This window comes from Rhinoderma darwinii, chromosome 10, assembly GCF_050947455.1.
Source record: "Rhinoderma darwinii isolate aRhiDar2 chromosome 10, aRhiDar2.hap1, whole genome shotgun sequence".
Lineage (NCBI taxonomy): Eukaryota > Metazoa > Chordata > Amphibia > Anura > Rhinodermatidae > Rhinoderma > Rhinoderma darwinii.
In genome coordinates, this window is record NC_134696.1 from 15,093,529 (window position 1) to 15,165,617 (window position 72,089).

Consider the following 72,089-nt stretch of genomic DNA (forward strand, 5'->3'; position numbering starts at 1 on the left):
TAGGGAACCCGCTCGATCCACTATATAAGGCTACGCTACAGTGCAGCATTTAAAAGAAACAGGATCCTGACCTGTCCACAGAATTTAAGGCAGCACAGAGTATTTCAGGAGATGAGCGTGCAGATTCAGTGCTGCTGTGAACTCTGCTCTTACCATTACGTAGCTCTCAGTCTGTTATCTCTCCTCCACTCCTGTCCTCAAGAACACCTTCACATGATTGGCAAGTCACCACGTAATGGTAAGAGCAGAGTTCACAGCAGCACAGAGTATTTCAGGAGATGAGCGTGCAGATCTTGTGCGTGGTGGTGACTTGCCAATCATGTGAACGTGTTATAGAGGACAGGAGTGGAGGAGATGTAACAGACTGAGCTACGTAATGGTAAGAACAGAGTTCACAGCAGCACAGAGTATTTCAGGAGAGGAGCGTGCAGATTCAGTGCTGCTGTGAACTCTGCTCTTACCATTACGTAGCTCAGTCTGTTACCTCTCCTCCACTCCTGTCCTCAATAACACCTTCACATGATTGGCAAGTCACCACCCCGCACAAGATCCGCACGCTCATCTCCTGAAATACTCTGTGCTGCTGTGAACTCTGCTCTTACCATTACGTGGTGACTTGCCAATCATGTGAAGGTGTTCTGGAGGACAGGAGTGGAAGAGAGGTAACAGACTGAGAGCTACGTAATGGTAAGAGCAGAGTTCGCAGCAGCACTGAATCTGAACGCTCATCTCCTGAAATACTCTGTGCTGCCTTAAACTATATGGACAGGTCAGGATCCTGTTTCTTTTAAATGCTGCACTGTAGCGCAGCCTTATATAGTGGATCGAGCGGGTTCCCCAGCAGCATTTAAAAGAAACCGTGTTTGTGTATGTGTGTGTTTGGGTATGTGACTTTGTCTGTTTTTGTTTTTATATGTGTGTTTGTGTATATGTGTGTGTATATATGGGTGTGTTTGTGTATATGTGTTTTGTGTATATGTTTGTGTATATATGGGTGTATTTGTGTATATGTTTGTGTGTAGATGTTTGTGTGTGTTTTTGTATATGTGTATATGTGTGTATATGGGTGTGTGTTTGTGTGTATATATGGGTGTGTTTGTGTATATGTGTTTGTGTATATGTGTGTTTGGGTATGTGTGTTTTTGTTTGTATATGTGTTTGTGTATATGTGTTCGTGTATGTGTGTATAACTGTGTGTGTGTGTGTGTTTGGATATGTGTGTTTTTGTTTGTATATGTGTGAGTTCGTGTATATGTGTGTTTGTCTGTTTATGTGTGTGTGTGTGTGTGTGTGTGTATATCTTGTTGTGTTTGTGTATATATGTGTGTGTCTGTGTATGGTTGTTTGTTTGTGTGTGCGTGTATATATGTGTGTAGGTGAGTAGAAGTATTGGTATTGTTCACATTGATAACTGTTTTTTTATGTTGTTGCAGATTTTGATGTACCGATTGGACTACATCTTCAATTCGTTGGACTACTGCGTAGATCTGCGTTTTTTCAAATTTTAATAAAATGGTTAACGAGGGTTTTGTTGGGGATTTCTTATTTCAATAAAAAAGAATTGTCTTTGTGTTTTTTTTTCAAACTTTATTAGTGCCTAGATAATGGCAGTTGGCTGATTGACAGCATCCATTATTAAGGCGGTACTTAGTGTTAGCCGGTGCAGAGGCTAGCACTAACCACCCATTATTACCCCGGTACCCACCACCACCAGGGGTGCCGGGAAGAGCTTGGTACGATCCAGTACCCGACCATCTGTTGTGATGGTCGGGTACTGGGGCGGCCGTAGGCTGGTATTATGAGGCTGGGAAGGGCCAAAATCAGTGGACCTTCCCACCCTTGTAATGCTAGGCTGCAGCTGCTGTGTTGTATCGGGCTGGTTATAAAAATGGGGGGGACCCCCACGTCGTTTTTTTTTTTGAATTTAACAAATTTAGCAATAGACGGGTCCCCCACATTTTTAATAACCAGCCATATACAAGGCCGCAGCAGTCTGGCATTACATGGGTGGGAAGGGCCACTGGTTTTGTCCATTCCCAGGCTAATAACACTGTGTTGTATGTGGCTGGTTATGATAAATTGGGTGGAACCCCATGTCTTTTTAAAAAAAAAAATGTAAATAAATAAATAATTTAAAAAAAATGACGTGGGGTCCCCCCCACTTTTATAACCAGCCAGATACAACACAGCAGCAGCAGCCTAGCATTACAAGGGTGGGAAGGTCCACTGTTTTTGGCCCTTCCCAGCCTCATAATACCAGCCTGCGGCCGCCCCAGGGCCCGACCATCACAACAGATGGTCGGGTACTGGATCGTACCTGGCTCTTCCCGGCACCCCTGGTGGTTTTGGGTACCGGGGTAATAATGGTGGTTAGTGTTAGCCTCTGCACCGGCTAACACTAAGCCTCGCCTTAGTAATGGATGTTGTCACTCAGACAGCGGCCATTACTAAAGTGGTAATAATAAAATTTGAAAAGACAAAGATATAGATAAAATATTTTATTGAAATAAAGCACCCCCAACACAACCCTCATTAACCATTTTATTGTAGAAAAAAAAAACGTCATCTAAGTAGTCCTCGAAACCGACGTAGTCCAAACACCAAACCTGTAAAAAAAAAAAAAAAATGAAATAAAACATGTCGTAGGCTTAGATTCAGTTTAATGTGTGATACTGACTGTTATACCATGTATAGAAGCCTGCCGTGAAGTTGACTTAGATACAGGGCGCCAGCAGACAGTATCATACATGGCCATACATACATATATACAAATATACATACATACATATATACAAACATACATACATATATACAAGCATGCACATATATACATGCAAATATACATACATGCAAACATACACACATATATACATGCAAACTATCATACATACATGCATACACACACACATGAAAACATACATACAAACAAACATGCAAAGATACATACATACATATATACAAGCATGCACAAATATACATGCAAACATAAATACATGCAAACATAATTACATACATGCACATATATATAAACATACATGCAAACATACATGCAAAAATAAAAACATGCAAACATACATACATGCACATATATACATACATACATGACAACATACATACAAACATACATGACAACATACATACATGCAAACATACATACATGCAAACATACATACACACATGCAAACATATATACATGCAAATATACATACAAACATGCACATGTATACATACATGCCAACATACATGCAAACATACATGCACATATATACATACATACATGACAACATACATACATGCAAATATACATACATACACACATGCACATATATACATACATGCCAACATACATGCACATATATACATACATGACAACATACATGCATAGGTGACAACATACATACATATATATATACACACATGCAAATATACATACAAACATGCATACATACATGCAAACATACATTCATGCAAACACACATACATGCAAACATACATACATACAAATATACATACACACATGCACATATATACATACATGACAACATACATACATACATGACAACATACATGCAAAAATACATACATGCAAACATACATACATACATACATATATGCAAATATATACATGCAAATATACATACAAACATGCACATATATACATACATGCCAACATACATGCACAGATATACATACATACATACATGACAACATACATACATGCCAACATACATACATACATGCCAACATACATACATGCCAAAAAATAATAATAATACGTTCATACTTACTTTCCTCCTGTCCGGCCTCTAGCGATGACGTTTCATTCATGTCGCCGCTGCAGCCTGTGATTGGCTGCAGAGGCGGTCACGTGGGATGAAGCGTCATCCTGACGTGCGTGACCGCCACTACGGCCTGTGATTGGCTGCAGCGGCGAAAGGGATGAAACGTCATCGCTGGAGGCCGGACAGGAGGAAAGTAAGTACGAACGTATAATTTTTATTTTTTTATTACATAAATAGTGTTTTCCGCGCGCCGAGCATGTACTGTGAAGGTTGCTGAAAGAGTTAGTGCAGCCCATTAACTCTATCAGCACCCTGGACAGTAGCATGCTCGGCGCACGTAAGTGACAGGTTCGGTCAGAACTAGTTCGGTCCGAACCGAACTTTTTTGTGAAATTCGGCGAACTAGCCGAACCGAACTTTTGATAAGTTCGCTCATCTCTACTTAGGAGACTCCTTCTTCTCAGCTTGTCAGGGAGGGATAAGAGCCTCTGCTGTAGCATGGCAGTATAGTTGAGGGAGTGCATACTGTGGATGTCACACACAGTATGTCTACACTACTCTGCATCCCATGTTACCTATCAGCAGAGAAAGTAAGAAAGGACTATATTTTCAGTGGTCAGAGGGGGAAGGAGAATTTTGGTATGGCAATAATTCACGGGATAACATCTTTAACTCAGAAATCCCTAATAGTGTATATGAAGATGGGTTTTATAAACTGGACATCCCATTTAAACTACTATTTCATGGCTGAGCATGCACTATTTTTTTGAGACTCTATTTCAGACTGACAAATAGACAAGTTTCTGTTATTGTTTCTTTCATTACTCCTTTAACAATAAAAGTAGATTTGTTTATTTAGAGATCATTAATTCTCTATGTGAATTTATTATAACACAAGTTCCCATGACCGGCTCATGAATATAATAAGTCATCATGTGATAAGTTATTGTAACGTCCGTGACCATGAACTCCTTCCATCCAGTCGAAGCCCTTCTCTCAAGAGATGTCTGCACATACGGCAATCCTGCTCCACAGTGACCACCAGGGTGCGCTCACAAGCTTAGTCCAGAGCTAATTGCTCCAGAGTACTCTGGGCTGTAAGAAGGTCCCAGTCCCATCCTCCCACGCCTGAGCTTTGTTGTTGTATTCCTTTTTTTTTTTTTTGATAAACAAATTTTTATTGATCCAGTATGCATCTAATCATTACATACAGCAATGAAACATTGCAAACAAAGCATTGGGATAAGGATCAAATTATGTACAGAAAAACAAAAGAGAAACATACAAACAAACAAACAAAACTCCCGATCTAGATACGGCAAATTGACCACATATTCGACTAAGGTAATCATAAGAGTATGTCGGAGTAAGTAGAGTCAGTCCATTGATCCCATAAGGAAGTACGAGCGTAGGACCCTTGAACAATTATTGTTAACATATAAAATCACTTCACTCATACTAGGCGCTTTTGTAGATTTCCAGTATTTTGCAATCAATATTTTTGCAGACAGCAATACATGAAAAAGTAAGTTTCTGACACCCGGAGAGAAATCCACCAATCCCACATGCAGTAGGGCTAGAGCAGGGGCGAGCTGAATGTCAACCCCTAAAAGAGATCGTAAAAAATCTTCTACTTGCTGCCAAAAGCTGGACAATACTGTACATTCCCCAAAAATATGGAGGATGGTACCCTTAGAAGTGAGGCACCTCCAGCACCTATCTGATGATGTTGGATATATTCGCGACAAACGACTAGGAGTGTAATACCACCTATACATTATTTTCCTAGACGCTTCCAAATGTGTAGTGCACTTAGGGTATGTGCACACACACTAATTACATCCGTAATTGACGGACGTATTTCGGCCGCAAGTCCCGGACCGAACACAGTGCAGGGAGCCGGGCTCCTAGCATCATACTTATGTACGATGCTAGGAGTCCCTGCCTCGCTGCCGGACAACTGTCCTGTACTGAAAACATGATTACAGTACAGGACAGTTGTCCTGAAGCGAGGCAGGGACTCCTAGCATTGTACATAAGTATGATGCTAGGAGCCCGGCTCCCTGCACTGTGTTCGGTCCGGTACTTGCGGCCGAAATACGTCCGTCAATTACGGACGTAATTAGTGTGTGTGCACATACCCTTAGAGAGAGAGCAAGCTAGATTGAAAGTGGCTTCCCAAAACTGCATACTTATATGGATTCCCAGATCTCTCTCCCAATGCGCCAGACAAGGAAATTCCTCCCGAAGCAAACCCTCACACAATACCTTATAAATTTTTAATATCCCTTTGCAGGTTTTATCCAGATTAGTGAATGACAATTCAAAAGGCGTTTTAGGGGAATCAATCAGAGGAGGCAATGTACTCAACAAATGACGTATTCTAAAGAATTTATAGAAGTCCCTACGGGGTATGTTGTACTTCAGACATATATCATTAAATGCCATTAGATGAGTTCGCTCCATAATGTCAGAAATACACTCAATGCCGGACATCAGCCAATTTTGGATATCAATATCAGGTATCAGAAGCGGAAGCAGTCAAAGAGGAAGATCAAAAAATCTCACCGGGATTATAGGGTGAATAACAGTACATTTTTTCCAGACCTGGAGCCCTGCATCAATCGTTAAAAAAGAAGATTTAGATATTTTAGCACCAGTGGACAATAGCCACATGCGCGCTTCTACAGAAGATCCATCAAGTAAATCCTTTTCCATAGAAATCCATTGTTTCATAGGAACTTTAGTCTTCCACATTCTGGTTTGATCCAAAATTGCTGCATAATAATAATGAGCCAAGTTCGGGAGACCCAAACCCCCTTTAACAATTGGCTGGTATAATACCTCAGCAGCTACTCTAGGGCGGGAGTTTTTCCAGATATATTTATTAATTATACCTTGGAGTCTTTTAAGATAAGATACCGATAGCAGAATAGGTACATTTCTAAATAGATATAGTATTTTTGGGAGGATCATCATCTTAACCGCAGAGATTCTCCCTACCCATGATGCCTCATACTTCATGTATTTGGATAAGTCTGCTTCTATCGCAGATACCAATGGTATATAATTATATTTATATAAAAGAGAGGTGGGTTGGTAAGTTGTATTCCTAAGTATGAGAAAGAGTGCTCACCCCAAACAAACGGAAATTTCTTCCGGAGAGAGTCCAAAAGAAGACGAGAAATATTCATACTCAAAACCATAGACTTAGTAACATTAAGCTTATAATAAGAGATTGCACTAAAAGCCTCCAATATCTTAGTGACCTCTAATAGAGATGTCTCAGGGTCAGATAAAGCAATGAGCACATCATCAGCAAATAAGCCAATTTTATGAGATATATCCCCCACCGTTATCCCACTAATAGCAACAGATGACCTAATGGAAGTAGCCAACGGCTCCATCACCAAGGTAAAGATGAGTGGAGATAAAGGACACCCTTGTCGAATCCCATTGGTTATGTTAAAAAATTTTGATGTACATCCAGAGGTAAATACCAATGCAGAGGGAGAAGAATATAGGGCCATTATACTATGATGCACCGTACCATGAATTCCAAATGCCTCCAGAAGTAACCGCAAATATCCCCAATGGACCCGATCGAAGGCCTTCACCGCATCCAAGGAAAGAAGCAGAGAAGGCGTCTGATCTCGCTCCACCAGGCCCAACAAGTCCACAAAATGCCTTGTGCTATCAAATGAGAGCCTTCCCTTTACAAATCCCACCTGATCCTGATGTATCAAATCAGGCAAAATGACGGCTAGGCGTTCCGCAATTATTTTAGCAAACAATTTTAAGTCTGTATTCAGCAATGATATAGGTCTGAAGTTACCCAGTTTGTCCGGAGTTTTCCCCGGTTTAGGTAAAACAACTACTGTAGCTTTTAACATTTCCGCAGGGAAATTACCACCTTGCTGTACATCAATAAACAGATTCAATAAATGGGGTAGGAGAAGAGAACCAAATTTTTTGTAGTAGTCTACCGTGAAACCATCGAGGCCAGGAGCCTTATGAGGTTTCAAGGACTTTATAGCCTGGAGGATTTCAGTTTCAGATATACTAGCAGAGAGCATCTCCAACTGATGAGAGGTGACTGAAGGCAAATTCATGTCCTGTAGAAAGGAAGAAATCATGGACACAGAAGGCTGTGGGGTATCTAAATTATCCTTGAGATGATATAGATCTGCATAGTAATCTGCCAGTACATTTGCTACGCCTTGAGGATCAAATACCTTTTCATTCTTATTATTATAAAGGAAAGGAATCCTAGATTGAGCCGATCTCTGTTTGAGATGCGACGCTAATAAGGCGCTGGTTTTATTGTTATATACATAATAACGTGCCTTTACCTTTCTCAAGGACTGCTCATATTTATAAAGGTCAAGTTGGTGGAGTTGATTCTGTAAATTCTTGAGCAGCCCTGTGTGGACAGTAAGACAGCTTGTTGGAAGCACTTAATTGAGTGATGTTGGATGACAAATGAAATCTCAATTCATTTTTCTGTCTTTTATCTCTAGCTGCAGTACTGATAAATTGACCTTGCATATAAGCTTTGTGTGTGCACCAAAGCGTAGCCGAGGAAACGTCAGCAGTCTCATTGAGCAAAAAAAATTCTTGCAATAAATTAGCGGATTTGTTAGCAAATTGAGGGGCAGATAGAAAATAATTGTTAAGTCACCATTGGTTCGCAGGAGCAGTACTATATCTTTCTGCAATGGATAAATAAATGGGTGCATGATCGGACCAATCGATATTACCTATTTTTGTAGATATTATTCTACGAAACAAAAAAGCATCTGCAAAAAACATATCTATCCGTGAATATGTCCTATGTGGATGAGAGAAAAAGGTGTAATCCTTCTCTGAGGGATGCTGGAGCCGCCACACATCTAATAACATTTCTTTTTGAGTAATATTGTACAAGTCGGACGGTTTATCTGACCCTGAATGAGCTGAGGAGTCTAGTGTGGGCCACATTGCGATCGCGTGCACACAGCTCTATGCCCTGGCTGTTGCTAACAGCCATGGGCACTGGGCAGAATGTCAGGGGCCAATCTTTTGGCCCCTTAACATGTGATCGCTGTGACAACCAATCACAGCGATCACATGCATTTGTACGTATAAAACAGTGTGCACGCGATCGCGTGCACACAGCCCTGTGCCCACGCTGTTACCAACAGCTCTGGGCACTGGGCAGAGTATCAGGGACCAATCTGATGGTCCCTGAACATGTGGTCACTGTGATCACAGCGACCACGTTTGTTTTATTTTGACTTTTCTGGCAGCAAATCTCCTGCCTCTTTTCTTCTCCTCAAACATTGTTTCAGTTTGAGGAGAAGAAGAGACTCGGGAGAATTGCTGCCAGAAGATTACAGTGAAAAAAAAAAAAACAGTTACACTATAAAACATTCTCTGTATAGATAGATTTCTATCTATCTATACAATCTATCTATCCATCTATCTTTTTTTCTATCTACCTTTCTTTCTTTTATTCAATTAGAATAGGCAGGTAGGGAGTATATAATTATATATACTATCCACATATATATAATATATATAGCAATAGCGGTTTATTTTTTTGTTAGCGGTAGTGTAGATATATATACCAGTTAGTTTGTGTATTGTATAAAAAAAAAAAAAAATTGTTTAGTTAGTGTTAGTGTTAGTTACGTTATGGCGAGGAAGTTGTTTAGCGCCGAGGAGGCATACGCCATGCTGTGGTCTGAGTCGGAGACCGCATCAGAGATGGCGTCAGAGATGGAACCTGTTTTGGACAGTGACGATGATAGCGTCACTTCAGGTTCATCTTCAGGGGACGTTGAAACTGCAGAACATGAAAGCGCAGGGCCAAGTAGCGCTGTAGCACGGGACAGCCTGGTCCCTCCAGTCCAGGCTCTTGTATGGGCACCTGCCCCATCTTTTTGGCCTAGAATCCACGGATTTACTGCCACTCCTGGCATAACCGTGGACAATACAAATTTTGTCCAAATGGATTACTTCCATTTATTTATAACGGACGACATCCTAAATCAGATTGTCCACGTAACAAATTTATATGCCACTCAATATATAAGGCAGAAACCTTCATCCACCCATGCCAGAGATTAGATGGCCACCAATTTGCCAGAATTAAAAAAAAAATGGGGCTCCCCCTAAATATGGGTATTGTCAAAAAGCCCTCCATTAGGTCTTACTGGTCAACAAGACCTGCCCAAGCCACCCCAGTATATTCTGCAGTAATGCCCAGGTCTTGTTATGAAGCAATAATGAGGTACCGCCCCCTCAATGACAACACACAGGCCCCCCCAAGTACCGATGCAAACCGTGATCGGTTGTTCAAAAAAAGACTGCTAATAAATTCCCTTAATAATTTATTTCTGCCACTTTTCACCCAAGAGCAGACTGTAAGCGTGGACGAATCCCTCCTCATCTTTCATGAAAGGCTTAGCTTTCACCGATATCTACCTTAAGATATGGCGTTAAGCTTTATAAACTGTACGAAAGCGGGTCAGGATATACCACCGCCTTCAGAATTTATGATGGACGGGACCGCTCAATAAATGTTCCTGGATGCCCCCCTGATCTTTTCACCAGCAGCGAAATCATGTGGGAGAGAATGCAGCCTCTGCTTCACAAGGGGTACCACCTGCACTGCGATCATTTTTATTCCAGTGTGCGCCTATTTAGGAATTTGCATGCTGCGAGTACCGGGTGTGTGGTACCATGCGCAAAAATCAAATCGTTTTTTACACAGCAATTAGTGGGGAATCACATGTTAAAGGGGGATTCTTGTGCTTATGTATCTGAGGAATTGTTGGCGGTCAAGTACAGGGATCATAAAGATGTTTATGTACTAAGCACAATTCATACCGCGGCAACAGTGGCAGTGAGGGAAAGAGGGGCAACATCGGAAATGCACAAACCAGTTAGCGTGTCCGAATAAATATAATAAGTACATGTGATGGTGGATTTAAGCGACCAGGTTTTATAGCCCTATTTAGTAAAACGGAAAACGAAAACCTGGTACAAAAAAGTGTCCATTTATCTGCTACAGGTGGCAATCCACAATTCATTTATGCTCTATAAAAAAAACAGAGGCAGAGACACATACCTGGATTTCCAGGAGATAATTATCCAAGGCCTCATATTTGGTGTTCAGGATACCAGAGAATATCCCCAGTCTGAGGATGTCACGCGACTGACTGAAAGACATTTCATCAGTCCCATTCCCCCAATACCAACCGGAAGCAACCCCCAGAAAAAGTGCCACGTCTGCAGAAAGAATGGGCGCCGCAAAGATTCCCGATATTTCTGTCCCTCATGTCCCTCACAACCAGGCTTGTGCATTCACCCATGTTTTAAAAAATACCACACTGTTCTGAATTATTAGATTAATTAGTTGAAAATATATTTGCCCCACATTACATTTTTATTTTCCTCTGATCTTACTCCAAGGGTGAGGAAGGGAATGGGTGGGGGGTGGATGTCATGTTTGCATATTTTCTAAAGTTCAACTGCTGGAAAGCCTCATTTGCATAAATCTGCCCTTTTAGGAAAACCCAGAAAATAAATTCCCATTATAGCCCTAGATGAATATTTTGGGATCTCGGTTTCAAGAGCAGATATTTTGTAAGTGTTATAGAAACTCGGTTGAGTTTTGCAAAATCAGCTTTGAAAGAAGGTAATTTGTGAAATAAGCTTCTTCTATCGTTCGCCCTCCCACATCTCTATGTGAAAAATAAGGCACACATATTTGGTATCCCCATGCACAGGAGAAGTGGCAGAATGTGAAAGGAGATTAATTTTGTCCATGGTCCATACTGTGTGTGGGAAATGCTCATGTAAACTAACGCATTTCCCCCAAAAAATGCTAATTTTATTTTGTTCCATCTTATTCAAGAAACTTTCAGAAGAAAACTGGACTTTATAAAAGGATCATAAACCCCTTGAAGAAAACCTTGTGGGGTCTACTTGTGTGAATGAAGTTGTTTATGGGTTGTTTCTAATATTTCAGCAGCATTAGGCCCCCAGGACACAGTATGCTGCTATAAAATCAAGTGCAGAATTGCTGGACCCAAAAGGCCAAAAAGCCTCCTTTTATGCCAAGCCCTGGCGCACGCCCGCACAATGAAAAAAAACACACATATTCGGTATCCCCATGCACGGGAGAAGTGGCAGAATGTGAAAGGAGATGAATTTTCTCATTCGTCCATACTGTGTGTGAAAAATGCTCGCATAAACTGACACATTTGCAAAATTCTTAAATTGTTTTCCAATTTTGCCCACATTAAAGAAAAAAAAAATGATTTGTACTGACAAATGCCATTAAAACAAAGCCCTATCTGTCCTTAAAAAAGCATGTTAAATTCAAAGATAAACTTTATTCACCTGCAAAGTTATAATCATCTAAAGAAACGCATAGCAAAATTGTGAAAATTTTCTCAGGTAATTTAGCTGTAAATCAGCCTAGTCCTTAACCGGTTAAAGATCATTATTTCTCTATGTGGATTTATTATAACACAAGTTCCCATGACCGGCTCATGAATATAATAAGTCATCATGTGATAAGTTGATCTTAGTAACACACTATGTAAATATAATCCTGGTAATTATATAAAGACTTTGTGCCCCGGTCTAGAGGTAGTCACCCCGTCTGTGATACAAGAGTAGATGATGGATTCCAGTCCCCATAAGGTCTATCATGAACATGACTTTGATTCCAGACAACATCTGGATCAATACTTTTCAGATAAACCAGACATGGTCTTTGGAGATGACGTCTTGAAGTTTCCCATTGAAAATCTTAGAGAAGTTTTCACAGTGGGTATGTATCCTGAATATTTTACTTACTCCTAAGATACAATGATGGTTACATTATTATTATTTAATAGCAGCACTTCAACAGATAAAGTATAGGGTGCTATGCGAACTTGACCATAATCCAAATGTCCCTTTAGATGCAGCGGCACTCCAAAAAGTAGTTTAAAAAAAAAAATGGGGTTTATTTAATCCATGTCAGATCTAATGTTTCTGTCCCCACACAGGGCTTAAAACATTTTTTTTTTAAACTGCTTTTGGTGTATGTATGTATGTATGTATGTATGCATGTATATATATATATATATATATATATATATATATATATATATATTTATATACATATATATATATATATATGTGTGTATATATATATATATATATATATATATATATATGTATATATATATATATATATATATATATATGTATATATATATATATATATTTATATATATATAGATATATATATATATAGAGATATATATATATATATATATATAAATATATATATATAGAGATATACATATATATATATATATATATCTATATATATATACATATATATATATATATATATACATATATATATATATATATATATATATATGTATATATATATATATATATATATATATATATATATATATATATATATATATATATATTAAAGAGGCCCTGTCACCAGTTTATAATTTCCCTATCTTCTGCCTTTTTTTATATTGAAAAACGATTCTTTTGGAGCAAGTTATGAACAATTTTAGATTTATGCTAATAAGTTCTTAATGACCAACTGCGCATTGTTTTACTTTTTACCAGGTGGGCGTTGTAAAGAGAAGTGTATGACGCTGACCAATAAACGCCATACACGTCTCTTCTTTCATGTCCAGCTTGTTTTACTGCACAGCGTGATCTCGCAAGATCACACTGTGATGGGACTTCCTCCCACAGGTTCTTCATCGGAGCCATGGAAGACTGAAGAGACATCGGCTCCAGCTACTGCAGATTCGGATTAACGTCCTGGCATGGCTGGAGGCGATGTCTGTTGACTCTTTCATCGCTCCGGTGAAGAACCTGTGGGAGGAAGTGCCGTCACAGCGTGATCTCGCGACATCACGCTGTGCAGTAAAACAAGCTAAACATGAATGAACAGAAGTGTATGACGCTGATTGGTCAATGCCCACTTGGTAAAAAGTAAAAACACGCCGACTTGGCCATTAAGAACTAATTAGCATAAATCTAAAATTGTTGATAACTTGCTCAAATATTATAGTTTTTCAAAATAAAAACCACAGATGTTATCTACATTACAGCGCCGATCAGATTAGGTAGGCGATAGGGCACTTAGAAACTGGTGACAGAGCCTCTTTAAGAGCAGATAATACATTTTGCTAATTATATTTTGGGTATGTGTGAGGTCAGAGGAGGCGACCACACTTCCCCAGTCATCTGGAAAATGCCAAGGAGCAGAGTAAAGCCCTGGTCATTGAATATGATGAAAAAAAACAAAAGTCTCAGAGTTTAGTATTTTAAACTCTGTATTCTCCAAAACCCTGAACTTTAATTTTAAGGTCATTACAAGTGCGGCTGTGCCAAATTGATATACATATATATATTATTTCATATTTGAGAAATTTTGCAAAGAAAGTTTTATTAAAAAATCAAATTTTTTGTATAGCCCATTTCGAGAGCAAGAAATTTTTTCTTTTTCTATCGACACAGCTGTATGATGGATTATTTTTCCCAAGAAGAGTTTTTATTGTACCTTTTTGGGGTGCATAGCTAACAGAGGGCGCACCTATGTAGTATAGTCTAGAAAACAGAAACCACAGGTATCCTTAGTATAACTCTACATATGAATATTCATTGACACTAAAGGAACCAAAATGAAGCTCATAAATCCTGAAAGCGTAACTAAACGTTCGATCAACTTTTTATTTTCTAGCAGCATGTGTAATATAAATATATTTTGTAATATACTTTATTAATTCATTTGGGCTCCTTTTGGTGTTATATGTGTGTTTTAAATGGCCACTCTGACACTTTTCTACCACATTTTATTTCTTGTATTTCTCCTGTTGCTAGCAGAAATCCGTACACCGTTTGAATGTATCAGTGTACGGATTCTGCTGCCTATGAGTACAGGTGGGTGGACGGCCCCATCCTGACGTCAGATGTGCACGCCCCCATCGTGACGTCAGGCAGGTCTCTCTGCCTCTATACACTACACAGTTCTCTAGCAGCAGAGCACATGGAAGAGATTGTGTGCACTGGTCTCTGTGCCTGGATGATTCTCCACAGCAAAGAGTCTCAGGACACTGCAATCTGAGCTGCTAATTAGCACCAGATAAGACTAGGACTGCTCTGTCCGTCCCCCCCTCCCCCCCCCCCCAAGCACCCTGCCGTCCTGTCTTATCTTCCCTGCACTTGCCAGGGAAAGTGAAAAGAAAAACTTTGATTGCTTTCTTCTGGAGTGTGCAGAGATATTTACATCTCTGTGTATAATGTGTTCTGCTGTGCATAGCTCAGTGCACGCTCACAGTATTGTAGTTATCACCTCAGAGTTCACTGCCCATGAAAGATACAGACAGATCGTAACATCACACACAGTAAGACACGCCCCTAGACACGCCCCTAGGAACTGTCCAGGATCAGGAAATGTGAGAAAATAGACGGTTTCACAAGAAAAAAATGCTGCAAAAAAGGTACTTTGAAGTGAAAAATTAGAGGGACATAATAGCAGTTTAAATATTTTTTTTTTGCGAAAGTTTAGCTACGATTTAAAATTCTCAAAAATGTTTTCAAGACAATAATGTCTACTCCTAGGATTTCTGAGACTGCATAATGAGTTTAATTAAAGATCTGAACCTATATCTTCCTTTGGGACACCTTATTAGGATTTCTGCGTTACTAGTGTGTTGTTTTAAAATATGCTATCCAGCCAGGTGGGTCTACCATACTTTTGTTTGTATGGACTATATTACACAGGAGCGCCCCATGTTTGCTTACTCCTATTTCCAGATGAGCAGCTACACCTCTGGTTATTGACGACACATAGGGTTAACTATATATTATCCCATCAGATGAGCACCTCACCTTAATATTCAATTGAAGGCTTTTGGATGGTTCTACTTTCTGTACCATGAGCCTTCCTTCTCCTTTCTAGTCCTCTAACTAAATAATTATAACTTTGATGGGACTGCTCTTAATGTACTAGTGAGAAGTATGAGAAGTATCACCAAATCTATCTCTATAAAACATTTAAAGATTAGTTTACCTGTTGTTTTTTTTTTTTTTGGGTATTGGAAACCCAATATTTACATAATTTGCTAGAAGTGATAGAGACATATGTCCTTGTTTATTTACATAATCTATGAGGGTTTAACAGATTAGATGATTCAGTATTCAGAATTTTTTCTGCAGGTCATATTAACGGAGACATCTTGGTTGACCTCAGTCTTGGTTCCCTCGTTCATCAACTATTTTCAGCCAGTGAGTTTTTCAAAAACATGATAGTGCTGAAGGCCAATAACAGATGCATCATGGAGCTGAAGAGATGGGTGGACGAACGTACGGGAGCATTTTATTGGGGCCACACATCAACACTCCTTCAAGAGAAAGAAGAAAACAGGTGACGTATTTGTCCAAATATCAAGGAAAACCCACTGTCATTGTTATTGTTGCTCCTGATACAACAAATATGAAGTTAGCAGAAACGGAAGAATTTGATCCAGCGCTGTTTCGTTAAAAGGAAGTAATATTCCAACTTTATTTTAGACAAAAGTAAAATCCACTATGAGTAAGGGTGGTTGTCTCAGCAGTAAGCCTACGCGTTTCCGACAGATCACCTGTCCTTAGTCATGGCACAATGTAAAACTTTTTGTCTGAAATAAAGTTGGAATATTGCTTCCTTTTAACAAAACAGCGCTGGATCAAATTCTTCAGTTTCTGCTGTGTTTGTACCGTGTGCCGCCACGTGGATCAGTGCGCAGTCCAAATCTGGACATACATACCGGTGAGCTGGAGGAATCCTCCTATATTTTAAAATATGAAGTTAGTTCAAAAAATGTGTTCTCTGTTAATACTTAAATCAAAAGTTAAATATTCTTCTCTGTACAGGGCAGTATCGTATAAATTAATGCTTGAACGGCACCGTATAAGGCCCTATTCACACGACAGGGATTCTCGGCTGTGTGACAGCCATTTTTGAACAGCCATCACATGGCCGCATTTGTATCAAAAGACCCCAATTGGGGCTGTTCACATGGCTGATTTTTTGATGGCCTGGTAGACCGGGCCGTCAAAAAATGGGACATGCCCTTTTTTGGGCCGTTCTCACGGCCGCACGGCTCCCATAGAATTCTATGTGGCCATGTAAAACATAGCTGTCGCTTGGATGAGATCCGAGTGACGGCCATTCTTTCTGACACTCGCTCGCACTCTTCTCCTCCTCACAGTGTGAAATGCATGTGAGGAGGAGGATGAGGAGATTTTTTTTAGCTCCCTGTAGGAGTGGAATCCGTAATCCCCGGCCACAGCGTTGCCGAAGCTGTGGCCGGAGATTCCGCTCCAGGAGTAGTCCCTGATATCAGTGTCCATATATGGACAGTGACGTCAGGGACTTCTCCTAGAGCGGTTCCCTACGCCTGAAGCAGAATCCCGGCTACAACGGCTGGTGATTCCGCTCCAGGAGAATTCCCTGACTTCACTGTCCATATAGTAACATCAGGGGCTTCTCCTGGAGCGGAATCACGGGACGCTGTGGCCGGGGATTCTGATTCAGGAGCAGGGGACCACTCCAGGAGTAGTCACTGTCCATATATGGACAGTGAAATCAGGGAAATCAGGGAATTCTTCTGAAGAGGAATCACCGGCCACAGCATCAGGAGAAGTTTCTGATGTCACTGTCCATATATGGACAGTGACGTCAAGGACTTCCCTTGGAACTGTCCCCTACAGTGGCGCTATCTACAGGAGGGAGGTGCTATCTACGAGGGGGTTCCATGTACGGTGGGTGTGCCATCTACGGGTGTGCTATGTACAAGGGGGCTGTATGGCACTACCTACAAGGGGCTGTGTGGCACTACCTAGAGGGAGGCTGTGTTGCACAATCCTAGAGAGGGCTCTGTGGCACTACCTACAGGGGGCTGTGTGAGATTACCTACAGGGGGTCTGTGTGGCACTACCTAGAGGGGGGCTGTGGCAGTATCTACAGAGGGCAGTGTGTGGCATTATCTACAAAGGGCAGTGTGTGACAGTATCTACAGCGGCTATGGCAAAAAAAATTGAGGACAAGGAGTCACAGCGCCACAAATAATAGAAATATGTACAAAATTTGATTTAATATAATATCATACACAAAACAGACAATTTTTAAAATTAGCAAGGATCTAAAAAACAATGTACGTGTGGACCACTCACAGATGATAATATTACCACGGGTATGCTGTATAAAGTGCACAATTGAAACATATGTGCACCAGGCAGTAACACAAAAAGGCATGTTAGTGATGTGTCATCACAGTGTCTCACCTGTATTATAAAGTATAGGATTCACATGAGTGAAAAGAAGAGCTAGGTAAAACAATAATATCATCAACAAAGAACAGGAGAGACACTAGGAAAGAACATCACACCAAGAAAAAAACACTTCATTAGGTATACATAAGTCAAAGAGAGGAAATATCCTGGCATGGTCTATGATGTGAATCAAAGTCTGCCTGGGATAACAAATAGCCTAATAAGAAACAGTCTTACCCATGGGAGTGAAAACGGTAAGGTGGTCCACACAGTGTAGCCAAATGTAATGACACCCGACGCGCGTTTCGCTGGTACAGCTTCCTCAGGGGGTATTAACTACTCTATGTAAGTGTCCAGTTTATATGTGTCTCCCCTAGTGAACAGCTGATGTCTTCCGGTGTATCCCGTCATCCGGTCTCTGGCGCATGCGCGTGAGTGTACCTGAAGCCACGAGATCTCCGTCGCCTGTCGTCACACCCCCACTGCGCATGCGTGCCTCCGAGGACGCGTCTCTATGGAGACAGCGCAGGCGCAGTGCCTGTGTATAGACGAGAGGGGAACGGAGCGGGCTCTCAGTCTCTCCATAGCATGCACAACCCCGGAGAGGAGAATACTACTGTAAGTATGTACAGATCTATTTAATATGGTGATATAAAAAATTATGGATCCAATACATGCCAAGATAAATCCCCTGATTTTAACAAAGAATAACATAGAAAATATGAAAACAACGAAACATTGTGTATAATAAGCAATTATAAAAAATGTATATAAAAATAAGACCATAATAATGTGCAAAAGACTTTTATATTGATAATAAAGGTGTCAAAATGTGTCTATTAAAAGTATAAAAGAAGAATGGAGCAGCAAAAAAATCGCGACAAAGTGAGTAATGCGATCAAGAAACCGCACAGACCAAAAACAAAAAACCATAATAGGATATGATAAAAAACTAAAAAAAAAGGTGAGTTAAGTACATGGAAACCATGTAAGGAAGACGCGATATAGAAAAAACTTATAAAGCTCTAAAAAATAAGAAGCAAAAAATATAAAACATAAAACATATATAGGAGTATGTATTAGCCGTGGGAAATATAACAACCAAGAAAAAACAGTCGTCAAATTACACCGAGTCGGACATAATGGTTACATTAAAAAAGGACAACATAGACACCGAGGATAAAGATCTCTTCTCATGAGAATGTTGCTAGATGGTCAAAGAGTATATCTGTTGATTCCTCGTACCTAATACGTCTCCAAGCCACCTCAGGATCGAACAATATATAAACCCTCTAGCGAAATCTGGACATAAGTGTAAAACAAACAATTAATAACACATATTAAAAATGGGAGACAGAAAAAGTTTGCACTATGGTGCGTTTCTGCTGGATAGGAGAGACAGTACATGTCGCTCTGACCCTTTTCGGAGGGGAGGTTTTGTTGGGGGGGGAGGGGAGGAGGGAGGGAACGCACGGCCTAATATCTTGACTGGAGCAGGCTGGAGGAGAAACAGATTTCTTAAAAATATGACGCCCGATGGGATCGGTTAAATGTCTATCCTGGAACGTCCGGGGAATACGGGAAGCTAGGAAACGGCAGGCAATATTTAACTGGGTTAAACAACAAAATGCCCTGATAGTGGGGCTGCAAGAAACGCATCTGACTAGAGAGTCTGTATTCTTATTGCAGAGAGTGTGGATTGCACATGGGTTTCACTCTTTTCATACGACTTATTCCAGGGGGGTGAGTTTGCTGATACACAGGAGTCTCCCCTTTGTCTGTCATTCATCCTTTTCTGATGAGGAGGGGAGGTATGTGGGAGTGCATTGTACTATATATCACTGGGAGTGTATTCTGGTAGTGTTGTATATCCCTCCGCCATATTCTAGCACTGTACTGAAACGAGTTACGGAGAAACTCTCCAGGTGGCCTGAGGTACCGCTAATTGTGATGGGGGATTTTAATGCAGTGATGTCTGAAGGGTTGGACAGGTTTCATAGAGGAGGAGGAGGGCAAAGAAGAGATCTGACTGCCTTTGGAAGATTAATGGAGGAATTGGGTCTGCGGGATATTTGGAGAGATAAACATCCAGGGGTGAGGCAGTACTCGTGTGCATCATCCACATTTCAGTCACTTTCCCGAATAGACATGGTGGCATACCAGGAACCCCGGGAATTGGAAGCTGAATGCGTTTTGGTTAAGATTGATGGACGGCGAGGAAATACGGAACCTGATAAAAGAATATTTTAATTTTAATACTGAGTCGGTGCCGCGGGGAGTGTTATGGGATGCCATGAAAGCCTGGCTGAGAGGAGTATTCATTCAAAATATTAAACGAATTAAAACTAAATCCAGGCAGTTGGGAGAAAGTTTAGAGGAGCGGGTGACAGAAACAGAAGGGAGACATGTAGAAGAGGGATCCGAGGAGACACTTAGACATTGGGTGGAGGCACAGACGTTGTTAAAAAATCACCAACTAACAATGGCGGATAATAAACGACTATTCCTTAAACAGCAATATTATGAAGAAGGGGAAATGGCGGGGAGATTACTCGCTAGGATGGCAAAACCGCATGGGGGCAATAATTTCATTCATGGCCTTAGGGGGGAGGGGGGGAGGGTGGAGACAGACACGGGGCAAATCCTGCAAATATTCCAGCGGTTTTATACTGACCTATATACATCCAAGGTGCATTACAACACACAGCAATTGGACGAGTACCTGGGAAACATTAATTTGCCTACCTTGGGCCGGGAGGACCGTGAAAGTTTGGAGACCCCTATTTCACTAGAGGAGTTGGAACAGGCGATAAGAGATATGGCAAATGAGAAAGCTCCGGGTCCAGATGGGTTACCGGGGGAAATCTATAAGGAATATGGGACGGAACTAGCGCCAGAATATTTGAGTACTTTGCAGGATAGTTTTGACAGAGGTAAATTACCAGACTCCCTATATGAGGCTACGATAGTGGTTCTCCCAAAAGAGGGGAAAGACAGCCAATTACCGGAGTCCTATAGACCAATATCCTTGTTGACATCGGATGTCAAGATCTTGGCAAAGATATTGGCACTGAGGCTGAACAGGGTGGTACAGCATGTTGTGCATGAAGACCAATCGGGGTTCATGCCCTCCAAATCGACGGCGGTCAACCTCAGGCGGCTGTTTTTAAATCTTCAGGCGGCAACGGATGAGCAAGGAGGAAGGGCGGTGCTAACGTTAGATGCTGCAAAAGCGTTCGACTGCGTAGAATGGGGGTATTTATGGCGGGTAATAGAAAAGATTGGATTCGGCCCTAACTTCGTAAAGTGGGTACAGTTGCTGTATGTGGCCCCTACAGCCCGCATACGGGTGAATGGTACAATGTCTGAGAAATTTTCACTGGCCCGGGGTACACGACAGGGGTGCCCACTGTCACCATTACTATTCGCCTTGGCGGTGGAGCCACTGGCGTGCCTCATAAGACAGGTGGAACGTATAAGAGGCTTGCAATATGGGGAAATGGAGGAAAAAATGTCATTATATGCAGACGACATTTTAATATATATGACGGACACGGAGAATACACTGCAGGTAGTAATGGATACGATCACAAGGTTTGGGGAGTTCTCGGGATTAAATATTAACTGGACCAAGTCTGCTTTGATGCCACTTGATACAGTGAATATTGTAGATACTGGAGGGGGGATCCGGATTCCGATAGTTTCTGAATTTACGTATTTAGGGGTTAAGGTGACGGCTAGGGTCCAAGACTATATGTCTTTGAATGTCTCACCAATGCTGCTTAAGGTGAAACAAAAGGTGGATGCCTGGAACAGGCTCCCGCTCTCTGCTCTGGGGAGGACTAACCTAATCAAGATGATCCTTATGCCTCAAGTTTTATACATTCTTCATAACTCCCCAGTATGGATACCTAAGCACTGGTTCAGACGCTTGCACAATCTCTTTCGGGATCTGGTATGGAAAAAAGGGGTTCCAAGGATTAAATTGGAGAAATTGCAATTGCCCAAAGATGAAGGGGGGGTCGCGCTGCCAAATGCCTGGATATATTACCTGGCTGCCCAGAGCCAACAATTTAAGGGATGGGAGGACACAGAGACTTGGGGTGCCAGTGCACGTTTATTGTCATACATGGGGGGAGGACATAATCCACTAGAGAGTCTGGAAGCGCATACCTTTAAGAGATTGGCGAGTGCTAAACCAACGTTACTCCTGATACATAAAGTATGGTGGCAATGCAAACAGATCCTGGGAGTGGGAATGTGCACCAAATATACTCCCCTATGGCATAATCCGGTCCTGTGGGAATTATACCAATTAGAGGGCATGCAAAAATGGGAGTTGGCAGGGGTTAGACGAATACAACACTTATATGATGATAACGGGCTGAGATCATTTCAGCAGTTGAAGGACCTATTTTCACTAGAGCACAATATGTTTTATCAGTATTTGCAGATCCGTCATGCCCTACAGGCGCAGGCGCAGGTAGTGGACCTGACGGTCTGTGCTCTTGGGGTCCTGGAGTATGCGGGAAGGGCTGACACGACCAAAGGCCTGATCTCAATGGCGTACAGGAGCTTGCTGTCCAAACACCTGGGAAACCCAATGATGCTGGTAAAAGCGAAATGGGAACGGGATGTTGGTCCATTGACTGAGGAGGAGTGGGAGGAGATATTAGCATCCACATGTCACTTATCGCTCAGTCTGGCGCAGAGGAGATCACAACTCTTCCTGATACACAGAGTGTATCGAACCCCGTGGGTATTAAAGCAGATGGGTATTAGAGCGGATGCTAAATGTCCTAGGTGCACGGAAGAGAAAGCGGATATACTGCATATGTTTTGGTCATGTGAGGCTCTGAGGACCCTATGGGGGGAAGTATTGGATCTGATAAAACAGGTGTATGGTCGGGAATTGGCGGCAGACCCTAAAGTTATGTTGTTCGGAGTAGTGGGAGAATTGGAGAGTGACAGAATGGCAAACCTGGCAATTGCCAAGATATTATATCAAACAAGGAAATGCATTGCTAAACACTGGCTGGATGAGGAGCCACCAGGGATGAGGGAAATTGTAGGAATGGTGAACTATAATATCCTGATGGAGCATAAGATATTTTCTAAAAGGGGCACGGAAAAAAAATTTGAGAAACAATGGAGCAGATGGATGGCCTGTCCTGAGGTGCTGTCACCTGAACTAAACAGAATAAGGGCGAGAGTTGTCTGAGGAACTGGAGATGGTAGAGTCTGGAGCAAAAAGGGGTGGTGGGGAAACTTGATAAGAGAAATGTGCTCTGGCCAGGATTGGTACTAGAAACAAAGGGCAGAGATATAGTGGGGGCCGTGCGGGGAGGGGGGAAAGGGGGGAAGTTGGGGATTTCCTGATATGCTGTCATTATTGTATACGATGCTGGAAAATTGTAATGTGAATGTTACTATGTTATTTCTTTTATGTGTTCGTATCAATAAAATTGGTTTGATTTAAAAAAAAAAAAAATGGGAGACAGAGGAGCTTATAACCACTTATATTTCAGTATAGGACGAAAACAGCCCTATAAAAAGGCAGCAAAACTTAATTTTTCATGTGGAGTCATGATTCCCAGAGTAATAATCCACCTACATTCCTTTTGTGCAAGCATCATCTTCGCATGTCCACCTCTGACACCACAATGTATCCTATCTATACCCCATGCCAAAAATGTTTTGGGGTCACATCCATGGTATAGTTTGAAGTGTTTGGGGATCGACTTCAATACCGATAGATCATCTATTTCCTTTGCAGCAATTACGTCCCGTACGTACTCACGAACACGCATTCTCAGTTGTCTAGAGGTTAGGCCTATATAGACCTTTGGACAGCCACATGTCGCATAGTAAATGACGTGAGTTGCGCTACAGGAGATATAGTGCAAGATTTTGAACCGCCTTCCATTTTTAATGGAATCAAAGAAAGATGTTCGTGATATATTAGGACACGCCACGCAATCCCCACAGGGGAAACATCCTTGAGCTGGACCTCTGGTTGAGAAGGGATTCGGCTGTTTGGGTAAGTAGTGGCTTTTAACTAATATATCCTTTAGGGGCTATGGCAGTATCTACAGGGGGCTGTGTGGCATTATCTACAGAAGGCAGTGTGTGGCATTATCTAGAGGGCGCTTTGTGTGGCATTATCTAGAGGGGGCTGTGTGGCAGTATCTACAGAGGGCAGTGTGCGGCCTTATCTACAGGGGGGATGTGGCAATATCTACAGGAGCCTGTGTGGCATTATCTACAGAGGGCAGTGTGTAGCATTATCTACAGAGGGCAATGTGTGGAATTATCTACAGGGTGGCTGTGACAGTATCTACAGGGGGCTGTGTGGCATTATCTACAAAGGGAAGTGTGTGCACAAATTGGCAAATTAAATTCATCCGTTGCTGAATGCAAAACTGGTCAAAATCAGCTGTTAAAAACGGAAACTCGACCCGGAACGGAAACAGAACGGATGAAAAAAAGATGCAAAACGGCAGAGAAAAACAGACCAAAACAGCAGTTTTTATCGCCGACACTCAGACTCTGTCGTCTGAATAGAGCTTAAGCTTGGTGTATCAGCATTGGATTATTTCAAGTCTTACCACCAGTATTGCAAGTTAATAGTCAGAGGCGTAGCTAGGTTCTCCAGCACCCGGGGCAAAGATTCAGTTTGGCGCCCCCCCAACCTCTTTCCCGACATCTTCTTCCCCCTCGCCGTGTTTGTTTTCTCTACGAATTGACGTGTCATTTATTTTTATGTAACGCGAGCATAAAAACATTTGTACATTTTACAAGCAATATGGTTCTATACACAACAGAACCAAGCTCAGTACATATATACAGCCTCAGAAGCAAGCTCACTACATATATACAACACCAGCACAAATACAGCTCAATTTAGTGCAACCCCTGCCGTATAGGTATGTACGGCGTAAAACTACAGCTCCCAGCATGGCCCGAACAATGATAAGGATGTGCTGGGAGATGCCGTTTCACAAAAAATAAATCCTATCATAATCATCTTGCTGCAGATCATACAGTGACTACAGTACTGATCAGAGGCAGAATAAACATTTACATTAAGTGACTCACCGGTGACGTCTCAGATTCTAGTTCTTTTTCTCCATCCGGTCCAGACCTCTATGGTGGCTTCTCCCGGTCACAGACCATTACTGCAGTTTGCCGCTCACATGTCTTCAGCTTCTCACTTTTCCAACATTTCTGCACCGATAAATAAATATAAAGTTATCATTATACCACACACTACGCCCCTAAATATAATAGCGCCATACACTGCACCTCTAATTATAATAGCACCATACACCGTGTCCTACACACACACACTGTGCACCCTGTAGATAGTGCCTGCCATAGAGCCTCTGTAGATAGTGCCCCCATACAGACCACCCCTGTATAGTGTCCCACAAATAACTCCCCCTATAGTGCTCTACAGATAGCCCACACCTGTATATAGCCCCCTGTAGATATAGCCCACCCCTGTATATAGTACTCTACAGATAGCCCAACCATGTATGTAGCCCCCTGTAGATATAGCCCACCCCTGTATATAGTGCTCCACATATAGTCCACCCCTGTATATAGTGTTTCACAGATAGCCCACCCCTGTATATAGCCCCCCTTGTACATATAGTCCCCCCCCTGTATATAGTGCTCCACTAGATAGTCCACCCCTGTATATAGTGCTCCACAGATAGCCCACCCCTGTATATACTATATACAAGGGTGGGCTATCTGTGGAGCACTATATACAGGGGTGGACTATATGTACAAGGGGGCTATATACAGGGGTGGGCTTTCTGTGGAGCACTATAGGGGGAGCTATTTGTGGGATACTATATACAGGGGTGGGCTATATCTACAGGGGGACTATATACAGGGGTGGGCTATATCTACAGGGGGACTATATCTACAGGAGGACTATATACAGGGGTGGGCTATCTACAGGGGGACCATATCTACAGGGGGACCATATCTACAGGGGGACCATATATACAGGGTTGGGCTATATCTACAGGGGTGGGCTATATCTACAGAGGTGGGCTATATCTACAGGGGGCTATATACTATATAGCCCCCCCTGTAGTTATAGCCCACCCCTGTATATGGTGCTCCATAGATAGCCCACCCCAGTATATAGCCCCCCTGTAGATATAGTCCCCCTGTATATAGCCCACCCCCTGTAGATATAGTCCACCTGTATATAGCCCACCCCTGTAGATATGGTCCCCCTGTAGATAGCCCACCCCAGTATATAGCCCCCTGTAGATATAGTCCCCCTGTATATAGCCCACCCCCTGTAGATATAGTCCACCTGTATATAGCCCACCCCCTGTAGATATAGTCCCCCTGTATATAGCCCACCCCCTGTAGATATAGCCCCCCTGTAGATATAGTCCACCTGTATATAGCCCATCCCCTGTAGATATAGTCCCCCTGTAGATATAGCCCCCCTGTAGATATAGTCCCCCTGTAGATATAGTCCCCCTGTAGATATAGTCTGCCCCCCCCCCGCAGATACAGCAATACACTTTTATTACAATACAAAAAAAATAAATATTCAAACTCACCTTGTTCCCGCTCCCACGCCGTCTGGCAGCCATGGAGACCTGCTCTCTTCTGCGCAGGTCTCCAGGGGGTTGAACACAGCATCTATGAAAGGCGCTGATTGGCTGGGCAGGATGACTTTCCCTGTCAGTCAGTCAGCGCCTTTCATCGACGGAAGCGTCACTGGTACAAAAGGTACCAGTCGCTTCATTCGTGGAGAGGCGCTGAATGGCCGAGCACGGAACGTGCCCGGTCATTCATTGCTTCTAATTGTACCTGTGTCCTTGCGACACAGGTACAATAATAGTGCAGGAGGAGGTGGCGCTGGCGCCCCCCTCTGAGCTGCGCCCGGGGCACGTGCCCCGCCTGCCCCCCCCTAGCTACGCCCCTCTAATAGTCCAGTGCTAAGTACTGAGCCACCATATTTATGTTGACTGTGGGACAATCACTTTCCTTGTATTTTTTATTTTCCAGAGATCAGTTTGAGGACAAAGAAGGAAAAGTGAGATCAGCCATTCAACATATTGTGAAATACGACCTGGAGAAAGAGAATATGACAGAGCCGCTGGTCTTACCACCAGCCGATTGTGTCATCAGTGCTGGTCTGCTGGAAGTTATTAGTAAAGATCAAGATGATTACATCAGATATCTGAGGAAGTTCTCTAAGTTGCTAAAACCTGGAGGACACCTCATATTAGTTGGGATTTTAGGTACAACATATTTTACAGTCGGGAATGACAAGTTCCATGTCTTCACATGTGATGAGGATTTTATCAGGAAAGTTCTAGTTGGAGAAGGCTTTATCATTGATTACTGTAAGGTGAAGGAGAGAACGGTTGTCAGTGACCTTATTGACTTTAAGGCCATTATGATTATTGCTGCTCACAAGGAGAAGTAGGGTGAATCTTGCAAAGTCTGCATGTCATTACTTCATATGCTAAGCTTTAAAAAAAAGATTTAACCATCAAAAAGACACATCCGTGCAGTATAGAAAACGAAGAAAATAATTGTTCAATGTTTTTTTTTACCCTTGCCTCGGACTGGTGACAATAGATAGTTGATAATAGTGGCAAGATCAAACCTGGTCATCTGGCACATGATGGGATCCTGAAATCTTTGGATCAGTTACTCTGTTGTTTTGTTTCTGCTTTATATGAAAATTTTAATAAAACAAAGCATATATTTTAAAAAAAAACAAAAGATATTATTATTATAAACATACATTGACATATATGAAAAACACTAGCGTAAAAATATCCCCTCCCCCTCTCCTGTGTCTCAGGCCTTGTCTTCTCCCATCAACAAAGACAAAGATAGCTGAGAAAAACTTTGTCAATCAAATCATATGATTCAGAAGGCCATATATGTGCAGATGTAGCCGTCTTTACCTTGACTTTTAACGCATTAAATACACAGTGGCAAAATCCTTTATCTTGAGTTTTTCAATAACTTTTCAATGTCTTTTGTTGTGTCATATCATGCTGCTGCAAGTTATCAGAATCAAGATAAAGATGGCTACATCCTGTATATAGTGAATTAAAATAATTTGATTAAGACCTTCATGATTTGTTTTGAATGAAAAACAATAGAATCCTCCATGTCTCCCATATTTGTAATGTTAGGCCTTATTCATACGACAGGGTCCGAGTGTCGGCCGATAAAAATGGCCGTTTTGGGCCGTTTCTACCAGCCGTTTTACATCTGTTTTGCATCTGTTCCGATTCCGCTCCGGGCCGTATTGCCGTTTTTAACAGCCGATTTTGACCAGTTTCATTTGTACATTTTTTTGCCACACACTTCCCTCTGTAGATAATGCCAGACACTGCCCTCTGTATCCAAAAAAGAGAGAACGAAGCAGCACTCAAAAAAACTTGGGTTTATTCATCCAGCATCCACTACAACGTTTCACCTTCTCTATAAAGGCTTTTTCAAGTCGAGTGTGTTAAAACATACACGTGTATAAATAGGGGGCAAAGCCCAGACAATCAGTGTTAAAAATCAGTACATAATTATAAAAAAAACTACAAATACATGAATATTATAAATATAAAGTTTTTCGTTCAGGTATTTACAAGGTATTCAACATCCCGGTACAGATCACATCTCTCATTATCCATAAGAGAGTAACCCGTCTTCAGTCACCACATAGATCTCCAGCGGATATATCATCCCCAAGAGGTATTATAGCGGGTACTAGCCAAGAGGCGAATAAACCTATTTAACTCTATCAGAGAATGTCATATTCTAATGACTATTCTTATTTAAAAATGTATTAGTACCATCACTGCTGCCAATCAAGACGCCACCGACCTCATTGTGGATATACACATAGGATCAAAATTAATAAGATTTAAGATATTGAATACAAGAGAATGGACAAATTAATCCAAGGGCATTATTCACACTCATGCGGTACTGCTGTACCATATGTCCAATAAAAAATTCAAAAAATTACACTTATTATATAATATTGTCAACATAAATATTGTCTAGAAGTACAAAAGTCACATATGAGTCCAACGATTCCTTCATCCGATTGTGAGATTCCAGTAACAATCATGAAGAAATCCTCTAAAAAGAGAAAAGGAGAATGTCACTATACAGTCACCTTGGAAAATATAATCAAAATTCAACACACATATTATTCCAAATACCAGCTATATATGTGTCAACAGGATTTATTGGAAGAAACACAGGCCGAAAGAGCAATTCCAGATGTATCAATATACACAAAACAAAATTTTTCATTTGGATAACGGAAGTACCTATCATTAACCTTATCTATACACATTGAGTGGATAATCCACATTCAGACCATAGGGATGTCGGGAATTACGTTTTGTAATCCACTGTATTTCACGTTGTTTTAAAATCAGTTCCCTATTACCTCCCCGTTTTAATTGGGGAACCCCGTCAATGATGGTAAACTTAAGTTGCTGCACTGTGTCCAGTTTCAGCAAAATGTCGTGCTACGGGCAATTACACCTTTTTGGTCCGTATACTAGATTTGTGATTATTCAATCTCAAACTACATTCTGTCGTGGTCTCACCCACATAGATCAAATCACACGGGCATTGCAGTATATATATATATATTACATATTCACTTCTACATGTGTAGAAGGAATTAATGTTAAAGATTTTATGTGTCTTAGGGTGGGTGTAGACATCCGCCTTAGTCATGAGGGGACAGTTGTCACAGGACAGGCAAGGGAAACATCCCTTGCGTGTCCTGCAAGCCTGTCCACCATGTATACTACCAACATCTGTTCTGACAAATTTATCTTTCAAATTACAACATATTTTGTAGTAAAATAGAGGAGGGGAACAAAATTCTGAAACTTTATCGTAAAAGTTTCCCAAAACGTGCCAATGTTTTCTGATAATTCCTGCAACAATAGAGCTCCCAGTGTCGAAAGTAGACACCATCGGGAGTCTTTTATTCTTAGTTGTTCTATGTCTTTTCTCACTTAAAACCTCCCTATCCAATCGTTGTACCCTATCCAGATGTACTTTAACAATCTTTTTTGGATAGCCTCTATTTAAAAACTTATGCATCATCACATTTAGTCTGGTATCCAGATCATTTGGGTCATCCACTATCCTCTTTACCCTGGCTAAATCAGTTGGTTTCGTATATAAATCAGTCTTGAGTCTACCATCCTGAATAAAGACCATCGTGTCCAAAAAGGTAAGGTTTGTGTCTGAAACCATCTTAGTAAACTTTATATCTGGATCTATTTTATTAAGAGCATCAAAAAATGTATCCAAACCTAACATGTCCCCTGTCCAAACGAGGAAGATGTTGTCGATGTATCTCCACCACCTCAGCACAGAGCTGAAGTGGTGGGATACATAGACCGACATCTCCTCAAGGTCCGCCATGACTATGTTGGCATATGTGGGTGCCACTCAACTGCAGAAAAAAATCCTCATTGAACAGGGAATAATTACACGTAAGTACAATCTCAAGTAATCCCAAGAGAAAACTCTTGCACTCCGTAGAAAAGTCAGTCTGATCAAGTACCGTCTTAACGCTATTCAAGCCTCGTTCATGATTAATGGACGTATAGAGACTCGTCACGTTGAACGAGACCAATAGTGCTCCCGTAAGAATAGAGACCTCCCTAATCATAAACAAAAAATCAGAGGTGTCCCTCACATATGATCTGGCTGACGTAGCAAATCTCCTAAGGACCTTATCTAAGAAGATCGCCATTGGGCTTAGTAAGGAATCCCTACCCGAGACAATTGGTCTACCAGTGGGTGCAGTCAGATTTTTATGTACTTTAGGCAAGCAATACAGCATAGGCGTAATCGGATATTTGGGAATAAGGAATGAGTGTAAATCAGTATCAATGATATCACATGCAAAAGCGTTGTCTTTAAGAACTTGCATACGTTTCTCTATGTCCCTCCCAGGATCAAGAGACATCCGTTTATAGACATTGATATCTCCAAGCTGTCTATACACCTCCTGTAAATACATCGTGCGGTCCATAACGACGACCGCACCTCCTTTGTCGGCAGGTTTAATCACCAGGTCGTCATTATGGACCAAAGCATTAAGGGCCCTTTTCTCCCAATCGTTAATTTGTCCTGCGCTCTCAATTTTAAACCTGTTAAGCACTCCTGTTTAAATTTCTCAACGTCCTTCAATACGGACAGAACAAATGTTTCAACCACCTGCACACATGCGGGTGGCTGAAAATTACTCTTATTGAACAATTGCCATTCTTTAAGACATAATTGCTGACATTTTGTTACGTCATTCCGTCCAGGAATTGCTTCCTGTTGTGAAAACCATGCTTTCAGGCGTACAGATCTAAAAAAATTATTTCAATCAATATCTAATTGCAGCCAATTTATGTTAGTTACAGGACAAAACGATAGACCTTTACTCAAAACAGAAAGTTCCAAAGGGGTTAAACAGTGTGTAGACATATTTACCACTGATCGTTAAAGTACATCTGGATAGGGAACAACGATTAGATAGGGAGGTTTTAAGTGAGAAAAGAGATAGAACAACTAAGGATAAAAGACTCCCGATGGTGTCTACTTTCAACACTGGGAGCTCTAATGTTGCAGGAATTATCAGAAAACATTGGCACGTTTTGGGAAACTTTTACGATAAAGTTTCCGAACTTTGTTCCCCTCCTCTATTTTCCTACAAAAGATGTCGTAATTTGAAAGATAAATTGGTCAGAACAGATGTTGGTAGTATACATGGTGGACAGGCTTGCAGGACACGCAAGGGATGTTTCCCTTGCCTGTCCTGTGACAACTGTCCCCTCATGACCAAGGGGGATGGCTACTCCCACCCTAAGACACATAAAATCTTTAACATTAATTCCTTCTACACATGTAGAAGTGAATATGTAATATATATACTACAGTGCCCGTGTGATTTGATCTATGTGGGTGAGACCACGACAGAATGTCGTTTGAAATTGAATAATCACAAATCTAGAATACGGACCAAAAAGGTGGAATTGCCCGTAGCACGAAATTTTGCTGAAACTGGACACACAGTGCAGCAACTTAAGTTTACCCTCATTGACGGGGTTCCCCCATTAAAACGGGGTGGTAATAGGGAACTGATTTTAAAACAACGTGAAATACAGTGGATTACAAAGCTTAATTCCCGACATCCCTATGGTCTGAATGTGGATTATCCACTCAATGTGTATAGATAAGGTTAATGATAGGTACTTCCGTTATCCAAATGAAAACATTTTTTTTGTGTATATTGATACATCTGGATTTGCTCTTTCGGCCTGTGTTTCTTCCAATAAATCATGTTGACACATATATAGCTGGTATTTGGAATAATATGTGTGTTGAATTTTGATTATATTTTCCAAGGTGACTGTATAGTGACATTCTCCTTTTCTCTTTTTAGAAGACTTCTTCATGATTGTTACTGGAATCTCACGATCGGATGAAGGAATCATTGGACTCATATGTGACTGTTGTTCTTCTAGACTATATTTATGTTGACAATATTATATAATGAGAGTAATTTTTTGAATTTTTTATAGGACATATGGTGCAGCAGTACCGCATGAGTGTGAATAATGCCCTTGGATTAATTTGTCCATTATCTTGTATTCAATATCTTAAATCTTATTCATTTTGATCCTATGTGTATATCCACAATGAGGTCGGTGGCGTCTTGATTGGCAGCAGTGATGGTACTAATACATTTTTAAATAAGAATAGTCATTAGAATATGACATTCTCTGATAGAGTTAAATAAGTTTATTCGCCTCTTGGCCTGTACCCACTATAATACCTCTTGGGGATGATATATCCGCTGGAGATCTATGTGGTGACTGAAGACGGGTTACTCTCTTATGGATAATGAGAGATGTGATCTGAACCGGGATGTTGAATACCTTGTAAATACCTGAACGAAAATTGTTGCGTAATGCAAAAGGACCGTTTTCCTTCTATCTGGAATGGCATGACGGATCTTATAAATTCTCCTTTGAGATGATGATCCCTTTTTATTTAAGAAGAATAGTTTTTGGTTAAAATATGGATTTATCTTACTGGGATTATGATATTCCCTCTTTTAAGATGGTGGTTCTGAACACCAAGCAAGGGATAACGCCTCTATAGCTAAATCTCGAGTGACACACTTGAGGTTCTGCTGCTCCATGTTGCCTTGACAATAGTTGATTTGATGTTCAGTTTATCCAATCCATGCGTTCCCTGCGGGCATGCACAGTCTGGTGTGTTTAACGCTGATTTGGATTACTATGGAGGATTGCGTGCGTTACATATGAGTCTCATGATCATCTTTTTCCTTTTCATAGATCGGTGAGTGACAGCTAATTAAATTTTTAATCAATTGCACTGTGTTTGTTCAATTAATCATAAACATCAATTTTTATATGTTAGCCATGCTGCATCGTCTGTTTGTATCATGTCATAACTCGTGTTCACTATATAAATGTTGTTTCACTTGTCACTTTATATTTATAATATTCATGTATTTGTATATTTTTTAATAATTATGTACTGATTTGTAACACTGATTGTCTGGGCTTTTCCCCCTATTCATACACGTGTATGTTTTAACACACTTGACTTGAAAAAGCCTCCATAGAGAAGGTGAAACGTTGTAGTGGATGTTGGGAGAGGTCACTCCTTGTTTGAAAGCTGAGCACCTGCCTTAACAGGCAAGAAATCACAGTGCTGCTCCTGTCCTTGATTTGTCTATACACTGCCCTCTGTAGATACTGCCACAGCCCCCTGAATGTAGTACCACACAGCCCCCCTTGTAGGTAGTGCCACACAGACCCCCTTTAGGTAGTGCCACACAGAACCCCTTGTAGTGCCACACAGCCCCCCGTAAGCAATGCCACACATCCCCCCTGTAGGTAGTGCCACACAGCCCCCCTTGTAGGTAATGCTACACAGACACCTTGTAGGTAGTGCCACACAGCCCCACTGTAGGCAGTGCTACACAGACCCCTTGTACATAGTCACTCCCATAGATGGCACCCCCCCCCCTAATTTCCTGTAGGGGTCTGCTCGAGGAGAAGTCCATCACTTCACTGTCCATACATGGACATTGAAGTGAGGGACTCCTCCTGGATCGGAATCCCCGGCAACAGCGGTGGGGATTCCGCTTCAGAAGTCCCTGACGTCACTGTGTCCATATATGGACAGTGAAGTAAGGGACTTCTCCTGGAGCGGAATGGCGTTAAAGAGAAAAAAAGGAAACACGTCACGTATTTGTGCAGATTTAAGGGAAACCCATTGTCCTTGTCTCTCTTGATACAAGTATAAGGCCTCAAGCACACTTCGGTGATATTCTTCAGTGTACTATCCATTTTTTTAACGGATAGCAAGGTGACATCATTTCTATGGGGCCATGCACACGTTTTTTTCAGCGGATCCTCAAATTATAGATCAGGTCCTAGTCTTGTCCGATAAGCGGATCAGTCTCAGCCATTCTATTCATTGGTCTGTTAAAACTATGGACCGCACACAGAAGCCATCCGTGTGCATTCCGTGTTTTGCGGATTTGTGATTTGCACACGTATAAAGGACCAGGGATGTGTACCTGAAGCCTAGATGGGGCAAAGACCCGGGAAAAAAGTTGAATCAGATCACACTCTCTGTTAAAGAGTCTTTCCATAGGGGCGGTGTTATACAAGTTAATGCTGGAAAGGCGCAGTATAAGCTTGTTACTTGGTGAAACAGTCTTGAATGATTTTAAGCTTTAGCCTCTCAAGCCAATAGTCCAGTGCTAAGTCCTGAGTCACCATGTTGTTGTTGACTGTGGGACAATCACTGTCCGTGTTTTTTTCTTCCCACCTTATAATAATTTCGGTATTAGATACAACATATTTCACAGTCAGGTAAGACTATGTCCATGTTTCACATATAATGACGTTTTTTTGTAGTTGGAGAAGACTTTATCATTGATTACTGTAAGGTGAGGGAGAGAACGGCTGTGAGTGACATTAATGACTATAAGGCCGTCATATTCATTGCAGCTCACAAGGAGAAGTAGGTTGAAACTTAGAAAGTCTACATGTCATTAGTTTATATGTTAAAGTATATGGAGACCTTTTAAAGATTTAATGTATTATAGTGTTCAGTGTAACTTTTTATTGTAACTTTTTGCTTTACTTTTTAAAATACAGCTTGTATGTATCCTGGATACATAGAAGCTGTATCTTGAACTGGAACCCGATTCCGTCAATTTCCCGTGGGGTGGAGCTGCAGGAAAATTGAACACTTCCAGGTTTCTCCATAGATTACAGCAGATTGTTTCCACAAATGCACACTCTGATCTGTTTATTGTCAAGAGACCCTTTTAACAAGTTGGAATTGTCCAAACAGGAGAACTCCTTTAGCATAAACATCTTACACATAATCCGAATTTAAATAGAATATGATTTTACTCTGAATTTCATGTTGGCATATGGTTAATTTGTTGTTATAACCACTTTGTTTTTGGAATCTTTCCTTGGATTGATAATAGTGCCGGGAACTAGTGTGATCATCTGGGACTTCATGGGGTATTATGAGACTTCCGGGTTTTTGCATTTTATTAACATTGTCATAAAGATAAACATATAATGGAGATTGAGAAGTTTTTCCATTGCCGTAACATTTGGTGTTTCTGCCCCGTTCTACAAGATATCCAGACAGGAGCCAGGAGTGGTGCTGACTGAGACAGTGGATTTATTCTTGTGCCCAAGCAGGTGAGCACTTATTGCCGGTACTCCACTTTGTCAGCTAGTATACACTGATCGCTAGTAACAAGGCCCTATTTACATCAGCATTCGGCATTCTGTTGTTCTGCTCCGTCAGAGGAGCAAAACACTGAAAATGCCGGAAGTTCAGGCTTCGTTTAACTATGGAGACAACCGGTGCCTGACAGAACCCATTGACTTTATGGGGTTTCTGTCGGGTGTCTGTGGTTTTACCGGAATCAATAGCGGTATATAATGGAGCTTCCAATGCAGATGTGAATTAGGCATGGAAACCTATGGGTGACAGATGCCAATGTATGGCATCCATCACAGGTATACATTAAACGTATACCTCCGGGAGCTCCCAACATGACTGTTCATATATAGACAGTGTCGTCACGAGCAGTTCTGGAGTCCCGGGCAGAGTGCTAGTGCCTAGTGGCAAATACGGGCCTGGATACAGGGCCCAGAAGACAGTATCACACATGGTAAGCTTAGATAAAGGGCCCAGCAGACAGTATCACACTGTCTGCTGGGCCCTGCATTGAAGCCTACCGCATGTTAGGCTTAGATACAGGGTTCATGTGTAATACTGTATGCTGGGCCTTGTATCTAAGCCTACCACAAGGTAGGCTTAGATACAAGGCCCAGAAGACAGTATCACACCATGCATAATACTGTGTGCTGAGCCCTGTATCTAAGCCTACTACATAGTAGACTTAGATACAAGGTCCATGTGTGATACTGTCTGCTGGGCCCTGCATGTAAGCCTACCATGTGGTAGGTTTAGACACAGGGTCTATGTGTGATACTGTCTGCTGGGCCCTGTATCTAAGCCTACCACATGGTAGGCTTAGATAAAGGGCACGAGCAACCAAAAATCTTATATTTACCCTTCTCTTCTGCTCCGGCCGCTGCGCAGATCCTGATATCATTAACTAAAGACGTCCGGACCAATGCTGCACCTGGAGCAAGGACAGTAGTATGCTGTTAATATAGTAACAGGGGCCCATGTAGTTTATTACATAGACCCCAGTTACTATAGTATGTAAATAGGTGTGGTGTGGTGGACCGTGGGCAATTGTGACCATATACACTTTATTTGAGAATTTATTACACACTGATAAATCGGCAAGTTTCTTGTTTTTTTCTTTGTCTCATTGTTCCTTTCACAATAAAATCAATTTGTTTTTTTTAAAGATCATTACTTCTCTACGTGGTTTACTGTAGATTGTAGATTTGTTTAATTTACACTCAAGAAACGACAGATTCTGCATTTTCTTTGAAAATGTACAGTATCTATGCTCAAAATTAATAGATAAATTATATGACATATAAGAATACTTATTATTGATACTGTCTTTTGTTTAATGTTTTACATTAATAACTAGCTCTGAACTGTTTGCATAGTTATATGTAAACAATTTTTGCACTAAATTCTCAGGACATGTGATTCTTTGTTTGTATAAAAGAATCAATATTTGTCATGTCAAACATTTAATAAAATGTAAAAACATTATTTAAATAACACAAGTTCCCGAAAATAAGTCATCATGTGATAAGTTATTCTTAGTAACACACTTTGTAAATTGAATCCTGGTTATTATATAAAGACCTTGTGCCCCGGTCTAGAGGTAGTCACCCCGTCTGTGATAGAAGAGTAGATGATGGATTCCACTACCCATAAGGTCTATCATGAACATGACTTTGATTCCAGACAATATCTGGAGCATTACTTTTCAGATAAACCTGACATGGTCTTTGGAGATGACATCTTGAAATTTCCCATTGAAAATCTAAGACAACTTTTCGCAGTGGGTATGTATCCTGATTTTATTACTCCTAAGATACATTGACGTGTATATTATTTTATGTTTAACTGATTTAAAAAATTGTAACAACTGAGCGTAAATTTAGCAAATTAGTTTTTTTCATTTTTTGGGGGGAGTAGAGCCCTGCTCATTGAATATGATGAAAAAAGTGAGGGTCTCAGGGTTTAGTAGCAACCTTGTTTTCAACACTGTATTCTCTGAAACACTGGAAATCTTTTGGGGAATGATGAAAGACAAATAGATTACAATTAATTGACCTCTTAAGGACTGGCCTATTTTCAGCTTTCATGACCAAGCTATATATGTATTTTTTTTATTGCCGCATTGGAAGAGCCATAACTTATTTTTTCGACTGTCTTGTGTCTTTGCGGGACCATTTGTAGTTTTTATTGCCACCATTTTAGGGTACATACAAGTAGTTTGTTTATCTTTGCTCATTTTTTAGGATAAAAATCGAGAATAATTTTTATTTCTTACATTTTTGTGTGTTTTATGTGATTTATCATGTGGTATAAGTAACATGTTAACTTTAATCTATGGGTCAGTACAAGCGCGGCTGTGCCAAATTTATATAATTTTTTAAATATTTTAGAACATTTGCACAATAAAAGCGAGTTTTATTAAAAAAAATATTCTTGAGAAAAAAAAGGGGGATAAAAAAGAGAGAACGGCGCTCCTCTAAGGTGATATCGTTCTGATGTTTTTGGGAAAGAAAGTAGCTTTATGAATAGAGCTCACCTTGGTGATTTGTGCAATGTCGCCAGCACAACTTGACTTTGAAGCTTGTACACGCTCGGTCACACTGTGCTTGCCTCTGGAGCCATAACCGCATGGGGTGAATTCGTATCAGGAACTCCTCTCCTCATGGTTTTGAAGTAATGCAAATAGGGAAGAAAAAGCTGCTCCTCTGGACGGGCGCTCAGGTGTGAACTGTACTAGTATCCTCACAAAATCGTCAGAACCGGAGAGAAACCTGGACCGTATATCGAATAAAATCGTTGAAACAAACCCTGCCGATTTTGTGAGGATACTAGTACAGTTCACACCTGAGCGCCCGTCCAGAGGAGCAGCTTTTTCTTCCCTATTTGCATTAAAAAAAATATATAATTTTTGTATAGCCCATTCTAAGGCCCAGAACTTTATTTTTCAATCGACATAGCTGGACCATTTTGGTGTGCACATAATTTATTGAATAACATTTATACTTTTTTCGGGAGGGGTTTGGTTTAAAAATGCAAATACGCCACTATTTTTTTATTAATTTAAGCAAAGAGCAGTGCACTATAATTAATATGTTAATATGAATGTGGATGAGCCCTATATAATTTTTCTATTGTTTATTTTTTTAAACAATAAAATATATAAAAAATATATATTTATTTTATTTATATTTGTTTTTTGAGGGAGGGTTTTTTTTTTGCTAAGCTTTATTAAACCTAACTTATCTTTCGTGCTACACTAGGGGATTTAAAACTGTGATCTTATGATCACTGTTATATTACTTTGGAATACTAAGGGTCACCGATAGGTTAAAGCCTGCGATCAGAGGTTTCTCCGACCTCGGTCATTACAGCAGGAGCCCATCTGTCAGTGACCTCTGGGCTCCTGCTGCTGACCACCTAGGTACAGACCCTTTGCCTGCATGAATACATAACTTACATGTATGTCATGGGGCCTTTACTTAAGGCATTTCATGACGTAAAAGTGATTTATGGACGCTTAAGGCTTTAAATCTGCTATTATTTGACAATTTGTGTGTTCAGGTCCATTCACGTCACAAGAACTCAACAAAAAATTAAAGGGTCAATAAGTAAGCATATGGTAGATCAAGAAAAGAAAGTGGGGAAAAAGCTAACAGAGGGCACATCTTTGTAGTATAGTCTAGAACCAAAATGTAGCTCATAAATCCTTAACAACTAGACTTTATTTTCTCAAATATGTTTTCAAGACAACAATGTCTACTCCTAGGATTTCTGAGCCTGCATTATGAGTTGTATTAAAGATCCAAATCTAAATCTTCCTTTGGGACACCTTGTTAGGATTTCTGTGTTATCAGCGTGTCTTAGAATATGCTATCCAGCCAGGTGGGTCTTGCATACTTTTGTTTGTATGGACTATATTACACAGGAGCACCCAATCTATTTCCAGATTAACAACTACACCCCTGGTTATTGAGGACACACAGTGTAAGCTATATATTATCCATTCAGATGTGCACCTCACCTTAATATTCAATTGCAGACTTTTGAATGGTTCTACTTACGGTCCCATGAGCCTTCCTTCTCCTTTCTAGTCCTCTAACTAAAGAATTATAACTTTGGTGGGACTGCCCTTAATCTACTTATGAGAAATATAAGATTAATAACACCAAACCCATCCCAATAGAACATTTGAAGATTAGTTCACCTGTTTTTCAGATTTTTGAGTATTGGAAATCCAATATTTACATGGTTTGCTAGAAGTGATAGAGACATATGTCCTTGTTTATTTACATAATCTGTGAGGGTTTAACATATTGGATGATTCAGTATTCAGATTTTTTTTCCTGCAGGTCATATTAAAGGAGATAACTTGATTGACCTCAGTCTTGGTTCCTTCGTTCATCATCTATATTCGGCCTCTGAGTTTTTCGAAAACATCATAGTGCTGAAGATCAATAACAGATGCATCATGGAGCTGAAGAGATGGGTGGACGAACGTACGGGAGCATTTTATTGGGGCCACACATCAACACTCCATCAAGAGACAGAAGAAAACAGGTGACGTATTTGTCCAAATATCAAGGGAAACCCACTGTCATTGTTATTGCTGTCTTGAAGCATCAAACATAAAGGCAGATCGAAAAAAATGTTTACACTGTTAATACTTAAGTTAAACTTAAAAATTCTATTACACACTTAGTTAAATATTCTTATCCATAGGGGGCGGTATCATATAAATTAGTGCTTGAAAGGCGCAGTATAAGACTGCCTCAGCATTGGATAGTTTCAAGTCTTACCACTAGTATTACAAGTCAATAATCCAGTGCTAAGTACTGAGCCACCATGTTGATGATGACTGTGGGACAATCACTTTCCTTGTCTTTTTTTTATTTTTCAGTGACCAGCTTGGGGACAGTGAAGGAAAAGTGAGATCAGCCATTCAACATGTTGTGAAATGCGACCTGGAGAAAGAGAATGTGACAGAGCCGCTGGTCTTACCACCAGCCGATTGTATCATCAGTGATTGTCTCTTGGATGTTATCAGCAAAGATCAAGATGATTACATCAGATATCTGAGGAAGTTCTCTAAGTTGCTAAAACCTGGAGGACACCTCTTATTATTTGGGGCTTTAGATACAACATATTTTATAGTCGGGAAAGACAAGTTTCATGTTTTCACATATGATGAGAATTTTGCTAGGAAAGCTCTAGTTGGGGAAGGATTTATCATTGATGACTGTAAGGTCCAGGAGAGAACGGTGGTGAGTGACCTTATTGACTATAAGGGCGTCATATTCATTGCAGCTCACAAGGAGAAGTAGGTTGAATCTTACAAAGTCTACATGTCATTACTTCATATGTTAATCTTAAAAAAAACAAATTGAATAATCAAAAGACGCATCTGTGCAATATAGAAAAGTAAAAAATATATATTTTTCAGTGTTTTTTTTGGTCCCTGCCTTAGACTGGTACTTGATAATAGTGACAAGATCAAACTTTGGATCAGTTACTCTGTTGTTTTGTTTCTACTTTACATGAAAATTTTAATAAAACAAAGCATATAGCATTAAACTGTGTACTTTACTTGGGCGAGGGGCACTTATCTGATCTCTAGGCTTTACAAACCTTGATTTATGAGTATAATATCATAATATAATGAGTATAACATTATACATATTTTTTTAAATAAATATTTTATTTTTTGATTTTTTTAAATTGTTTTTAGAAATATACATTTACACATATGAAAAACACTAATGTATAAAATCCCCTCCCTCTATCTCTCTCTCTCTCTCTCTTGTGCCTCAGGCTACGTCTTTTTTCATCAACAAAGACAAAGATAGCTGAGAGAAATTTTGGCAAACAAATCACATAATTCACAAGGCCCTATATGTATGTAGACCTTCCATTAAATGATCTCTTCCAAGATCATCTTCGCCACATAAGGCTCTCAATGCTTTAAAAAAATGTGATCTCCTATTGCTCCCTCTTCCTCCAATATCCTGAATTTCCTGAGTGACCAGATTTGATAGTACATGAGTTTCCTCCAGCAGAAGGCCCAGATCCGATGGTTGTGAGTAGATCCATTATTTTAATACAGTTTTTTCTGCCGTCAGCAACACTATATGAACTATGACCTGAGATAATACTGATGCTGGAGTCACTGAGGAAACCTCATGAAAGAGATAAAGCCTTGGGTTCTCTTTTATTTTACTAGCTGTAATTTAATATAAAAGAGATGAGATCTCCTTCCCAAAATCTGTGATACAGATTAGCACATTTTGTACATTCTCTCTTATAACCTGGGATATATTTTTCTAAAGGAGAATCGAAAGCATAGTATGTTCTGTGTATAAGATGAAACACAACCTCTCTCCATGATTCTGAGACTACCATCTAATTCATCCTAAAATATCCTGTAATAAATTTAGAAGATATTTCCTCCACTGACAGCTCTGGATCCAGAACCTCCCTCGATTCTGCCTTCTGATGGCAGGATATTTGATGTATTTCCAGACTGCTGTAATGAACAGCGTATTGTAGAAATATACAGTTTGGGGAGTGATATATAAAAAGCGTGACAAAGCTGATGGATAAAAATCCTTTCTTCTTATTCAAAGCTAAGTTAACGGCCGTTCACATATATCCATTGCCCCTGTCAGTTTCCCTCTGATGTTTTGCAGAAAAGGCGAAGGGAAGCTGCTGCTAGAACGGATCCCATACCTTTCTATGGGATCTGTTCTGGCACATGGCACATAAGTTTTGTCGCCGGACCTGTGCAGGAGCCGAATCCAAAAACATTACCTACAGCATTTTATTGTCCAGCTCCCTCAGAGGTCCAGCGCCGTATCCTATCCTAATGCACTATTTGCCGCATGAACGCTGGATGCTGCAGAATTCATCTTCCGGCAGCACCCGGCGTGGCAATCCCCAACAAGAGAGTTGCCGATGCTCTGACCAGGAATTCGGCTACTAGAGGGAGTCCCTGACATTCATATATGAAATTCTGCTCCTAGAGGGAGCCCCTGACGTCCCAGTCCATATATGCCACGACCAGAGGATCGGCAATGCTTTGGCCAGGGATTCCGCTCTCACAGGGAACCCATGACATCAGGGGCTCCTCTAGTAGCGGAATCCCAGGCCAGAATGTTGACAATGCTCTGAATGGGGATTTCACTTCTAGAGGGAGATAGCGCTACTATAGGGGGGATTGTGTAGTGCTATCTACAGTGGAGGCTGTGTGGCGCTATATGCAGGGGGCTGTGTGGCGCTATGTAGAGGGTGCTGTGTGTTGCGCTATCTACAGTGGGCTGTGTGGCAGTATCTACTGGGTACTTTTGTGGCAGTATCTACAGGGGGCTGTTTGGCAGTATCTACATTGAGCACTGTGGTATTATCTACAGAGAGCACTGTGGCATTATCTACAAATGAAGTTCATCCGTTATTACAACAGTGAAAAAAAGATGCAAAACAAGTCACAATCGGTTCGGCAAAAACAGAAACCTGGACATGGAACAGCAGTCAAAAACTGACCAAGACGGACATTTTTAATGGCCGACACCTGAGCCATGGCGTGGTATGGGGTTGGTAAAAGACGCGGGGTGGGATTTGGTAGCTGAAAAGCACCCAAAAACTAGCTTTTCTCTGACGTGTTTTGCGCCTTTGCAAGTTCACAATGCTGCTTCGAAGATCTGATCTGAGGTGAGGTGGCAGCAGCTACCTTCTGGGCTCTCCCTCTCGGCGATGAACTTAATATGACATAAGTAACATTACAATGTGTGTGTCAGACTTCAGTGTAGTGCCAAGAGCCCTGACATGCCAGGATCACGTCAGAAGTTTAGTGAAATGACAAGTACACAACATGTATCTAATCTATCATGTATCCAATTTATAAAAAACTATGCTCCACTTTAGATTACCTTTTTGGTGGACCGTTGTGGTAAAAACTGCTGACAACTAACGACGACAACTGATGACAACTGATGGTTTTGTAGTAAAAAATTGTGAAAAAGGCTGATGTCAACTGATACATTTTTGTATCAGTTTTTGCATCAGTTGTAATCACTGAGAGACAAAAGAATAAACTAATGCTGATGCAGCTGATATATGTAAATGCATTGAGATACAAAACTTATATATATTCTGTATCTAACCTTGTCCTTATAGCAGTCATATAACTGTGATAAAGCTGTTAATCCTTTTAAATTCCTTTAATACATTTAATAAACCTGAATATCGTGTTAACCCCTTCCCGCTCCTGGACGTACTATTAGGTCATGGTAACTATAGCGTTCGCGCTCCATGACCTAATAGTACGTCTCGGGAGTTTCGGCCGTCCTCCTGACACATACAGGAGCTGTGACAGCTGCTGTCTCGTACAGCAGCTGTCACAGCTCCTACAGCGGGGACCGATCGCTGTGTCCCCGCTGATTAACCCCTTAAAAGCCGCGTTCTATAGAGATCGTGGCTTTTTAGGGGTTAAGCTGCCATCGCCGGCCTGCTACACGATAGCGGCCGGCGATGGTGACAATGGCAACCGGACACCAAATAATGGCGTCCGGCTATGCCATAGACGGAAGCCTAGTGGGTCCTGACAACGTCAGGACCCACTATGCTTGCTGTCATTGAGTAGCTGACAGTTCTAATACACTGCACTACGCATGTAGTGCAGTGTATTAGAATAGCGATCAGGGCCTCCTGCCCTCAAGTCCCCTAGTGGGACAAAGTAATACAGTAAAAAAAAAGTAAAAAAAAGATGTGTAAAAATAAGAAAATAAAAGTTTTAAAAGTATTAAAAGTAAAAATCCCCCTTTTTACCTTATCAGTCTTTATTATTAATAAAAATATATAAACAAACAAATAAACTGTACATAATTGGTATCGCCACGTCCGTAACGGCCTGAACTACAAAATGATTTTGTTATTTATCCCGCACGATGAACGCCGTAAAAGAAAATACTAATAAACCGTTCCAGAATCACAATTGTTTGGTCACTTCACCTCCCAAAAAATGGAATATAAAGAGATCAAAAAGTCGCATGTACCGAAAAATGGTACTGATCGAAACTACAGTTCGTTACGCAAAAAATAAGTCCTTGCACGGCTTTATTGATTGAAAAATAAAAACGTCCTGGCGCTTAGAATAAGGTAACACAAAAAGTGAATGATTATTTTATTGTGCAAACGCCATAAGACATAAAAAAAAACTATAAACATCTGGTATCGCCGTAATCGTATCGCCCCGCAGAATAAAGTGAATGTGTCATTTATAGCGCACGGTGCACGCTGTAAAAAAAATAGAATAAAAAAACAATAGTAGAATTGCTGTTTTTTTAGTCACCACGCCACCTAAAAGTAGAATAAAAACTGATCAAAAAGCCGCATGCACCCCAAGAAAACTACAATGAATTCCTCAAGGGGTCTAGTTTCCAAATTGGGGTCACTTTTGGGGGGTTTCCAATGTTTTGGCACCACAAGACCTTTTCAAACCGGACATGGTGCCTAATAAAAAAGAGGCCTCAAAGTCCACTAGGTGCTCCTTTGCTTCGGAGGCCGGTGCTTCAGTCCATTACTGCACTAGGGCCACATGTGGGATATTTCTCTAAACTGCAGAATCTGGGCAATACGTATTAAGTTGCGTTTCTCTGATAAAACCTTTTGTGTTGTAAAAAAAATGGAATAAAGAGGATTTTCTGACAAAAAAAAATGTAAACTTCACCTCTACTTTGCTCTAAATTTCTGTGAAACACCTAAAGGGTTCATAAACTTTCTACATGCTGTTGTGAACACTTTGAGGGGTCTAGTTTCTAAAATGGGGTGTTTGATAGGGGTTTCTAATATATGGGCCCCTCAAAGCAACTTCAGAACTGAACTGGAACCTAAAAAAATAAATAAATTAGCCAATACTTCGCTTCTTACATTATACTGATAATGAGCCGTGCCCACCCCGAGATGACCCCAGTTTTGACCGTTTGTATAAACGGAGACCCCTATTAGACTGTTTCAGTGCCCGGTTTTCCCAAGCATTCACCCCCAAGAAGTGTATTTCTATTGATGAGTCCCTGGTACATTTTAAAGGGAGGGTTCAATTCCGCGAGTACCTGCCGGGTAAGAGGGCAAGGTATGGCGTGAAGATGTATAAGCTGTGCGAGAGTGCATCAGGGTATACCTACAGGTTTAGGATATATGAAGGAAAGGCCACCCCAAAACCAGACTGCATTCTGGACTACAATAGGTACATGGGAGGGATGGACTTGTCAGATCAAATCCTGAAGCCCTACAGCGCCATGCGGTGTGGTATAAGAAGCTGGATGGCTTTGTACAATGCGTACGTGCTACGTCGATGTGCAGGCCAGATGGGAACTTTCCTGGAATTTCAAGAGGTGATTATCAAGAACCTAATCTTTAGGGACCAAGAAGGGGGGGGCACCCAGTACTTCTGGAAGCGGGGCCACACGCATCGTACCAGGAGATGTTCCCCAAACTGGCAAGAAGGGAAAAAGTCAAAAGAGGTGCAAAGTCTGCTATAAGGGATGACACAATATATCAATGTGACACGTGTCCCGAATAACCAGAGCTCTGTATGAAAGAGTGTTTTAAAATTTATCATACATCCCTTGGTTTATAATTTACCCCAATTTTACTTACCCTGATGCACTCTGCACTCTGCACAGCTTATCTCCCCTCGTCTTTCCCCTCTGAGCCCTGCTGTGTGCCCAGGCAGCTGATAACAGCCACATGTAGGGTATTGCCATACCCGGGAGAACCCACATTACAGTTTATGGGGTGTAGGTCTCCGGTCAAAATGCTCACTACACCTCTAGATGAATGCCTTAAGGGTGTCGTTTTTAAAACGGGGTCACTTCTTGCGGGTTTCAACTGTATGGTACCTCAGGGGCTTCTGCATACATGACTTCGCACTAGAAAATCTCCATTAGGCCAAATGGTGGTCCTTTCCTTCTGAGCCCTCCCATGGGCCCAAACGGCAGTTTATCACCACAAATGGGGTATTGCGGCACTCAGAACAAATTGCGCAACAGAATGGGGTATTTTGTTTCTTGTGTAAATAAGATATTTTTTAGCCAAAACTACATATTATTTGAAAAAAATAATTTTGTTTTCATTCCCAGCCCATTTTAAATAAGTTCTTTGAAAAAACTATGGGGTCAAGATGGTCACAACACCCATAAATGAATTCCTTGAGGGGTGTAGTTTCCAAAATAGGGTCACTTCTGGCGGGTTTCCATTGCTTTGATACCTCTGAGGCTCTGCAAATGCGACATGGCACCCGAAAACCAATCCAGCAAAATCTGTACTCCAACAAACACATAGCGCTCCTTTCCTTCTGAGCCCTCCCATGAGCCCAAACTGCAGTTTATCACCACAAATGGGGTATTGCCACACTAAGGACAAATTGGGCAACAAAATGGGGTATTTTGTTCCCTGTGAAAATAAGAAATTTTGATCACAAATGACATTTTATTGGAAAAAATGACATTTTTTTCATTTCACAGCCCAATTGAAATAGGTGCTGTGAAAAAACTGTGTGGTCAAAATGGTAACAACAACCATAAATGAATTCCTTGAGGGGTGTAGTTTCCAAAATGGGGTCACTATTGGGGGATTCCTACTGTTTTGGCACCTCAACACCTCTTCAAACCTGGTATGCTGCCTAAAATATATTATAATAAAAAAGAGGACTCAAAATGCACTAGGTGCTTCTTTGCTTCTGGGGCTTGTGTTTTATTCCACGAGCGCAGTAGAGCCACATGTGGGACATTTCTAAAAACTGCAGAATCTGGACAATACATATTTAGTAGTGTTTCTCTGGTAAAACCTTCTGTGTTAGAGAAAAAAAATGAATAAAATTGCAATTCAGCAAGAAAAATGAAATTAGCAAATTTCACCTCCACTTTGCTTTAATTCCTGTGAAATGCCTGAAGGATTAAAAAACTTTCTAAATGCTGTTTTGAATACTTTGAGGGGTCTAGTTTTTAAAATGGGGTGTTTTATCAGGGTTTCTAATACATAGGCCCCTCAAAGCCACTTCAGAACTCAAGAGGTACCTTAAAAAAAAGGCTTTTGAAATTTTCTTAAAAATATGAGAAATTGCTGTTTATGTTCTAAGCCTTGTAACGTCCAAGAAAAATAAAAGAATGTTCAAACAACGATGCCAATCTAAAGTAGACATATGGGAAATGTGAACTAGTAACTATTTTGGGTGGTATAACCGTCTGTTTTACAAGCAGATGCATTTAAATTCTGAAAAATGCTATTTTTTCAAAATTTTCTCTACATTTTGCAATTTTTCACCAATAAACACTGAATATATCGACCAAATTTTACCACGAACATGAAGCCCAATGTGTCACGAGAAAACAATCTCAGAATCGCTTGGGTAGGTTTAAGCATTCCGACGTTATTACCACATAAAGTGAAATATGTCAGATTTGAAAAATGGGCTCTGAGCCTTAAGGCCCAAACTAGGCTGCGTCCTTAAGGGGTTAATAGCCACATCTTATCAAAATACATTGGGAGATTATATCAGCAACATAACACTCTCCACATCGCTAATATGTCCCTAAAATGGAACATGCTGCTTAATCCTAAGGGCATATCGGGTTGTTTTGGCATGGATCATCCCCCAAGGTGTTGAGGGGAGAGAGAGAAGATTCTAACAAAGTGTTAGTAAATTTGTTATAACCCTTGGCCCAGTCACATATGTACAGCCAAAGACAGACTAGATTATATAAGCCAACATTTGGGAGGTCTACCCCTTCTTGTGTTTTGTCTGTGATTCATACGTATAAATGTGGATAATCTCTCATTAACATCTAGATGCTTCAGTACAAATTGAAGATTTTGCATTACTTTCATACCTCTGGGGCTCTGCAAATGCGACATGGCACCCGAAAACCAATCCAGCATAATCTGGACTCCAACAAACACATATCGCTCCTTTCCTTCTGAGCCCTCCCATGGGCCCAAACATGAGTTTATCACCACAAATGGGGTGTTGCCGCACTCAGGACAAATTGGGCAACAAAATGAGGTATTTTATTTTTTGTGAAAGTAAGAAATGTTATAAAAAATGACGTCTTATTGGAAAAAATGTCATTTTTTAAATTTCACAGCCCAATTCAAATACGTGCAGTGAAAAAACTGTGTGGTCAAAATGGTAACAACAACCATACATGAATTCCTTGAGGGGTGTAGTTTCCAAAATGGGGTCACTTTTGGGGGATTTCTACGGTTTTGGCACCTCAACACCTCTTCAAACCTGGCATGGTGCCTAAAATATATTCTAATAAAAAAGAGGCCCCAAAATGCACTAGGTGCTTCTTTGCTTCTGGGGCTTGTGTTTTAGTCCACGAGCGCACTAGAGCCACATGTGGGACATTTCTAAAAACTGCAGAATCTACAAAATACATATTTAGTAGTATTTCTCTGGTAAAACTTTCTGTGTTACAGAAAAAATGGAATAAAATTGAAATTCAGCAAGAAAAATGAAATTTGCAAATTTCACCTCCACTTTGCTCTAATTCCTGTAAAATGCCTAAAGGGTTAAAAAAAACTTTCTAAATGCGGTTTTGAATACTTTGAGGGGTCTAGTTTTTAAAAAAAATTGGGGGCGGGGGGGTTTCTAATACATAGGCCCCTTTAAAGACACTAAAGGCTTTTACAATTTTCTTAAAAATATGAGAAATTTCTGTTTATGTTCTAAGTCTTGTAACGTCCAAGAAAAATAAAATAAATAAAGTAGACGTATGGGAAATGTGAACTAGTAACTATTTTGGGGGGATATAACCATCTGTTTTACAAGCAGATGCATTTAAATTAAAAAAATGCTATTTTTTCCAAATTTTCTCTAAATTTTGCAATTTTTTACAAATATACACTGAATATATCGACCAAATTTTACCACTAACATAAAGCCCAATGTGTCACGAGAAAACAATTTCAGAATCGCTTGGATAGGTTTCAGCATTCTGACGTTATTACTACATAAAGTGAAATATGTCAGATTTCAAAAATTGGCTCTGAGCCTTAAGGCCAAAACTAGGCTGCGTCCTTAAGCGGTTAAACATTCACTGGGTAAAACTACCACTGAATAAGATTTGGGGATATTGGTGGACAGTATTTACCCTTAGCAACCAGTGCCAGGCAACTGCTGCCAAGGCAAATAAAATCATGGGATGCTTCAAAAGAGGCATAGATGCTCATGACAAGAACATAGCTTTGCCTCTATACAAATCACTAGTCAGACCACATATGGAATATTGTGTACAATTTTGGGCACCTGTGTATAAGAAGGACATGGCTAAACTAGATGGGGTGCAAAGAAGAGCTACTAAGGTAATTTAGGGAATGGGCAGATTGCAGTACTAAGAAAGGTTATCAAATTTGGGGCTATTCAGTTTAGGAAAGGTGAGAGCTTTTTTTTTAGAGATTGTAGGGTATTATCGCAGGTTTATTCCAAACTTTTCCAGCACAGCAGCGCCCCTAACAGTTCTCACCAAGGGAAGTCAGTCTGTCATGGTCAGGTGGAACACGGAGTCTGAAAGTGCCGTTCAAAAGTTGAAACTGGTCCTCTGTAACCAATCAGTCTTAGTCACACCTGATTTCAAAAATGATTTCATTTTACAAACTGATGCTTCTGATGTCGGGCTAGGTGCAGTTCTTTCTCAGGAGGTTGGTGGGGATGAACTTCCTGTGACATATGTGAGTAGGCAGCTTACACCTGCTGAGAAGAATTATAGCATAGTTGAATGTGAGTGCTTGGCAATCAAATGGGCCCTGGAGTCCCTGAGATCTAACTTACTGGGTCATCGCTTCAGGTTGGTTACAGACCACTCTCCTATCACATGGATATGTCAAGCTAAAGAGAGAAACACAAGAGTTACACGGTGGTTTCTTACTTTACAAAACTTTAAATTTACTGTTGAACACAGAGCAGGAAAGCAATGCTGACGCTTTGTCTAGAGCACATTGCCTTGTAGCTAAATGTGTCCAACCCCACAGGCTTGAACAGAGGGGGAGGGTATGTGAGACACTGACAGGTAAAGTCATTGAGGGAAGGTACATTTCCCTTAGAGTCCGGTTGTATGTGTCTTAGTCTCCAGGGAATGTTTAGTTTAAAATGGAAAGCTCAGACTTCACAAAGCTGGCCGGTTGGAAAGGACCTGGAGTTGGATTGGGGAAGACTAGGGATTCCCAAATATCTAGTCCATCTCTGTCATTAGGGCAGGACTGCAGCTCAATTAGCTGCACCTCGAGCCACTACATGAGAAGGTGCACAAGTGTGTTGGTAATGTTCTGTCCTGCACTGGTATCTCTTGAATTTTTCGCCATGGGGGAAATAGGCTTAAATTGAGAATAATCAGGAAAGGCATTGTGTAATTCAGGTTACATTTTTATCTAACATTATATTGTTTCAATAAAATCTTTTTTTTTTGTGTTAAAAAAGAATACTTATTTTCACCTTTGATGTTGTTTTTAGTTTTCTATTATTATGTTCAAAGTTAATCCATCAGTTATCCTTTTTCTTAATAATAAAAAATAATAAAAAACATCGATTTTGGATCGATCCTCTTTTATATTTCTGCAATGATATTGATTTGTTACAAGAACTTTAGCACGACTTACAATGGTCTAGTTTTTTTTTGTTTTGTTTGTTTTCCCCCAAAAAATTACAGACAAACTCTTTGTATAGTTTAGACAAGTAACAAAATTATATGTATTAAATATTGTTAAAGCATGTCTGCAAAGTTGTTTTTTAATTAAATGAAAACAAAAACCCAGACATATTCATTTTTGTATGCAAATTTTGGAAATGCTATGTAATGTAAATTCTAACATTTTCATATCTGTATTATCTAATTTTTAAATTAGGTATCCTGATACATTTTTTAAATTCTGCAGAATGCCAACGGTGTTTGATAAACTACTTTCTATAGTTGGACCTAAAATTGGCAAAAAAAAACATACAAACATGAGGTGATGTAAATCTGCAGAGGCAAGACTATTTACGGTAAATATTATTTATCTGTATAAATAATCAATTTATCATTAATTTTTGGGATTTTTTTGCTCCTTTTTTTAACATTAATAATGATAGTAAACAGTCAGTTTTGAACCCTTGTAATATGAAATTAAAAATGTTTTAGAGTAATTTCAATGTAATTTTGAATATTTAAAAAAAAATTCACATAAAAATAATTTGAAATAATATTTTATTAATTTTTTTTAATTTTTTTGCTTTTGTTTCTTTTTACGTTTTTTTTTTGGGCAACAGGTGAAAATTATAGCTCACCACTATCAGTTTCGAGTAGGCAAATCAGCAATTGGCCAGATAGTGAAGGAGGGGGCTTGTGAGATTATCTACAGGGGGTACTGTGGCATTATATACAGAGGGCACTGTGGCATTATCTACAGGCGGTATGTGACAAAAAAAAGAGAGGTTTTGAGGAACGGAGAGATGTAGAATTTGCTGTAAGTGAGAGGGATTGGATCTTTAAAAGGGATTTCACAGAAAGTACAAGCTTGGTTAGAAATAATGGTCAGAAAAGTGATGAACAGGACAGGGAACATTTTAGCAGCAGAAGCAGATATAAACATACAAGGTCAGGAATCAGAAGAAAAACACACTGCAGCTAGAGACATATCTACCACTATGATAGTCACCCCTCCCAATTGATACCTCAGATACCTGAACCTCCACTTCCCCACCCTACCCCTATCTCAGGTATCAATATGGAAAAGACTATAAGGGAAGTATCCCGGTTGTACCCAGATCATAAAACTGTTATCTACAGATGGTGGGAGTAAATCATATATAGTCAATGTAATCCTATGAATGTCCCTTTTGTTCTAAATGTAGAAATGCCAAACCACTAGGGGTTTATGGGGCACTTGCTCTCATGGACCCAACCTGAACATTTGGCTATGACAAGTAAATTGCCATATGCTACATGATTGAGGGGCAAATTGATGGCGAGTAAACCGGACTGTATTCTGATACCTTTGAAACAAATAATTTTGGTCCTAAGGGCATTAGTAGAGCAGGAAGCAAGACAGAAACACAACAGGCAAATAAACTCCATCTTATCACGATTAATTTAGTCACAGGCACCTAGACCAATGCCAGACTGTAAAGAAGTAAAAGGTAGTACTTCATTTTTATGTTTGTAACATTTGTTGTCGTACATGCGTTCCCCTGGTCAGACAAATCTGTGTGAATGCATATTATTCCTTTAGCTTTTCTCATTATGCTGGCCACCTAATGTTCTATATATTCTGCCCTTTATGTTTTGCCACATGGGAAAAATGTACCAAAACTAAGGAAATGATTCCAACAATATGAGCCAATATGTTAAACTATTAGTGTTTCTGTGTAACTATTTAATTTACCTAGCTGCAGCAGGGTGTGTACTCTGAGCTTGTTCGAGACAGGCCAGCAGCAACTCTAGTCTTTTATAGTGATGGAAGTCTATGGAATGGCAACATCCTGATGTTTAAGGATTTTGTTGTACAAATTATTGATTTTTTTCCCATATAATATTTTTTTGTTGGAAAGTAGGACTGCTTAAAATAAACTTCTTTAGATTATTTTTTCATCCACCAAGGTCAGTTTTTCCATTGGAAATTCCCATGCTTCACACAGACATTCAGGAAAATAGACTTATGAGAAAACAAGTAACAAAGCCAGATCCTGAGAAGGCAATGAAATGTGCTTCTATTGTGGACAACAGGGACACATTCATATAAATTATCCCAAACTACCTCAGCTTCCCAAAACTCAAATTCAGGTAGTACCAGACTAAGGGTATGATGACTAGGCAAAAGGAAGAAAATGTCACCTGACAGCTGAGGAATTGACCATAATTAAGCAGCTAAAGGAGGAAATTTTTAGCTGCAGCATCCTTAGGTATACCAGACTAAACAAAACCCTTTAACCTCTTTTGTCATGAGAAGATGTCCTTACACAACTACATGGGTCAAACCAAACACCATTGGGGTACCACTCTGTACTTCTAGATACTGTGATCAGTGGTGTACCATCGTGCTTCAGAGCAGTAGTAGCAGCAGCAGAACCTTTTAAAGATAAAGTAGTAGATATTGTACTTGAGAGCCCTCTCACCATACAGGTACCACATTCAGTACTATACATTTTGTCACAGGCCAGTACAAAACATCTTTCATCTGCAAGACTTATAAAATATGAGGAAGCACTACTCACACCGCTTGGTCCACTAGAGGGGAGTGAAGAAGGCGAAATAAAGGCTAGAACAAAAAGAAGAGGCCTACAAGAAAGCATTAGAGGGAACAGAACATGAAGCTGATAGTCAGATAGATTGGGAATAAAGAGAGGAAGTTGATCCTAAAATACCACACAAATTTTCTCCTTAGCTGATTGTTTTGAATTAATGAAACAAGAAAGAAGTCAACTTGATAATGTTGTTAAAACACCCAATGCTAATGTAGATCTTGAGCTTTTTTTTTTTTTTTTTAGAAAGATAGTGATTATATGACAGAGGAGAACAGAATGTGCTGTTACCACCTTGCATGAAGTTTTGATTGCCCAATCACTCGCACCTGGGATTTCGGCCCAGGAGGTGGAGCTAAAGGCACTCATTGCAGCGTGTTCACAGCCCGAGGGTCAAACTGTAAACATTTATACATACTCAAGGTATGCCTTTGGTGTTACACATGATTATGGCCCAATTTGAAGAAGCAGATATTTTGTTGGCTCATCATGTAAAACTGTGAGAAACAGAAAAGCTGTAGTAATCGTATAAAGAGCCTTATAGCTACCTAAAAAGGTAGCCATTATAAATGTTTAGGCACATACAAAGGAACAGTCACCTAAGGTCGTAGGTAACCAAATGGCAGATGAGGCAGTCAAGGCAGCCGCACTAATGCCTCACCCCACAATAATGCTAAAGCAGGCCTGGGAGCGGTTAAAATCAGAAAGCTCAGATTACTCCAAAAACAGGCTAAAATTGAAAGAAATGGGTAAAAGAGGACCAAGAGGGGCTATGGCAGACATCAGGTAAGCTGTGCCTACCCCTGGTTCTATACTTTATGATGACACACGGACCAATACATGTGGTCAAGGAAGCAATGGTAAGTTTAATTTCCAGGTTCTTGGTTGCCCCTGGGTACGACAATGCTACTACACGATATGTGTAGACATTTCTTCTCTGTGCCAGTCATAACACAGGGAGAACAGTAAATGTCCTAGATAATCATACCCCGAGGCCACTGTACCCATTCCAGCAAATGTAGACTTATATTGATGATTACATACAGTTACCCAAGGTTGGTTGGTATGAATATGTCCTTGTCTATGTTGATATATTTTCAGAATGGTCAGAAGCATGATCTGTGGTAACAGCCAATGCAAAAACCATGGCTAAGAAGCTGCTCAATGAAGTGGTGTGTAGGTATGGTGTTCCAGAAACCCTAGAAAATGATTGAGTTACACATTTCACAAGAGAAATACTTAGAGAAGAAATATCAGCATTAAACATCAAATAGGCAATGGAGAAGACAGGAAAACCATGGATAGAATATCTTCCTCTAGTACTAGACTCACAATCACTCCAAATATAAAGATAGGGTTGAGTCCATATGAATTATTGTTTGGATGTTCACCCAAAACAGGACTATATTGTCCTTAACCGCTCCAAAATTTGCACTCAGATCTTACTGCGTATGTAGGAGCATTGATTCAAAAACTAATTGCTTTGCATCATAGTGTCTATGGTTCCCTTCCAGATCCGGTCACCTTTTCAGTGTTAAGCCCTGACACTGGGTAATGGTAAAGAAACAAGACGGAAAGCTCTTGAGCCCAGATTTGATTAACCATAGATAGTCCAGTTTATCACTCCCACTTCAGTAAAGCTTGAAGGAAAAGCTTGCTGGATACATGCCAGTCATTGTAAGAAGTTTCTGAGCCCGAGGCTTAATCAAGCTAACCTATCTTCTACTCCTGTGTATTACCCTAACCTTAAATTATGTAATTAAGGAGGATTGGAGCATCAAGTTTATCAAATATCATCAGACTGTAGTAAAAATAATTAATTGTTTCCGATTATTGGAACTAGACATTATACGATTACAATATGTGGACAAAGTAACAGTTCACATGCCTCGATTAATCAAGGATGATGGATTCATATGTGCTTACTGTGATAATGAACCATTCTCAAGTCGACATATGTGTACATTGTGATATTTTTAGGGAAGAATCAGATAACTAGGGATATATTTGTTTTATGTGGCCAGGAACACCCCACTCTTCTTAGGTAAATAATTTACTGTTGATCTGTGGGAAAGGTTCTAAAGGCAAGTTTGATGATCCCACTGTTTATACAGCTACCTGTGTAATCCGTGATGTAACAAAGTTTCAGCTGTAGCTCATGACAGGTAGATTCCCTAATCTAATTGCTACTATACTAGTGTAGGAAGTGTTAGGAGGATCCAAGCTTACATCTTCAAAGGGTGTTGGGTTTACATAGGGATAGAATAATTAGATGCACTCTTTTGTCAAAAAAGTGAAATGTAAGAGTAATTTGTATAAATTGTATAATCGTTATCAAAATGACTGCATTTTATTCAATCGTATGAGATATGTTTTAAGATTCTCTTACAAGGAGTAAACCCCCACCACTATGAAAGTTGCATTGAGAAAACATTGCATCTCCCAACATTTACCATCAACCAGACAAATGTGTAGGTGACGTCATGAGACATTCCAGAGAAATTAATAGAGATGTTCTTGCAAGGTTTCAGCTAGGAAGAAAAATGTTACCATATATAGAAGTAATATTGGACATACATATTGTATACATGGCATCCTCTGATTGGTTAATGTTTGTTAACTGAATATATATATATATATATATATATATATGGTATACATGTCATTATTTGATTGGTTGATGTGTATTAAGGGAAAACATGAAACTACATATAAAGGCTCCATTGACAGATGTTTTAGATTTCTGTACATCAAACCGTTGTATGTGCAATCTCTCCCGATCGGTCATTTTTGTGAATTTGAATGAATCATGGACAAATTCTGTTATCGAGAAAAGGAACTCAATAGGAGTAATGATGATTACTCTGACATAGGCGTGGTGACCAAAAATTAGCAATTATGGTGTTTTTAATTTGTGTTTTCTCTTTACGGTGTTCGTTGTGCAGGATAAATAATGTTATATTGTAATAGCTTAGACTTCTACTAATGCAGCAATACCAATAATGTTTATTTTTTATTTTTTACATCACTTTAGGAGAGTGGAAAAAGGTGGTTTCATTACTTTGGTTTAAGTGTAGAAAATTAAAAGCTTCAAAATAAAACATTATAATAATTCACATTGGGCTTCATCTATGATCTAATTTACATACAGTTTTGTATAGTATAATGATAATTTGCTTAATTAGAGTCCAATGCAGAATATAATTATATAACAATTTAATTGTTCAGTATGTAAATTAGATATTAATCAACACTGAATTTTGTACTAATTTATATAATTTGCTGCTCCTTACACCTCATAAAGGGCTCGTTCATATTCTCCATTAGGGAATTCTGAGGTACTATAGGGGGTCTCCTGTTCAGGATCTATATCTCTTGGCCAGAGTGTCCGGTCCCTCATTACACAGACAATACATTAATGTGAATGGGCACCGCATAACGCTCAATTTCCCCACTATTGGTGCTGCAGAAAATGTAACACTTACTTCCAGGTCTGTACGTAGATTACAACTAATCGCTTGACTCTCAGCAGGGGTACACTCTGTAATCTGTTTATTGTCAAGGAACCCTTTTAAAAACTTGGAATTGACCAAAAAGGAGAACATTTAGTATATACATCTTGCACATAACAAGATAATAGTGTCGGGAACTAGTGGGATCATCTGAGACATCATGGGGTATTATGCAGCTTCTGGCTATTTGTATTATATTACCATTGTAATAAAGATAAATATATAATTGTGTGCTTTCCTTGATGAGATTATTGTTATCATAGGTAATAAGAATCTTGATTTATGAGCCATGAGTTCCTCTTGAGTCTGAAACACAAAAATAAATTAAAAGACAAAAAATATTATTAACACTTATCATGACATTTCTCATATTTAGGGAATATGCACGTCTGAGTACTGTATTATGCTTCTGTTTTGTATGGCGCAGTAATAGGGCTTCCATAGGGGTGAATGAACCCTCCACTGTACATCCCTTTCATATGACAGTATACAAAGGTTTTATACAAAAGTTGGTCAGTGGTATAAGAAAGCATTTCTTCTAGGGGAGAATGTCACCGTTCAAACAACAGCATACATACAATGTATGGCTATGTACTAGGAAGCGTTCCAGCCTCTGTGTACTGCCATACAAGCTTTATGCACAGGACGCTGCTGTGTGAGCCCTTAAACCTGACCTCAGAAAATTAAAAATATCGTATAAACCTCCCTACCTATATTAATGAACTATACTCAGATTGGGTTAAGGTCATTTATGCATACCTCCTTGTGAGCGTTAACGTGGATGACCCATAGAGTAAACCTTCAATATCTGCAGATGATATTTATCCAGGGCATTTACAGAGAATTTTGATAATTTGCATAATTTTTGTTCCCTACACTATATATTTGTACATTAGCTTTATACTTCCTAACCGGAGTGCGTCAATATCCCGGGAAGGTTGTCCAGTTAAAACCAGGAGAGAGCCGTTGGAATATTCATGACCATAATCACTAAAAAGACAGGAAGTCTGAGTATAAGAGCTGGTGAAGCAGTCCAATAGAAAGCCCAGAGAACTTTCTTTTCAGGATATGCCAAACCACGTTAGTTCTAATTTGACCGCACAGGTTGACCAGCCACACTGATGATTACAAAATTACACAAAGTGGGGTGCAGGATATCATAGAGGAGCATGAGTATATAACTCTGGTTATACACACAATGCTACCTGTCTGATTAGGAGGTTTTCAGTGAATAATCGCAAAACGTATTACAATTTTGTTTCAGTTTTACAGTTTATCGCGGCAGCAATTTTTTAAAAATTTGATTTAAAGGATTATTGCTATATTTTATATCAATGTTGTGTCTATTACAATTTTAGATTCAATTATGAATGTATATTTCTTACTGATTCGTGTTCCTTTGAGTGGTCGCCACGTCAGTGAGGCTCAGAATCAATTCTTAAAAGGGTTGTTCTCTCTTTGGACTATGCCTACTTGTTACATGGGTCCCTCGACTAATGATGTTAAAAAAACAACAAAAAAACGAACCAATGAAGAGCTATGACATTTACTTTCATAGTGTGGCGCTACCTGATTTAAAGTGTATAGCAATGCGGAGGTTCACCTAATGTGCTGAGTGCTGGTGAACAAGCATGCTTAGTCACTTTCCTCACAGCCAGGTCTCATCCCATAGAAACAGCTTTCTGTCCAGCTTGTCAGGGAAGGAGCAGATATTCTTCAGTAGTATGACATTATAGCTTAGGGGACTCCTCAGCGTGTCAGGGAAAAATCAGAGCCTCTGCTGTAGCATGGCTGTATAGCTGAGGAAACTTCTTCTCAGCTTGTAAGAACTGGTGGTTTCTGCATCCTGTCAGCAGGTATGAACCCTGCACATGGCCTCTCAGTCTTTATTTTTTTTATTTTTTTTATTGGTTTCTAAGGGAGTACATATTGCGAATGTCACACACTATATGTCTTCTCTACTCTTTATTCCATGTTATCTATCTGCAGGGAAAGTAAGAATATACTTTATTTTCAGCTAGCAGAGGGGGAAGAAGACTGATTCTGGTCAGAGCCCCTCTCCCAGCAGCACAGATTAGCAGCAGCACCAAGAGGGACAGACGGACGCAAAAAATAATATGAGAAAAGCATTTTGTTTTTTTATGCTAGAGAGTCTCTAGCATAAAAAAACAAAATGCTAGAGACAATGCAAATACATTAAAATCAGCTATTAACAGTATTTCTGTACATTTTATATGGAAATGAGTCATGGGATAACCACTCTAACTCAGAATTCTCTAATAGGGTTTATGAAGATGGGTTTTATAAACTTGACAACATCTTTAATCTCTTAACGACCGGCCACTGTCTTTTGATGGCAGGCAGTGCAGGTACTTAGTCTATAGCGACTTCCTTTGGTGTCGCTGTAGAAGAAGTTGATGAGCACTCCTGTGAGCGCTCATCCTCTACGCATGAGCTTTAACTTACAGCTCCTGAAATTAGAGCAACCTCCTAAATACAGATGAGATCGGAAAACGTTCTGACCCCAGTTGTTTAGGCCTTTGATCGCCGCGGTCCTTGACAGCGGCATGATCAAAAGGAACTCCCCTCTTTAATCGCGTCATCTAAAAACCCGGATACACGATCAATGACCTTTGAATACCTCTGCAATCAGCCCTGGTGACCTAGAAATGACCCTGGGGCTGTCAGTTCAGTTTGCCTGCTGTTAGGGCATACTATGTGCTGCCCTAACAACAGCCTGTGTTATAGTGACACAGTGCAATGTATTAGTATACAAGAGTATTCAAATACATTATAAGAAAAAAGTTACGTTTTAAATAGAGATATCCCTTAATGGGTTTTAAAAAAAGTCCCAAAAAAGTCATTATTTTGCATTAAATATATTGTATCAACCATACATTACATAAAAACCAAAAACCCACACATATTAGCTACCTACACGACAGTATTAACCTGAAGAATTTACTTAAAATGTGAAACGTGAACGGGATAAATAATTAACAAAAAAAGTTGCCAAAATTGGCTTTTTCCTATATTTACGCCATAAATAAAGCTTGCTGGATACATGCCAGTCACTGAAAGAAGGTTCTGAACCCTGAGGCTTTATTATGCTAACGTATCTTCTACTCCTGTGTATTAGCCTAACCTTAAATTATGTAATTAAGGAGGATTAGGACATCAAGTTTATCAAATATCATCAGACTGTAATAAAAGAAAACTAACTTGTGTCCAATTGTTGGAACTTGACATTGTACGACTACAATATGTGGACAAAGTAACAGTTCACATGCCTTGATTAATCAAGGAGGATTAATTCATATGCACCTACTGTGTGGATGAACCCATCTCAAGTCAGCGTATGTGTACATTGTGATATTGTTAGGGAAGAATCACATAACTAGCGATAGATTTGTGTATGTGGCCAGGAACACCCCACTTTTCTTAGCTAAATTACTTATAGTTGATCTGTGGGAAAGGATCTCAAGGCAAGTTTGATGATCCCACTGTTTATACAGCTACCTGTGTAATCTGTGATATATCAAAGTTTCAGCTGCAACTCATGATAGGTAGATTCCCTACTCTAATGGCTACTATAATAGCGTAAGAAGTGATAAGAGCATCTGAGCTTACGTCTTCAAAGGGTGTCAGGTACCATAGGGATAGAATAGTTGGATGCAGTATTTCGTCAAAAAAGGGAAATGTAAGAGTAATTTGTATAAATTGTATATTCATTATCAAAATGACTGCATTTTATTCAATTGTATGAGATATGTTTTTAGATTCTCTTACAAGGAGTAAACCCCCACCACAAGGTTGCATTGAAAAGACATTAAATCCCCCATTTACCATCAACCAGACAAATGTGCAGGTGACGCCGTGAGACATTCCAGATAAATTAATTCAAGATGTGTTTGTAAGGTTTCAGCTTGGAATAAAAGCGCTACCATATATAGAAGTAACATTGGACATCAGGGGCTTTGCAAGGGTCTTAAAATATCAGGGGCACAAACCCCAAGACATATGTTTACCCCCAAAAAAAGTTATATATCTCAGTGATATCTATAAGACTATGGCCCATATAGTTACCCCCCTATAGATAGTGCTATGTACACACAAAAACCCTGGAGATAGTGCTACACTCTGCCCCTGTAGATGGTGCCACACAATTCCCCCTTTGTAGATTGTACCACACGCCGAGACAGGACCCTTGCGTAGGCCGGTGTGATCGAGCGACGTCCCAGCATCTTATGGACTGCCGGCAGGGGCTGACTGACAAATTTTAGACTGGGGCGAGCATACTGCACTTGCCCATAAGTAGCGGCCTATCCTTAATCTGTTTCCCCCCACTTGCCGCATAAAGGCGGTAGTGGTAACTGGGCTTTGAATACAGCCATCATCAAAAGACGATGGCTGGTGGTGATGTTTTCATGCTAAAATGACACGTTTTATTTTTTAAAGCTCATATTCACAGAACATGAAAACAAAAAACACATTGTCAGTCATACACTTACGTTGCCAATCCTTGACTGTTCCACAACTGATGTTTTCTGGTCCCCTGATGCTTCTTTTCTTTTATACCCTAGTGCCATTGAGTATCGTCCATAAGAATCCCACATTACCATAGCGTGATGCGACATTGTTATAGATGACAGACAAGACCCCAAATTATAAATAAAGGAGCATTAGGGGACCCAGAAAACCATCAGTGGTGGAACAGCCAAGAACCAGCAACATAAGTGTATTATGTGACAAGATTTATAAAAAAAAAAAAAACAGGAAACCCCTTCAACTATTGCATTTCTCTAGGGTCTTTTGACACGGCCTGATAAGGGCCATGAAAATGAGCGCTGATCCACTAAACAGCTCATCGATCTGCGCTCCTTTCACAAGAGGCTATGATTGGTTATGTATGGGTACGAGCGGTCGTTACTACGATCGCTCGTCCCCATACATTTCCATCATGTCGGCAGCACATCTCCCTGTGTACACAGGGAGATGTGCTGCCGACTAACGACCATTTTATTGACTGCGTAAACAAGTCAATTAGCTGATGAACGAGCGCTTGCTCATTCATCGGCTGTTTGTTGCCCTGATTACACAGGTAAATGATTCAAAAGAATGATGTTATTATCGCTCACGTCTAAGTTCATGAACTTAGATGTGATTGATATTAGCTGGATCCTGCATGTCAGAGACACTCAGGACCAGCGTTTGTTTAAAGGGGTTTTCCAGCCAGTAAAAATTGATGGCCTATCCTTAGGATAGGCCATCAATAGCTGATGGGTTGGGGTCCGATTCCCAGGATCAGCTGTTTTGATGGGGATGCAGCGCTTATACGAGCACTGCTTCCCCTTCTTTTCTTCTTGCTCACTGTGAATCGTTGACACACATTTAGAGGCAATTCACAGGTATTACAGCCTTTTCTACGATACACTTCAATTGGAGAAAAGGCTGCAATACCTGAATCTCCGCTAAATGCGTGTCGACGAATCATAGTGAACAAGTAAAAATGAAGGGGAAGCAGCACTCGTACGAGCACTGCACCCCATTCAAAACAGCTGATCGGCGGGTGTCCCGGGAGTCGGACCCCAAACCATCAGCTATTGATGGCCTACCCTGAGGATAGGCCATCAATTATACAGGCTGAAAAACCCCTTTAAGCTGTCAGTCGTGCAGACCTGACGGATTTCATTTTGACGGCAAGATACAACTTCTATGTATACAGAAGCTGTATCTGAAAAGTAAGATTTTTTTAAATAAAAAAAACTATTAAAACAGATTTCCCACACCCCACACATTACATTTACACCTCTTGCACATGACCAAGTTCGGGCCGTGAAAAACGTGTCGGTTGAATTTCACGGCACGACCATGGTACAGGTGAACGGGACATTTTATGATGCTAGGAGTCTCTGCCTCCCCACAGAACTGCTATTCTGTACTGAACAAAATGATACAGCATGGAACAGCAGGAGTCTCCCATCATAAACTGTCTATGATGCCAGGAGTCCCATTCACCTGTACTGTGGTCGGGCCGGGAAATGCCGCCGACACTCAGACCATTTTTCAAAACGGTCGTGTGCAACTGCACTTACAGTCAAGTTCCCCTTCCCCCAGACAACATTTATAGCCAAGTCACTATCTCCCACAAAAACGTTTTACACTGAATCCCCTCCCCCACACATAATATTTACAGTTAAGTTGCCCCTCCTCCACAAAAATGTGTTACACAGAATTCCCTCTCCCACACATAATATTACAGTTAACTCTTACCATTCCTGTGCTTGGTGGAGGAATCTTCATCAGCTACCTGGTAGAAGTTGCAGGCGGGAAGGGAGGAGATTCTGTGTGTTAGGGTATGTACACACGCAAACTGAAAAACATCTGAAAATACGGAGCTGTTTTCAAGGGAAAACAGCTCCTGATTTTCAGACGTTTCTTAAGCCACTCGCGATTTTCGCAGCTTATTTTACGGACGATTTTGGAGCTGTTTTCAGTAGAATCTATGAAAAACAGCTCCAAAAATGTCCCAAGAAGCGACATGCACTTCTTTTTCGCGGCCGTTTTTTTTACAAGGCCATTTTTCATAACAGCCGTGTAAAAAACAGCCCGTCGGAACAGAACACCGTTTTTCCCATTGGAATCAATAGGCAGATGTTTGGAGGTGTTCTGCTTCCGATTTTTCAGCCGTTTTTGAGGCGTTTACAATAGGCCGTATAAACATACCCTTATTGCTCCTCTTCAGACCTTTCTTCTTCCTCAGTCCTCCCTACTTGGGCACTAGATGGGGCTGTGCAGGGCCGTAAACTGCAGGGTCCCATATTGTATTGCAGCCTGGTCGGGGGACCTGTGATCCTTCTGCACAGAGTGTGACCCGGGGCAGCTGCATTATAAATCAGAAGTGACGTCATATAATGCGACCACCTGGGCGGAGGTCACATGTTCTGTGCAGGAGAATCAGAGGGATTTCCCTGCGCTACTCTTATCTCCCCGCGGCTCTAAACTACTACAGAACCGGCCTGGGGCACATGCCTCCCTGTCCCAAGTAAATCTAAGATCAAGGAGCTCAGCTGATAGTTCCCTGCTCTGCCATAGAATTTAATTGTATCTGTGTACTGAGGACGCATATACAATTACATGTGGCAGTCCTTGTGGATCCAGGACACTGGGCCAAAAATCCGGGGCATGGGCACAGGATGCCCGGTGCTAGCGACACCACTGTTGGACGTACATATTTTATACTTGGCATCATCTGATTGGTTAATGTCTGTTAACTGAATATATATATATATATATATATATATATATATATACACATATACATATATATGTATATATATATATATATATATATATATATATATATATATATATATATGGTATACATGTCATTATCTAATTGGTTGATGTGTATTAAGTGAAAGCAGGAACCTACAAATAAAGCCTCTGTTCACAGCCATTTTAGATTTCTGTAGATCAAACTATTGTATGTGCAATCTCTCCCGATCGGTCATTTTTGTAAATTTGAGTGAATCCTGGCAAATTCTATTACAGAGAAAAGGAACTCAATAAGAGTGATGATGATTAGTCTGATATAGGCGAGGTGACCAAAAAAACAGCAATTCTGGTATTTTTAATTTATGTTTTGTTTGTTTTTACAGCATTCATTGTGCGGGTTAAATAATATTATATGGTAATAGTTTAGACTTTTAGTTTTACTAACGCAGCAAACCAATAATGTTTATTTACATTTTTTTACATTAATTCAAAAGGAGAATGGAAAGAGGTGGTTCCTTTACTTTTAATTTTTTTTTTTTGCACACTTGTTTTTTAACTGTTTAATTGTCTATATTACTTTTTTTCTTAGTCCAAGCGAACTTGGTGCATCAGGATTGGTTGCTTTCATTCCTTATCTCTAGTATTGCAAGTCAGTAGTCCAGTGTTAAAGAAGCTTCCTTAGTGCAGTATAGAAGAGTATAAAAATAATTGTTCCCTTTAATATGAATAGTGCAATAGAGCGAAATATATAACATTTCATTGTTTGAGTCCCTGAAGGGGGGGGGGGGGTGTCTGATCCCTCATTACACAGACGTAATGCTTATTTCCCCCGTAGTGGCGCTGCAGGAAAATGTAACACTTACTTCCAGGTCTGTCCATAGATTACAACTGATCGCTGAGCTCTCAGCAGGGGGAAATTCTTTATAGTCAAGGAATCCTTTTAACAATTTGGAATTCTTGAAAAAGGAAAACATTTAGTATATACATCTTGTACATAAAAATAATATGATTTTACTCTGAATTTCATGTTAAGCAATTGGGTATTTTGTTGTTACAGCCACTTTATTTCTGGAATCTTTCCTTGGACTGATAATAGTTTCAGGAACTAGTTTGATCATCTGAGACATCATAGGTTATCATGCGGCTTTTGGCTATTTGCAATATATTAACTTTGTAATAAAGATAAACATATAACATATAACTGTGTGCTTTCCTTTATGAGATTATTGTTGTCATAGGTAATAAGAATCTTGATTCATGAGCCATGAGTTACTCTTGAGTCTGAAACACAAAATAAAAAATTGAATAGACAAAAAATATTATTTACGTTTATCATGAGGTTTCTAATGTTTAGGGCACGTGCACATGGGAGTACTGTATTATTCTTCTGTTTTGTATGGCACAGCAATAGGGCTTCCATAGGGGTGAATGAACCCTCCACTGTACATCCCTTTCATATGACGGTATACGAAGGTTTTATATAAAGGTTGTTCAGTGGTATAAAAAAGCATTACTTCTAGGGGAGAATGTCACCGTTCACACAACAGCATACATACAATGTATGGCTATGTACTAGGGAGCGTTCCAGCCTCTGTGTACTGCCATACAAGCCTCATGCAGAGGACTCTACTGTATGTATGAGCCCTTAATCCCGACCTCACAAAAATAAAAATATAGTATAAACCTCCCTACCTATATTAATGAACTATACTCAGATTGGGCACAATTAACACAAGTAGATGAAAAAAATAGAACAATTTTTATTGAGAAAATACAACATTAAAAGATGGGTCATGCTGAGCAAAAGCACAGAGACGTCTGACACTTACAGAGAACGTACAAACACAAGGGGATGCCTGACAATGTCAAGAATGTATATCCTTGATCTGGGTGCAAATAGCCTGATCACATTGATAATTGTGTTATGCGTTATGTGTGGAAAGGGTGAAAATATAACCAGCACATTGGCTATCAACAAAGAAATGAACATTGGATATCAACAAAGAAATGAACAACTGTGGTCCAGAAATGACACTGATGTGCTGGCAATGCAGGATACAGGCAAGTTAGGTGGAACAAAACCAAAGCAAGGAAGCATGTAACGTACCCATTGTGGTCCTCTGCTTGGAGAGAACGTCAGTCCTTGCTTCCTTGCTTTGGTTTTGTTCCACCTAACTTGCCTGTATCCTGCATTGCCAGCACATCAGTGTCATTTCTGGACCACAGTTGTTCATTTCTTTGTTGATATCCAATGTTCATTTCTTTGTTGATAGCCAATGTGCTGGTTATATTTTCACCCTTTCCACACATAACGCATAACACAATTATCAATGTGATCAGGCTATTTGCACCCAGATCAAGGATATACATTCTTGACATTGTCAGGCATCCCCTTGTGTTTGTACGTTCTCTGTAAGTGTCAGACGTCTCTGTGCTTTTGCTCAGCATGACCCATCTTTTAATGTTGTATTTTCTCAATAAAAATTGTTCTATTTTTTTCATCTACTTGTGTTAATTGTGCCCTACACGCTTTTAGGTTTATACTAGTTATTTAGGGCAACACACCAAGAGTCACTTGGTTTCATCGAGGTCTAGCCTTTATATATAGGCTGTAATATAGCATATATCAATATGTATATCATTTAGACCTTTTTCCTGCATGTACCTATTGGTTTATGTATACTCAGATTGGGTCATGGTCACTTATGCATACCTCCTATTGAACGTTAATGGAGATGACCCACAGGAAAGCTTTCAATATCTGCAGATGATATTTATCCATGGCATTTACAAAGAATTTTGATCATTTGCATCATTTGTGTTCCGTACACTATATATTTGTACCTTAGCTTTACACTTCCTAACCGGAGTGCGTCAATATCCCGGGAAAGTTGTCCAGTTGAAAGCAGGAGAGAGCCATTGGAGTATTCATGAGCATGATCACTAAAGAGACAGGAAGTCTGAGTATAAGAGTTGGTGTAGCAGTCCGATAGGAAACCCGGAGAACTTTCTATTCAGGATGCGCCAAACCAAGTTAGTTCTCACAAGGATTATGTGATATCTTGAATAATGAATTGGCAAAGAAAATATATATATATAGGTTATAATAAAACCTTTATATAATTTGTGTCCTCGTAATCATCACGACCCATAAAATAAAGGTAATATGTTATTTACGCTGCATAGTAAATGGCGTGAATTTATAACGTGAAAATCAATGCTGGAATAGCTGCTTATTTTCAATTCTCTCCTAAAATAAAGATAATAAAAGTTAATTGATATATTATATGCATCCAAAAATGGAGCAATTGAAAAATACAACTCATCCTGCAAAACAATAAGCCCTTATACGGCTATGTTGACGGGATAAAAAAAAGTTATGAGTCTTGAAATGCGACCGTGAGAAAACAAAAAATAATCCTTGGTCATTAACGTGCAAAATGGCCTGTTCATCAAGGGGTTAAATTCCAGACGTAAGCGCACTTCAAGGTGCGTGAACTTACTGCACACATTGAAGTGCATGAATGAAAAGGTGCACGAAGAGTTTAACAATAAAATAGATTTGTTTTTTAAAGATCATTATTTCTCTATGTGAATTTATTATAACACAAGTTCCCATGACCGGCTCATGAAGATAATGTCATCATGTGATATGTTATTATTAATAACACACTTTGTAAATTGAATCCTGGTAATTATATAAAGACCTTGTGCCCCGGTCTAGAGGTAGTCACACCGTCTGTGATAGAAGAGTTGATGATGGATTCCAGTACTCATAAGGTCTATCATGAACATGACTTTGATTCCAGACAATATCTGGAGAAATACTTTTCAGATAAACCCGACATGGTCTTTGAAGATAACGTCTTGAAATTTCCCATTGAGAATCTTAAACAAGTTTTCCCAATGGGTATGTATCCTGAATTTACTTACTATTAAGATATATTGAAGTGTATATTACTTTGTTTAACTGGTTTTAACAAAAATTATAACAATTAAATATAAATTGAGCAAACTTGTTTTTTTTTTGGGGTTGTGTGGGAGTTCTGAAGGGGCAACAACACTGCCCCAGTCATTTGGAAACTGACAGGGAGGAAAGTAAAGACTATAATGAAAAACGTCTCAGGGTTTATTAGCGTCATTGATTTTAACTCTGTATTCTCAAAAACCCTGAAAAATGTTTGGGGGATGATGAAGGAGAACTTAATTATAATTACTTAACCTCCTTAAGAGCTGGCCTATTTTTGGCTTTCAGGACCGTGCAATATATTTAGTTGTTCATTTCCATATTCCAAGAGCCCTATCTTTTTGTTGGTACCATAGCTTTATGATGCATGTGTCTTTGCACCATTTTTAAAGGAACATATAATTAGTTTATCTTTGTTAATTTTTTTTGGGAGGGGGTTCAAAGAAAACTGAAATTCTGTCATTATTGTTTGTGTTTTTTATGTTGTTTACGTTGTGGTTTAAATATCATGTTAACTTTAATTTAAGGTCTCCTACACACGAGCGTGTTTGGTCCGTGATATACGGTCCATACGTCGGCTGCATTTCCCGGACCGAACACACTGCCGGGAGCCAGGCTCTTAGCATCATAGTTATCTAGGTGTTACTGCTTCACTGTGGAACTACTGTCCTGTACTGAAAACATGATTAAAGTACGGGACAGTTGTGACACAGCGAGGCAGTGACACCTAGCGTCATAGATAACTATGATGCTACAAGCCAGGCTCTCTGCAGTGTGTTCGGTCCATGAAATGTGGCCAACGTATGGACCGTATATCACGGACCAAACACGCTCGTGTGTGGGAGGCCTAAGGGTGAGTGAAAATACAGCTATGCTAAATTTCTAGTTGAGTTTAATGATTTTGCATGTTTGCACAATAAAAGCATGTTTTATTTAAAAAAAACTTCTACTATTAGTCAGATGGACACAGCTCCTGTATCTGCGCGATGACCATGATTTACATGTATGTCATGGTGTCCTTAGTTAAGGCTCTGCATGACGACAAGTGTGTCATGGTGGCTTAAGAGGTTAAAGCTGTTGTTATTTGACAATTTGCGCTACTGTCATTTTCAGTTTTTGATAAACTAAAACCTAATCTCTCGAATCTGCACTTACATGTTCAATGAAAAAAAAATCTATACAGAGAAACAAAAAAACGGCAAACAATTGTTATATGCTGGAGAATACCACTAATAGCAGAAATATATATATATATATATATATATATATATATATATATATATATATATATATATATATATATTTTATTTTTTTTTAATTTATACTCATATTTAGGGGATTTTGTCATATTGGGGTGGAGGTGTCACTTTCTTTGTGACATCAGATAGAACATGAATGACAGCTCGGCAGGCTTGTTGATTGGAAGATTCTACACAGGATCATTCCAGGAACGCCACAAGGACTCAAATACTAAAAGAGGAAAAAAGTCATAGGGTAGATCAAGAAAAAATTGTTGAAAAAATGCTAACAGAGGGCTCATCTATGAAGTATAGTAAGTAAAGGGTCTAGAAATCAGAAACCATAGATGACATAAGTGAAGATGCAGATTTGTAGATATTTGTCTGGAGAATTTTCTACTCTTATCAAAAGAGGTTCAAGGAGTCATCTGAATAAGTTGAAAAGCGCGGCTTTTTATTCTTGTTAACAAGGAGACAAAACAGCAGTAGATCAACAATCGTCTATCAGCCTTTGTCTGAGACTTTCACTGAATAACATGGTTTTTATACATATAATAGGGTGTGGTAAAACCAGTCCTAGCTAGTTCTAATGCGGTTTTACTTCACATAGCATACTTGATAGCCAAAAACGAAAGTAGGTTTCCTCTGGAAATTTTAATCTTTCTATTGAGGAATTCACCAGCCCCCTCACACTTGTTATCAGTTATATTAAAAGTAAAAAATATTTAACACTTTGTCAGCCGAAGCCTTTCCTGAGAAGCTTGTATATGCACATTTTAGTCTCAGTTACATAAAGTAAACATAAATTTAAAATAAACTTTCCTAACATTCCCCCCTGTTGTAAATTTACCAAGACATGTTCCGTGAGACATCCAAAACAGTATCTTCCAGGGACTAAAGTCTGGCTGTCCTCTCGGAACATTCGCTTGAAGGTACCCTCATACAAGTTTTCTCCCAGGTTCCTTGGTCCTTTCGAGATTCTGCAACAGATCAACCCTGTCTCCTATAAACTGCGGCTGCCTCCTACCCTCAGAATACCTAACTCCTTCCATTCATCCCTCCTGAAACCAGTGGTCCTGAACCGCTACAGCAAGACTTCTAGTTCCACAGTTGCTCCCAGCGGTCCTTCTGATGTATTTGAGGTAAAGGAGATCCTGGACTGCAAAAGGGTAGGAGGAAGGACTTTCTATTTGGTGGACTGGAGAGGGTTTGGTCCTGAGGAGAGGTCCAGGGAGCCAGAAGAGAACCTCAGTGCTCCTGCTCTCATTAAACGGTTCCTCTCTCGCTCTGGTCCCAAGAAGATGGGGCGTAAGAGGGGGGATACTGTAGCGTCCATGGCCGCGGGCCGGCGGGTTTACTCACCTCCCGACACCCGCAGCCATGGATCCGTGAGCACTGGCCCCTGTCTCCTTCCTAGAAGACGCCAGCGCTCACTTCCGCTCCGTCCTGCTGTGTCCCGTAGGGTGCGCGCGCTCGCTCGTGCACGGCCTTAAAGGGTCAGCGCGCGCACAAAAGGATCGTCATCATCAACTGCCATGATTTCCTGGTCTATAAGAAGGCCCCAGGCCTTCTGATCCTTGCCTGAGCGTTGTTAGTCTATCCCAGTCTGTCTCGCAAATGGTCCCTTAGTGTTTCCCCGTTCCACTTGTTACCCGTGCCCTGTTACCCGTTCCTGTATTCCGTATTGTTCTAGTTTCTGTGCCTACCAGCGTGGAGTAGTGTCTACTTCATCAGCTGTCGTTTGCCACGTCCAGTGTCTTCTGCCACGTCCAGTGTCTTCTGCCACGTCCAGTGTCCTCTGCTACATCGGATACTGCCCGCCACGTCTGGTGCCACCTGCCGCACCAGCCTCCATCCGTGCTTAAGGCACAGCCACCATCTGGA

At 40.1% G+C, this 72,089-nt stretch overlaps 2 protein-coding genes across 2 annotated transcripts; both read left to right on the top strand.

The window, feature by feature from the left end:
- Positions 1–12,455: 12,455 nt before the first annotated feature.
- Positions 12,456–27,591, top strand: LOC142662497 (nicotinamide N-methyltransferase-like). Its single transcript, XM_075840704.1, has 3 exons — positions 12,456–12,609; positions 16,026–16,233; positions 27,168–27,591. Exons 1-3 carry the CDS (start codon positions 12,456–12,458, stop codon positions 27,589–27,591), a joined length of 786 nt encoding a protein of 261 aa, XP_075696819.1.
- A 9,969-nt stretch (positions 27,592–37,560) lies between these two features.
- Positions 37,561–41,428, top strand: LOC142662498 (nicotinamide N-methyltransferase-like). The gene is made up of 3 exons (XM_075840705.1): positions 37,561–37,729; positions 40,295–40,502; positions 40,843–41,428. The coding sequence occupies exons 1-3, from the start codon at positions 37,576–37,578 to the stop codon at positions 41,264–41,266; spliced, it is 786 nt and encodes a 261-aa protein (XP_075696820.1). The 5' UTR covers positions 37,561–37,575; the 3' UTR covers positions 41,267–41,428.
- The last annotated feature ends 30,661 nt before the right edge of the window (positions 41,429–72,089 follow it).

What these genes read in the sequence shown, in the direction of transcription:
- LOC142662497 (XM_075840704.1), top strand. Translation starts at nt 12,456, where the DNA reads ATGATGGATTCCAGTCCCCATAAGGTCTATCATGAACATGACTTTGAT. An exon ending in TAGAGAAGTTTTCACAGTGG is followed by an intron (nt 12,610 to 16,025) that starts GTATGTATCCTG and finishes TTTTTTCTGCAG; the next exon opens with GTCATATTAACGGAGACATC. An exon ending in CAAGAGAAAGAAGAAAACAG is followed by an intron (nt 16,234 to 27,167) that starts GTGACGTATTTG and finishes TTTATTTTCCAG; the next exon opens with AGATCAGTTTGAGGACAAAG.
- LOC142662498 (XM_075840705.1), top strand. Translation starts at nt 37,576, where the DNA reads ATGATGGATTCCACTACCCATAAGGTCTATCATGAACATGACTTTGAT. An exon ending in AAGACAACTTTTCGCAGTGG is followed by an intron (nt 37,730 to 40,294) that starts GTATGTATCCTG and finishes TTTTTCCTGCAG; the next exon opens with GTCATATTAAAGGAGATAAC. An exon ending in CAAGAGACAGAAGAAAACAG is followed by an intron (nt 40,503 to 40,842) that starts GTGACGTATTTG and finishes TTTATTTTTCAG; the next exon opens with TGACCAGCTTGGGGACAGTG.